The sequence below is a fragment of the Ips typographus genome, unplaced genomic scaffold, assembly GCF_016097725.1.
Source record: "Ips typographus isolate SLU unplaced genomic scaffold, UJ_Ityp_2.0 IpsContig33, whole genome shotgun sequence".
Lineage (NCBI taxonomy): Eukaryota > Metazoa > Arthropoda > Insecta > Coleoptera > Curculionidae > Ips > Ips typographus.
In genome coordinates, this window is record NW_028098572.1 from 911709 (window position 1) to 983797 (window position 72089).

A 72089-nucleotide genomic window follows, 5' to 3' on the forward strand; every position below is an offset into this window, starting at 1 on the left:
GATCATCATGAGGATCCAGTCGTCTTGGGGACATACCGAAGGAGGTAGTATACCTCCTCGAGTTACTCGACCCTATCACACGAAACCACTCTCACTTCTCCAAAAACCGGCGGGGAAGAAGACCCTGTTCCTTTTATTTTCCAAAAAAATAACTTAATAACTAATACAAAACTCAAATACCGATTGAATGATTGAAAATAAAAACTTAATACCTAACAAATTAATTCAAATTTAATCAAAATATCCGTGCGCAACTCCCTCCCGCATGAGTTTTTCCTTTTCCAGTCTAGCGAGCCGCCTATTCATCCCTCATAACTCATAACCCCCCTAACCTTACCCTTATCCACCCGTCCCTTATTTCAACACAACCTCGTTAACTTCGTAACTACCTCTCCCACTCTCGCTCTTACTCTCCTCGCATGATCCACAAAAATCCATTTCCTATATCCCTTACTCCCAAAAGATCTACCCATTCATCGCACTGCACTCTCTCTACTCCAAATCTAACCACAGGAGGCCGAATCCTCCCCCTAAGTTCCATAAACCTGGCCTTGGTTTTACCTTTATTGTAACTCATTCTACCCTTCTTCTCCCACTATCTACACACATACCAAGTCTCTCAAGCTTTCTTTCTTTTCAAATTCCTAATGACCCTTTCAATCTCCCTTTGCCCAACATTCTTGGGGACAGTGAGATCAGTTGGGTTCCGGCGCAACATTGAGCGCATTGTCAATCTTTCCGGGAATTGCCCGGCATCTCCAGTATGGAGAGAGGCACTTGCTTCCGGGGGCTACTCTCGGTGTCTGGAGCTAGCCGCAGAAGACTCCGCAAGTCGGAGTTGGGTCATGTCCAAGCCAAACGGCTGGACAGGCCGTGATTATGTGGGAGCGATACAGCTTCGCACCAATAGCCTCCCCCCAAGGGCCTGCCATACACAAGGCCGTCTAAGTGTTGGGGCACGGGAAGCTCGGAGATCGAGAGCATTCTGCATATTTTGCAGAAATGTCCTGCAGTGCACGGTGAGCGGATACACCGAAACAACAAAATCTTAAACAAGATCATGTGGCACGCACGGTCGCAAGGATGGGAGGTCGAGGACAAACCGCACGTCCACCATACTAATAGCTCGTTATTCAAACCATCGCGGTCCATCTGCCAGGAAACCGGACGGTGATTTGTGTACCGCTCGACTAATCACGGAAGAGGAAGATACTCGGGCGCTGCTTTCAGGGAACTCCTGGTTGAGCCATTAACAGTCGGCGCAAGGGGAATCTGGCACCGCATTAACCAGCCTGTCGAGGCCCTGCTCAGCATCGGGGACCCGCTGAAAGCAAGCTGTTGTCACAGTGCGCTGTAGTGGGTGTCCTCGATACACAAGACCTTTATGAGTAGAGCCTGGCGCAACGAGAGAAACACTTGTCGTGCTGCCGCTCGATCGCAACCTACCGCTCGTGTTAATAACACGATGGGAAGCGCCGGATCGCAGTAAACACACACGCTCCGGACGATTCACTACATTTAGCTTACTACTCGGTCAGTCCATGTCAGCTCTTCGCTGATTCTAACATAGCTGACAAAATGGCATTTAAAGCATTTGCTGCAAGTAGGCGTTTATTTTGATATCTACTAACTAATTTATCAAAGGCAATGTCGTAGTTGTCATTAGTAATAGAAATTCCACTAAGCAGATTTGAGGGCTGTTCCTTAAGGTAAGAAAGTAAATATTGATGCTTTTCAACATCTTGAAAGCTCTTCATTTTCATGTATAAGTTTTTTGTACAAATCATAAAACGTAGGCCACAGTTGCTGATCTCTATAAAAATAGGTATGGTAATTTTCGTAAGTTTCACATTAGGTTCGACTTTGACACAACTAGGTGGCTATGAGCTGAGATATTTATAGATATATAATTTGGAGTCATAGTAAAATGTATCTGTATCTTGCCTAATCTTTTCTTGAGTTTCAAAGTGGAGATCTTCAGACAAAAGACCGATATCTGCATCTGTAACTTGGGAGGGTGGTGGCATCATAGTGTAAAGTATTTCTTTGAACGACACACTATCCAGGGTTTCGGTAATAAAACATCGAACGTGTTAATGCATCCAGTTACTTTATTCGACTCCTCTTTGATTTGTTACTTCGATACGCTTAAGCCAATCTAGGTCGGCACAAATCGAACAGTCATCACAATCGTTGTTACAATTAAGTAAGACATGCTGATATTACTTAATTGGTATCCATAACATTTAACTAGGTTGCTCTTGCGTTAGGTGTATATTTATAATAACAATATAATATTTGGCCTGCTTACTCTACAATAGCACTTAGGCCACAGTAGGCCTAAGAGAGGAGGTCATCATCAGCTCGTCATCCAGCCTAGCGATACAAGGTAGGCGATAACGTCGCCGAGGGCGGTGCCTCTGATCTCTTCAAGGGATGGGAAATATGGGCCCAACTTGGTCCTACGTATGGGCGAGAGTGTAAAGCAGTCACAGATAATATGCTACATCGTCTCGTCTTCTTGAATACAGGCCCTGCATAAGGGGGTGTTACTTAGCTTCATCCTGAATAGGTGTTTGTTTAATTTACAATCGGCCGTTAGGATACCCGTTATAAGGCGTAGCCTTTTCCTGGTCATTGCCAAATTTCTTCTTGTCGCAGCTTTATCCGGACAGCTTAGAAATGCCTTCCATAAATTGTAGCCAATGGTATCGTTCCAGCGCTGTTTAAAAAGCGCTACGGAGCGTTCTTCGATAAGATTTTTATATATCATTGCCCTACGCAGCGTTCTTTGAAAACACCGATAATAGTATCATAAACTTGCTGTATATCTTCAAACCCAACAGTAAATTGTTGTATAAGGGAGGAGTCGTTTACAGACTTAAGAGCAAATATATACCAGGTGTCCAAGAGCACCCTGGACATAGGAGATTAACATGGGAAAACGGTTTTGATTTTTTTGCGCGGTAAACATGTAAACGGGTAAACATTTCTTTGTTGCTGGTACGGTTGCTCGACAACCGCTTATACAGTGCAGGTAAAAAGTTAAATTTTTCGCATTTTTGTTGACTTGAAACTGTTGGGACTGACTGAAAGTCCAAAAGGCAATCTGGTAAATCGATATGAACCCTTATCGATGCTAAATGAAGTCAAATCTCGCGATTCTTCATCTAAAGGTATCTGATGGAATCCTGATAACAAATCGACTACTGAGAACCACTTTGCTCTACCAAGTTGATCTAAAATATCGTCTATGCGATTAATCGGAAACTTGTCTCCTATAAGTACCTTATTTACAGCTCTAAAGTCAATACATAATCTCCACGCTTTCTGATCAGTTTGCGACTTTTTAGGAACCAATAGAACCGGACTATTGTATGCTGAGCAAGATGGTTCGATTATATTATTATGTAACAATTTTTCGACTTGTCGATTTGTTTCATCTTTAAGTGCTCTGGGAGCCTTATAATTTTTAATATAAATAGGTTTTTTGTCAATAACTTTTAATTTTTGTGTGTAAAAGTTATTAAATGTTAATTTATCCGTTTCTAATCCAAAAACGTCTGAATAATCTTCGCAAAGTTGTAGCAGATCTTTTTTAACAGAGTCTGGGACATCTTGATTAAGTTCTTTTAAGAGTTGAACATGTCTATCTTGATTTTCTGTTTCTATGTTGTAAATGTTAAATTTATCGAGATTGATAGTTTCAAGATTAGATATGTCTACAGTTACATTTTCAAATGTTGTGTTTAAGATTCTTACAAGCGGATGTTTTTGAGATACTATACTACGAGCTAAGTATACACCAGGCTTTAATTCTTTATTTAACACCACAACGTCGTGTGTCAAATGTTTCAAAACGTCAATCTCTCTAATAACTTCACATCTAGATGGAATATGGAACACATTCTTTTCAGGACTGCTTAAAATTGGAATTGTTAACTTTTTGTGTTTCAAGTGTACCGTCATATTCCAGTTAGAATAATCTATTATTGATTGGTAAGCGACTAAAAAATCTCTACCCAATATTCCGTCACATGGTATTGGAACATTAGAATCAACTATATGAAATTTGTGAGGTAACGTACACCCTTGGATAAAAATATTTGTGTTTGCAACACCTAATGAATTAGTTAGGTCTTCTGTGATACCTTTGATGCTAGTGGCTCGAGAAAAATCAACTATTTGATCAGGATTTACTGATAAACGTTTAAAAATTGATATGTCAGCTCCGGTGTCTACTAGTAGCGTACTAACTAAAGCAGTCATTTCTAACTCAACTTTCACAAAATTTGAAAATGTCAGACTAAAACTATATATGGTTACATATCGCCCAACCGAGCCGCTTCTTGGCTCGATTGGTGCTCCAATCCGTTTCCCGACTCCGAAAAGCCAACAAAATTAGGACTAGAGCCTCTATAGTACCTAGCAGATGTGTTACCACGATTAAAACCTCTATTAAAAGCGCCTCTGCTTCTATTACTTCCTCTAAATTGTTCTCTATAATTATTAATATTGTTTCCAAAATTATTAGAATTTCTATTGTAACTGTTAGAATATCTATTGAAACTCCTATCGAAATGCTGGTTATAATTATTATTACGTGGACCTGCGCCCCTAAAGTGACGTCGCGCATTATGAAAATTGTTTTGCCTAAACTGAAAAATATTTGCCGAAGACGGTGCCAACGAACTAACATTCACAAACTTAGTAATAGTTTCCTGTACCGAAGAAAACGTGCCAGCCTCCATTATTAATCGAACTCTTTCACTACTGACATTTTGACTAAATGCTCGCACAGTATTTTCAACCGTGTTCCGTTGGGCAACTTCCGCTGGTACGCCCTCTGTAATATAGGCTGATTGTAATTTTTGCGCTAAGGCGTCCACTTCAGAAGCATATTTTGCGGCTTCTTTATCGTTTTGTTTCAGATGTAAAATTTTTGCAGTCAATAATTGTGATATCGCCATTGTGAATTTTGTTTCGCCTTTAATCGAATTTTGAAGTTTAAAAATTATGTCGTCAATTGTATTTTCATTCGTAATAAGACTTCGCGCTTTTCCGGTCAAACGAGTTTTCACAAAAGCTACAGCGTTAGCAAGTTGATTTTCGCAGTTGTTTTTAAGTAAAGTTAATGCATCTAAAAATGACTGTAAATTTTCGGAGTTACCATCGAATTGACTTGGAACTAATTTACTAGCCAAACTAAAAAATTCTACGGTGTTTGTCGACATTTTTGATATTTCAACGATACTTTTTAAACGTTCTAGCAGTGTTTGTCTGGAATTAAAATTTAGTTTTTCAGTTTCTTTCATATAGGGCGCTGCTGCTGCCAATAATTCCTCTGGGCTCTAACTCTCTTTTAAAACTTGAGTTTTAAAGTTGCTTAACTCTTTTTCGATTAAACCTATCTGTACAAGTAATTTATTTACTCTGTCTAAATTTCCGCGTCTCTCGGTAGATTCTTTATTGATATTACTTGAAAAGCTTTTTGCAGTTTCGTAAATTTTCTTAACTTCTGTTAATCCTTTACTAGTCATTTATCAAAAATAATAAAATTGATCGAAATACTGCAGTTTAAAGATAGTAACTACAGAATAGTCATATAGACAATAATACCTATAATAAAATTTTTAAACGCCTGAATTGAAATCAACTTAAAAGTTTCATTATAAAACCCAGTTTAATAAACTATTTACTACGACTAATTATTGCTTACTTTTCTTTTGCAGAGTTGCACATAGAAACTTAACACTGAAGACACTTGAGTTTGTTGAGTTTGTGCACAATAAAAAGCACATCACTATCACTGTACATAGGCGCACGTCGCGCACACGCTTACCGGAACAGCTCTTACGTTTACTTACTCAACATTACGTTTCTCTTATAGATGCTAAAGAGACTGCTGCCATGTCGCGGCGGATCTGCTTCTTCATATTTTTCTTGACAGCCCGAATAATTCTCCACAATAAGAGCATTGCCAACATAGCGAAAATAAGATACAGGTACTGTACTGTGATAACTACGCCATTTTCCGTTACTTCTTGCTTGGTATTTTTTGACTTGGTTTGCCCCATCTTAGCTCACATTTATACCACGCTCAGCTCCTAAGCAGATTTGTCGGCATCGGATACATTACGAAATTAACGAGACTGCGGAAAAATGGATCAAACTATAGATCACCAATGTACCACGCACCATCACTGTAAAATATCGCTCTTATAAGGCACTACACTTTTCTTTTAACTTTTACTTTTTACTATTTAATTAGAAGTCCACGAAAAATTAGCAGGATCGCCATGTAAAGGTAGTAAATGATACTCCGGCAAGTTCCCTGTATTCAATATGTATTTGCTGAATAAATCAATTATATTTATAGTGCTCTATTATGCCTACTCATACAATATTGTCACGTTTTGGGGGTAGCGTAGGAAGAGAAACAAGATCGTAGCTCAAGTATGTCTTCTTTATTAGGCTAGGCAGTGAACATTGTCCAAGAGGGGGTTGTGTGGGTCTGGGTGTATGTGCGTAAGGCCTTCTGATGTGCCGCCAAGCGGAACCCGCTCGATACGAGCAGGGTGCCCCTATGTCCGACACGCCCAAAGGATTTACTTAAGGCACTGCAACAGGGTAACGAGCCGTCCGGGCACTAGAAAGTTCGGACTGTCGCTCGTGACCTCCCTCTGGGGATGACCCCAGAGTTCGGTCATCTTAGATGGTTTGAGACGCTGATTAAATACCCACATCATGACCCCAATTTGCCGGTCTTGCTGATTCAGACGGTGCACTGGGGGAGACCGGGGCCAGACTAGGTAACGGAACATAGTGCAACTTATGTTATTCGTGACATCTCCCCCTTCCAACAAGTGTCAATTCAAGTCGCCCCGAACACTAAAAGTCCATGTTTACAAAATCAACTAACTTATTTTCTATTCTTATTTTCTAATGCAGGTGGTGGAGTACTTTATTTAAATCAACCTATATGCATATATTACTTCTTGAAACTAACAGATGTTACTTATCTTCTAAAAAAGGGGTGGGAAAAACTTTATTGAACAAATATCTTAACTACTTCTCGATTTTTAGACGTTGCCATGTTTGCATACTCAAAAACAATTATTCCTTTCATTGGGTCACCTTTCAGCCTTGTTGTTGCGTCCATCTTCTTGCCTTCTCATTTAAGCGTAAATTGTCCCCTGCATCGGGCACCATCTTCTAGTACCTTCTCTCGGTACTACCTTGTCTAAGCGGAAATCCATCGCTTAGCTTCGACATCTTTGGTCCATTGCGTGCTCTCTTTTTAGCACACGTTGCTTTGGACTACTATACATCGTCATTTCTTAAGCCCATCTGGAGAACCTTCTTCAGCCCTTCATTTAAGGGACTCATTTAAGGGACTGTGCACGCGGCTGTAGAACCGACGGTGCGGAACCCATCCGAAGATGCTGGTTTCTCCTAGGCTTGCTCCTCTTCCTCTCGCTTCTTTAATCAGGTCAATTTGTCGATGGACGCAACGAGGTAATTAGGTGGCCCCTAAAGTCAACAATTAATTAGCAAACAAGCCCGACTCCAATAACATAAACAGACATAACATGTATTTATAAACAAAACACCTTATACTTGCGCGATTTTGCTACCTCAGCAAAGTACCTAGGTCGGGAATGGCGTCACTGGTCTAGAAATCGAGATATTGTTATTGCATTAACTATACATACACTTATTTTATGAAACCTAGTTATCAAAAGTTTAGTTTTATCTTACCCAATACACTACAAACTAAAATGTGCTCCTATACACTAAAATGTTTAGGGCAACCTACAGGCCGCTCTTGATATAGCCCTACTCAGTTCAAGCAACTGCGGACCTGCAGGCTGGTCCTTCAAAACTCGTCTTGATTCTTCTGGGGTGTGCTTGAACTTGTGGGAGTGGGCATGGTTGAGTCGTCTTCCTGATCTCTCTTTCTTTCTCTCTCTTCTTTCTTCTGGTCTTTGCCTCTCTTGTGTGTACCTCTTTGTGTCACGAATAACTTATGTTATTCGTGACAATATAATATAGGTTGCTGTGTATACATAAAATACTTATAATAGCGAACCGATTGATGCAATACGATTAATAATAATACTTAGCTATGCATGTCAATGAGCTGTTACAACTTCAACTAGCTATGTTACACAGCTCTCCTCGTACATATCTGTGAAAACACACAAATCCACAAAAACGGTTAAACAAAATACGGTCCCTGCTCGGGAGCCGAATTTGTGGCGCTTTTCTTGCGGTTTTCCTCGGGTTTCGTTGCCTCGGGCGCCACCTTCGTTATTTATAGTGGTTGAAGGTCCACTTTACGGTGCCTAGGTAGCCTTTAGACAGCTGAAGAAAGTTCCAGGGGTTTTCAGGAAATAAACAAGAGTAAAACAACTGTATTCACTAAATCAACTGTATTGCGGCTTTCTGTATATATAGCAAATACTTACGGCGACGGTCAATGAAAGATACGCAACCTATATTGTTAAAAAGCGTGTAACGGTAAAGAAAACTAGCTACGGACCCTTCACTACTTGACTACTGTTGGTTGTCTGTTTATGATGCGGTGTTTGAACAGCGGCAAGGTACTGTTATGTAAAACGCTACTGGTAAAACCCAATTTGGCCCAATTACGTAACCGGCGGTGTTCCCGTCACTCGACCTAATCTCTATATATCGCACCAGTTTCCCCGGAGTCCGACAAATAGAGCCGCCGTTGCACACTAGTTTCCCAGAGTCATGCAACAGGGATTTCAAGTCTCGTGACGTTGCCAGTTACACAGTCGCTAATCTCTCCAGTTCCCAAACTCGCTTACCACACCGTTTCCCCGGAGCCAAGTAAATGAACTACCCCAAACGGAAAACCACGGAAACATACTGATAGTCCCCAATTCTTCCAATTTAAATCTTTACTACGGTTAACGGTACGGTTTTAATATATAGAACGGTTTTAATATAGTATAGAACAAATACCGGACGGACGGTATGTGCCTAATTATTTACTTACTGATGACTTAGCGGTACGGAACGGTTTGTTACGTTGCTTCGACCTTTAGGCGATCAAAAATTTTTTTGATCGCCTAAAGGTTTTTATAAATACTTTTATATAAAAACCAACGGTGGGGGCTGTTAACAGAGTAACCCACTCCCAGCGGCCACCGAACCATTTCGAACGGCCCCGGACGGCCCCCACAAAATCGATGTTAACGACGGCCGCGGCCAAGCACCCAGCAGTGAAGGTCACGCGTCATAAAATTAACAAAAATTAGTAACTCCGCTACAAACTATTGATTTTCAAATAAAATAACCTGTTTCTAATCTCATTTTTGAATTCCTGGCAAGAAGGCTAGTTTGATCTAGAAGGCTATTATTGTTAATACTTTACTATATCTATGTTAGCGCTGTGTTGGCAGATCTCATAAAACCTGATGGCTAGGCCTCGGTCTCTCGGACAAGTCATTCTATCGACACAGTGTGACATGTTAACGTGTAAATATTAAAAATAGACGCCATTAATCAGGTACATTTGTATTATTTCCGAGATTATTGCATAATTATTTGATAAATGATAACAAAAACTAACATCAGAAGTCGGATTAAACCAAATAAGTGAGTAGCGATTTGTGAAAAAAACAATAATAAAAAAAATGTCGTACAAAGATGAACAAGCGATGACAAGCGTGCGGTAAACACGAGTGTCACGAGTGATAGTGAGAATGGGTCAATGACAGCAAGAAAGTAACTGCAATTTTCAAAACCAAATGTGCAAATTTTATCTACAATGGCCAGCGCTCATGCAACGCAGGTTCAGGCGGCGCTGCAATCAGCTTCAGAATCTACACAGGCGCAATCCGTTCCTACTCAAGTACCTCAAGTTATGGCGGCAGCACCGTCGCAAATACGTCTAACAAATTTTGATCCAGAGGACACGCCGTTTACAACGGTGGTATGGATTGATTTTCATAACTAGAATTCAACAGGAGCTTGAAATCTCTGATACCTTAATTGTTTTGAAAGCTGGCAGCGCACTCCGAGGATGAGCTGCTCGGTTTTATCAACATTGGAAGCCCATTGTCTGAGATTGGGATTATTTTCGTAGAGATTTTGAGGTTGCTTTTCCAGAACAGGGGACACCAGCCACACGTTTATGACCTTGCTTAGCGCTTACCAGGTCAAACTTTAACTCGCTAGTAGAGTATGGAAGGCTAAACTAACGTCAATTAAGCGATTTTAACTTTCCTAGGTACATAATCCTTAGCATGACATTAAAGGCGTGGAGATAAAAAATCTTTAGAGAATTTATTTACAATCACCTACGTGTGATACAGATTTATTAAAATTATTGTGTTGTGACTCCAGTAAAATAAACAACATAGATCGCGTCAGTGATCGCGAACGCAAACCGTCGAGAAAGCGCGTAAACAGTTTTCGTACCGAGTATCCCGGGTTTCTAGGGAAGTGTCGGAAGTGCCGTGGTCGCAACAAAAATAATTTGACGCTTCGTTTTAAATTTGAGTTTGAGTCTATATTTTGATCGGCTTGCACTGAGCAATCAGAGCCGCACCGTCAGGTACAATACCGTGTTGAGTTCCTTTATTTAAAAAGTATTGTAAAGATCCACAATGTCATGATCACCTTCTCTTTTTCATGTTTAAAGAACGTTTTACTGTTAAAATATTAATGACGGATGTGATACCTCAATCCGATGAGGAAATCATTAAATCAACTTCGTAAACTCCTTGATTGCATGACTTTTCTAACATGAACCCCTTTGTGCCAATAAGATTACAAGCCAGTGAGTAGGGCGCTTCTTCCTTCCAGTTCACGCTCATAGGGTTGTAAAGCATGCACCCTATAACAAATAGAAGGCATGCTCGTTCTTTTCTAGCATAAACTAGATGGAATCTCCCAAATTCTCGTTTATTTAGCAAACTTTCCATAATTATCATACGGTTTTATAGCGTCCGGCGCCCTTCGGTTCCTCGCTTCCACTCTCTTCTGTCTTCCCAATCTCCTGGCCGTAGGTCACGTTTCGACATGGCCTTTTGTATTCCTCCCATCAATGTCATCTTAGGTCTTCACCTTTTTTTATTTTTGTAGGCGTTTACTTACTAATTTGTTTCGGTATTTGTGTGCCATCCAGTCCTTGTACGTGCCCATACTGTATCAGTTGTGAGTAATTATTCTATTATATTTGTTTGGACGTTGATTGAGTTTGTATATTATCATCAAGCCCTGCACCAAATTTCTTCTTTTTATTCTGCGTTTTATTAATGTACATTCTACAATGTGACATATGTGACTATAAGGTGACAGATACATTCTATTTAATTCGGGTTCTACCACCGCTTCAGTACCGCCCATTTCGACGTAATTCCTTAAGTCGTTGCTTAATTGCGCGAGCTTTGCTTGATCTTTCTTCAAATGCACATAAACCATTTAGTTTATATGTTGTAATTCCACTCGATCCATATCTGGCTTTTATGCTGAACCTTTACGAACACCAGTTGATCTGGATTTTCAAGAACTTTCTGTACAGCTGCAATTGCTCAGCACTACAAACTGCAGCTCAAGTTGATCCAGTATAGCGCTGATACTCATGTCAACCTCTTCATCACTTTCATCTCCAGAGCAGTCCAATGAATGTACATCAGACTTCGCCCCACGAATTTTTAAGTGTGGTTTTGTGTTAAAGACGATGTGAATTACTAATACTCAGTATACACAACACACCTATAATACACAAATATAACAATATTATTTGCTATATTATGTGATAAGTGTAGTTACTAATACCTTCCGTAATTTTTTCTAGTCTTTACTTAATCCTGTGGGCATGCTACTAACGATAGTGGTAACCTATAGCCAGTTTTCATGCAAGTCGTTTTTGGTAGAGAAGGTAGCTATTTTCCGGTGTAAATTTCTTTCTTGGAAATGAAATCCACTATTTATTTTAAGTTTTGGGATTTGATGGATTCATTTTTATAGCTTTCATGTTCATATCGAAAGGATTATGTTTACAGATAACAAGCAACAACATCTCATAAAATAAAAAACCGTAAGTATGAAGAATAATAACTAACTAGAACAAAAAAAAACAAACATCCAGGGTCAGAAATAATAAATAACATAACCTACAAACACAAATTTTCTTAATCCTTAATGCGTGATAATTTGACCAGTTAAGATTGGTGAACAACTTTGACAACATTGGCACTAATTTGCTAGTGGACCGTTTCGTCCTTTCTACTCAAGAATACATTTAAGACATGCCAGCAGGATGGTAAAAGAAGAATATAAAATGTTTTATCGGGTTCTATTCTATTGCCATCAAGAATTAAGCCCCTAATGTTGACAGAGGTAGGCTTGTACCTAGGAAATGTGTTGCACTCAGTATTAACAACTCTAAACTTCGTCGTCTTGGTAAATAAATTGAATTAATTTAAATTGAATTACATTAGTAAATTAATAAATATTCTACTTTATATTCACGAACTAAAGATGGAACTATGCAGTCGTTCTCTTATAATAATGTTCGTGTTCTTATAATTAATTTACATTAGGCGACTATGCTTTCTACGTCTGTATCTCCAGCTCCGGTTTTCGCAGCATTTGGCTACGTTGAAAATATGGCTTTCTAAAACGTTATTGCGTCGTTTAGAAATGCACGTATAGGTTCCTTTACAACAAAATAACGGTAATAGAAAATTATTTGTTAACAATAGCTATCAATGTCAGAACAATATTATGTAGTTTATTTGTTGTCTGTTAAGATGTTTCATGCTTAGTTTAGAATAGATCTAATTGTTTTTAAAATTGTATTTTTAATACTTATAAAACTCTCGAGAAACTATCAGGGTTGGCATGTGTTCGTCCTTTTCGATGTCTAAAGTCAAAATAATAAGCTGGAAGTTTCTCAGACCAGTGTGTCAATTGTTGGTTCTTAAACAAAACTGAGCAGTCATTGTAGTTGCGCATGGTCCGATCCGATGAGAAATATTTTCTACCATCTACTAGTGCTACTAAATGCTAAAAATATCACAACTGCATAAAGTTATTTGCGAATGACAAAATAGCCTCTTGAGATGGATGAACTAAAATAGGTGCTATTATAAAACGCTTCTTTAATTCAGTGAAGGCTTGTTGAACCGGTGACCAGGAGAAACAAACGGCTATTTTTTTTCCGTCGGACGATCAAGAAGCCTAGCGATGTGTCCAACATCTTTCAGAAATCTACAATAATTACGCAATTCAATAAAACTCCTGCCATCTCCTTTCTTGGGTATAGGCTAATTCTTTAGAGATTCAACTTTTGTCGGGTCACCTTCCACGACATTTAAACAAACGACATATAGTAGAGATATTGAATTTTTATCAAAGTTCTATCCAATAACCATTATGTCATTCAGGTAAACTAAGCACTAAAATACACAAAATCCCTATGGCATAACGTTAAACTAGTATAAGCCATGGAAACACGTCTGCTTATGAGCATTTGCCATTTGATATTGGCTCAGATGCGTCCAGGTCTTGAATTACAATCCTCTGCTGATTTCGTATTTATACTGGTCAACCTCATTGAAATAGCTCATGTCGGTATATAATGATCCATGATTTATTTTAGGTATTATTAACCAGAGCGAAAATTGAAGCAAAGAGTTAGTATATTCAGGTGCATCAGAAGAACTAGAAAAAGTTCTGATGATAATGTTGCTGTAAAATTAAGAGGAACGAATAAAGTAGTAATAATTAATAATAAGTCAAAAAGTCAAAAATTTTGCTGAAATATGCCGAAGAACTACACGATAATCTTGTTTGTTGAACTATACAAGTCGATCTCTACTCCATCTTATTTGTTAACACCATCAACCCTTATGGTTCAGCAGCAATCCGTTCAAATAACATTTCTAAACTTTAGAGTTATTATTATTATGAACGTGCACCAACTTGGTTGATGATAAATTGAAACGGACCTCAGATGAAAACTTAGGTCGCAGCGGCGTCACCAAACACTTATCTTGCCAGTAGTATCCCACATACCGAGCCAAAACTCCGACAGAGTTTTTGTTAAAATAGAAACCGCTATAACGAACCACAAAATGATATGTTCTTTTTAGGTGCCGCAGATAATTTACATTAATTTGTTTTATTTTTTTAATACTTATGAGAAATAAGAGAATTCATTTTTAGATTGAACTTTATAACTATGTAAAAGTAATGATTATGTAACTATTATGTATATTAGGTTTACTAGTTAAATATTTTCCTCAACTCGAGAAGTTATTATAAAGACTCTAGATTTTAGTGAAATTATCCATTTAAGTTGTTTAAGAAAATTGAAACTTCTTATGGTGTCTCGGTTTTCACAAAGCTTCAAAAAAACTCTTAAAATAATCAGTCAAAATACAAAGACTTTGCACTTTCATTTGGAGAACTGTAAGTCAATTTCATTAGATTCTTTAGTAATAATTGAAAATCTTGTCCCAATTTGACCAGCTTGCTTCTTCATCACAATAATAACCTCAAACGATGAAGCTGTCACTTTGTCGGAGCCACACGCTTTTCGTAAATTGTAAAGACTATTTGTGAAGATATCCTACTGCCAAAATCCCATAAAACCCGTTCATTCCAAAGCAATGAACAGTAACTATTTTCACTTGGATTCGGTCATTGTTATGCCTTATTAACATTTTCGTTGAGAAGTGAAGGTTAGGGTGACTAAGTGAGTTGGACGGCATGGTAGAGAAAAGTTCATAAAGATAGATGTCTCCGTAAAGTTCAAGGTTACAGAAGTAATTCAGTTAGACACTGAAAGCTCCGAACAGTCTAAACTCTAAACCAAACATAGTGGCAGCTGTATAACGATAATAAAGGCTATCCTCTCTTGTGTGTTTTGATTGAATGTCAAAGTTAAAAATCTTAAGATAACTGACCAAGAAGAAAAGGCGTTGTCATTAGAATTTATAGTAAAAGAACCAACCACAGTGTCAACTTCCAGAAGTTTTAACTTCTCCGAGATTTGAAAGATACGTAGTATTACAGGACACATGGATAAATCTGATGAAAAGAAAAACAATTTGCTGTTGTAACGGTAAATATTTTTCATTATACTTCGTTAAAAACACTGTATTTTCACCTATTTTAGAAGTAATGGAAAACGAGCTTTACAGATATATTTTTCGAGCGACCGCACAGAAAACTTTGCGGTGTGCTGAATAAACGACTTTAACATAGAAACACAGCACCAATATTACATTTAAGAAAATTTAGAATCTCATTAATATTTAGCACAAGCCTGTTTTATGTTTTATCATATACATTTGGCCCAACAAGTTGAACGACACGTAACCCAAAAGTAGCACTATAAAAAATACGTTTTACATGCACAAAATATTACAATAATAAATTCATACTTACATTTGTTAAACAATTATGAGCGCAGCTTTTTGGAGGGTTTGGCACTCGCGATTTGTTATAATTTAGAAACCGGTTAACTATTTAATTATTTTACGAACCCGGTGCGGGTTGCAGAATTCGACGACTACATTTTGTGGTGCGAGCCGAGTCTTCTGGCTGGGCTCTACCGTCTGAGGCAGAGTTTTCGACTGTCTCTGATCGTCTCCCCTCACCAATGCATGTCGAGCTTAATTTATACCCGATTGACCGGCTGACGTAGTTTGTTATTCCTCATCGCCTGCATCACAACAGTAGCTGGGATTTGTCATCGCTAAAAATAGCGATGATGCACTATGTGCATTCTTACTGTAACTGTGTCTCGCGCATTTTATTATTTTGCCATCTACGAAGATCTGCTTCAATTTAATGAATTTATACTTTTAAATAATAAGTCCATCTTTTAAATTAATGGATTTTCCATTCGTGACATATGCCCCCTCTCCAGAAAAACTGGTCCCCAGTTTTAAAACAAAGGACACTATACACTCTCCTTAAAAACAACCATCTTTAAAAAAATATCTAACTTGTAACAGTATTATACAATTAAACCAAAATTTTAGATTGACGTACATAAAGACCATTACAACAATCGATAAGTTATGATACTACTAAGTACATTATGATTAAAGCATAGTATTGCTTATTTTTAAAATATATAACTATATATGAAACTAAAAAGTTTGAACTCCGTAAGTATAAGACGCCCTAGTTTTCATTTTATGGAAAGTAGAACGTATTTGCCTGTTTCAAAAAATACAGAAACATTAACCGTTTCTAATTAACTTCAAATCTTTTTGGAGAAGTTTGTTTTATCAAAAATTGGATGTAATATCCTCAATCAAATGCTTTTCCTTCATTGATTTCTGTAAAAATAAAAATATGCCATTATTATGTAAATGCAAGTAGGTATTAAATGATTAACTTAAATATTTTCTGGCGTATTAAAAACAACTCTGATTATTGCATTACCACAAGCTTACATGTTGCAATTATGGTCTGTCTTAGTTGTACTTTGCCATACTAAGCTTAATCAAGGCTAAAGTTAGTAAGTATAGTAAAGTTTGTCATCATTCGGATTATCAGCTGGACGAAGTAGAAATAAGCAGCGATTTTCGCCTCAAAAGACCGACCAACGATCAAAATAACCAAGCGGGAATGCATATACGAGGGGCGATTGATAAAAACCAAACTGACGATAAAGAAGCTCCCTTGGATTACAATTCTGTTTTCAAACCTGGAACTTCATCTCTTTTACGAACCCCACCCAATTCTAGCAGCACCGAAACTACCTCCAAGAGATTACGCAATAATGAAAGCTCACAAGAACAGAATACTCAGAAGAAACTTTGTGTAGGAACACAAGTGTACCAAACCTTGGGCTCCATCGGAGACAAAAATGACTCAGAAAATCAAGAAACATATAATATTGAACATTTCTTCCTAGAAATTAGTGAAATATCAAGTATATTGAATAAAGAAACCCATGCGGATGGAAACATAACAATCTCAAAAGAAGATCGAACAAGATTAAGATCGGCGCACCTCAAAATACAGGAACGCATTGAAATACAATACGTTATTGGTTTTTAAACTAGGTCGAATCCAAAACGAAAATCTAAAAATCAAGTTAATACAACGACAGCATACTCAAGGCAAAAAGGATACGGATCTTCACGAAGACAAGCGAACGTATGCAGAAGTGTCAAAGACAAAAGAAGAGGAAAAGGGAAACGCCAAAATTTAAAAAGAAACTTGAAACAGTTATTAGGATAGAAAACATAAATAATTCAAATGAGACGTTTCGACAAGTTAAAAAAGAATTAGATGGGAAAGATCTCGGACGTAGCTTCAAAAACATGAAACAAATGAATAATGTAGTAGTGGTGATAGAAAGTTTCGATGAAGAACAACAATTAAAACTAAAACAAGCAATGGAAACAAATGACAAAATTGAAGTTAAAAGTACCAAAAATCAGAATCCAATGTTCATTGTAACAGGAATTCTTAAAGGCTATTCCGATGAGGAGTTCATTGAAGAATTAGAGCGGTCAAATTATGAAATACTTGATGACATAGGAGTAAAAATTAAAGACAAAATTAAAGTCGTGACAAAAAGACAATGTCGAAACGAGCTAAAACAAAATTGGATTCTGGAAGCACCCTCAAACATAACAAAATGGTTCTTAAAAAAAGGCACAGTGTTCTTTGACCTGATGAGTGTTAATGTTGTAAAATATTTTCACTTGGCTATATGCTTTAAGTGCAGTGGTTTCGGGCACGTCGCCAAATATTGTCGTCAAGAAAGTTGTTGCTGCCACAAGTGTGGAGAAGCGCATGAGGCTAAAGCATGTAATGAAGAAAAATATAAATGCCCCAATTGTACAAAAATGAAACTACCGGAACTGGAACATTCAGCCAGAGATCAACAATGCCCTGTTTACAAATGAAGATTAGAAAATTACAAAAGAAGTATTAACTATGATACTTTTTTATAAGTGAAAATAAAGCACAGAAGCCGGACCAGCATCAAAAAGTAGAAAAACACGGAAGAGAATTACGAAACGGGATAAGTATTATTCATTCAAATGTGCAGTCACTTGGTAATTCAATTGAAAAAATCAATGAAACACTGGCCACACATACGGACTGTAAAATTATTTGTATCACAGAACATTGGAAAACCGAAGATCAATTAAAAAACTCAGCAATAAATAATTTTAGACTTAAGTCAATGTTCTGCCGCAGCCAGGGAAAGCATGGTGGAAGTGCGATATACGTTCACGAAGACATAAACTTTAAACGGAACCTCAAAATCGAGAGATTATCGAAAAGTGGTGTTTGTGAGATGGCCGCAGTAGAAGGTAATCTAGGTAAGGCTGATGCAGTAATAGTGTCAATTTATAGACCCCCATCAATAAATATTGACGATTTTCTCGAAGAAGAACTCTAACAGAACTTTTTCACGAGAAGCGAACGTTGTTTGTGACAGGAGACTTTAATATAGAATTACAAATGCAAAACAAAGCAAAAGATCAACTTCTTTCTCTGATGAGTTCTTTTAATTTGTCACAAACGGTGTTCGAAAACACTAGAGCGTTTGGTAATAGCTCTAGTTGTATTGATAACGTATTCACAAATCAAGAATATGTATCAGTGCATGTTTTTGAGAATTTCGTGTCAGACCATCGCGCACAAAAAATTACAATTGAAACTGACACTGTAAATTTACATGAAGTAGAATATAAACGATTTTTTACTATAGAAAATAAGAAACAACTTGTAAATAATTTGCTTAATCAAGACTGGGAGACTGTATATAAAGTAGACCATAAAGATGTTAATGCACAGTGGGACACATTTCTGGCGGAGTATATGCAGCTCTTTAATCAGTGTTTTCCTTATAAATCAACTAAACAAAAGAACAGAATTAATAAGAGTTACTAAAAATAATAACCTTTAATTGGTAGAGTGTAAGAATCGACTAGATGTATTGCTAATGCTATCTACGTTTGATGCAAATAATTATAAAATTCCTTATATCTTAGAAAAGAAAAAATTATGACAATTTATTAATAGAGTCTCGGTCGTCTAGGTATCATCAAAAATTGTTAAACTCTGATAATAAATCAAAATGCATGTGGTCGATTTTCAAGGAAATCACTGGAAAAAATTACAATGATAGTTTCGAGTTGATGATAGAGGGAAACTCTGAATATTTTTCAAATAAATACAACGATTACTTGCTTTCTTTCATTCCAGAAATTATAAAAAATATCAAGAATGTACCTTTTTATTGTACAATAAAATATAACTCACACTCCATGTTTCTCAGCCCCGTGACGCAGATTGAGATGGAACAAATAGCAAAATCACTGAAAAACAAGCACAGCAGTGGTATCGATGAGATCCCGACCAGTATTATAAAACAAACGGCTCGCACAGTATCAGGTGTTTTAAGCTATATAATAAATAATTCATTTTGATACGATATCTTCCCAAACAGTCAAAATAGCCAAAGAAAATAGCCAAAATTATACCTGTGTTTAAGGAGACCCTGAAGATTTAAACAATTATAGGCCGATTAGTCTCTTGCCGAGCTTCTCAAAAATTTTTGAAAGTGCAATGAACTCTAGGCTCACAGATTTTTTTTAAATGTATGATTTATTGAATAATCAACAACATGGTTTTCAAAAAGGCAAATTGACACAAACTGCTTTATTCGATGCAGGCTATTTTAAACCACCTAGAAGATACAAAGTTGGTAATTGGAATGTTGTTGGACTTATCAAAGGCTTATGATTATTTGGATCGACATTTACTTCTTTCTAAGTTGGAAAGATACGGGGTAAGGGAAAATGCAAAAAATTAGATTGCGTCATACCTGGATGATCGAAGGCAGGTGGTGCAGGTCACAAAAAGTAGGGAAAAGTACTTATCGACAACCTTAACAAGTAGAGTAGGAATTGCATAGGGAAGCATTCTTGGACCGGCTCTGTTCATCATTTTTATAAACGACATTAGCTCACTGAGTAGTCCGCCCCATAGACAAATAATAAATTATGCTGATGACACCACCATAATTGCTGGGGACAAAAAAATTGAAAATGTCATAAAAAATGCACAAGATTTCTTTGGTTTGGTAAACAATTGTTTTGCCATGAACAAATTACTCTTCAACACAGAAAAAAATCAAATATTATTTTTTTGATTGTTTTTTGTGTTGATTTTTTTGCGGTTGATTTGATTGAAAAATCGTATTAATGAAAGTTGTAGTACCTATCACGGAGGTTTTCTGTATTTTTTTCGGATCTCTAACTTGAGACCTTTCGTCGTAAAACACGAACAAAAATGAGAAAATTTAAACTTTTGGCCTGCACTGTATGCTGTCATTGTTGCTGGTCAAAATGATAACATGCGACAAAGTATTCAAAAAGGCGATTAAAAATTACCTAATAGCCTTATAACTTAATGAAATATTGTCAAAACCTGTAACCAAAATTGTAAATAACTTAAATAAAATAAGTCCACCGATTGTTTAATTATTGTGAAACATATGACGCTATTTCATTTATGTATAACTCCATATTTGAAATAAAGAGTATTATTATTATTATTATTGAATGGGCCTGCATAGTCCACACCAGTAGTAAAAAAGGGTGGAGTTGGGGTGACTCTTTCTTTTGGCAAGTTTCCCATCATCTGGTTATAGTATGTGGGCTTTACTCGAAAACAAGTAATGCATGTGCGCACAATATTTCGAGCTAAGCTTCGACCACCAATTATCCAATAATGCTCTCTCAATGACGCTAAAAGATAACGACAACCACAGTGAAGAAGTTTCTTATGCTCAGAAAGAAATAACAGTTTGGTCAAATGATGTTTGCTATACAAAACTGCAGGGTGTTTTTTCGAATAATCTAAATTTGACAGTTGCAACCTACCTCCCACTCGTAATAGTCCTTAACTGTCTGAATAAGGATTTAAAGAAGTTAATGGACCCTTTTTACACATTTTGTTTTGCAACAATATATCAATTTCTTGACTAAAAGTTTCCTTCTGCGACATAATTACTAAATGTGTCATAGCATTGTTTATCTCAACTGCTGAAAGTTGACCAAAATTTACTTGAGTTTTCAACTGGGACCCATCCACCACATTTTAATATCCTTCAACTTTCCAGGATTGCAGACTTGTGATGACGTACGAAATAGAGTTTTCGTCTGTAACTCGTTAATTTGTATTTTTAATGTCCATGGGCCTAGTTACACTAGCAGCCCGATTCCGATCGCTTAATAGCTCCATTTGCACTTTGTGTACATTTTGTTGTTAATGTGGGTGCGTGACCTGATAAGTTATCAGGTATCGTAGTCACGTGATTAGTTTACGTTTTTTGTCGGGGAAGCGTCGGTTTGTGGTCGTGTTTCTTTGTGTCAGGTGCCATGTGGCCTATTTAATCACCCCACTTTTTAATGACCCGTTTAATTTTTACCTCTGTGATTATTTTAAATCTAAATTCATCTGGCCGAAACACAGGTAAATTGGTTTGATTTTGGGTTATTTAAGATTTATTTTGTAACGGCCATATTTTCCAACACAGATTTTGTGTTCGGCTCGACCGAGAGTCCGGAAATTTTATTTGACTGAAATCTAATTTCCAACTGGGACTTCCCGGCAAAACTGGGAACACTTACAGCACCCCAAGACCGTGCTAGGCACCCTAAGGGCTTTGAAACCACCCACCAACAACCCTTATAGGTGAAAGAACCGAGCACGACAACCAGAGGGTTCTTTGACTTGATGAGACTTGGTCAGGGTTAAAACCACCAAGTCAATTACTTAATTTAGTTTTTTTAATTTTAAATTCCGACGTTTTTTCTTGATTATTTAATTTAGTTTTTCAAATTTTTAATTTCAGTAGCTTTCCCTAACTTGACTAATTTTGTAAGTTTTTTTTTTCTTAATTTTCAAATCAATTTACTTTAAACGGCTTTAGCCCTTGTCAGTACCTCTGGAAACCTTTTGGGTTGCCAGAACAAGTGTTGAGGTCGTTTATCTGTTTTCTTTGTGCTTTGCTGTTTTCTGTCCTAGGGAACCTATCACCAGTTTCTGTGGCCACTCCTGACTACTGGGAAGTGAAGAAGTTGCCATTTGTGTCGAAGCAGGAGAACTCACAGTCGAAATGTGATGCTCGGGTTTGAAATGTTTTAATTCTTTTAACACTTTTTCTGGGTTTCTACCTTTAGCGATAGCTTCACGTAACACGAATTTCTCTTTTTTCGACAAACTTTGAGCCCTACTGCGAGTTTTTACTCGATCTTTGTCACTCGATTCACTCATGGACAATTTTTATTATACAAATGACTATTTAAATTCATGTATGTGTTATGTTTATTTATTTATTTACATATTTTTTAAAAATTATTCTTATTAATTTTTCTTTTTTATTTTTTAAACAAGTTGATTATTCCTAGCAATTTCTTTGCGAATTTGCTTATTCATTAAACTAATAATCTTCTTAATGCTAAAATACACAAGCATTAATACCCCCATGCACAAAAAAATAATAATTAAAATTTCCTTAGCTGACCATGAATTTTCTTTTCCCGAATTATTTGATACACCTCCACTGTTTCCCGCTTGAGAAATAATAATTTCCTCCTCTTTTGAAGATGTACTACCCATGTTAAACTAAAATTTTATCAAATGAACGCTTGAATAGCACAGGTAATCCCCAAAAAATCACTAAATAAATCAACGTTACTATCCCTAGCCAAAAGAAAATAATACTTAAAATTTCCTTCATACCATGCATCGTTTTCAGTACTCTCTGTCATACCCCAAAAAAAAAAACTCAATTATTGTTTCTCATCTCTCTTAAAACACGACGCCTTCACCAAATGTCACGTTTTATTTATGAGCCCATTTGGGTTCAATAATTAAACTGACTTACGACGTCTAACGTCGCGCCGAGATCTAAGTTTTAGAAGGATGTAATGAAACACTGAGTTTTTAGAAAAACAACGTAAATTTATTAACCAACATTTAAAAAGGGAACCGTGCAACATAGACCAACACTTTAAAACATCAATGATCAAAAAATATTTATACTTACATGGTTAGCTGAGGACGTTTTCTGGCGGCTGGATTTTTCACTTTTGTGTTGGAATAATTTTGAAGAATGGACTACTTAATTTGAGTTATTTTCTCGAAGGGTGTCGGCATTCCGACTCTTGGTTTCGACTAGAAGCGTTACTGCCTACTAATTTCACACTCTCCTAGACTACTGAAATCGGGGTATTTTATACCCGTTTGACCGGCTGACGTAGTTTGTTATTCCTCGTCGCCTGCATCTCAACAGTAGCGGGGATTTGTCACCACCAAAAATAGCGATGATGCATTTTAGTATTTTCCATCCTCGAATATTTCATATTTTAAGTTAATAAGTCCATCTTTTTAATTAATGGATTTTCCATTCGTGACAATAATACCAACTTTGCAGGTTTAATGTTTATTTATAACTTAATTAAATTATGCTTACTTCAAAAAAAACGTCAATTTATATAATTAAAAATAACATCCAACGTGTTATTTAATAAACTTTTTCGTCGACCGAATATAATAATAGACCTTTTTAAAAAAGGTAAGTTTGGTTAGCCACGTAATTTTAAGACACCCTGTTTAACTAAAATGTATCTAGAAATATAGTAGAACTTCGTATCTATCACTTTTATATGGAAAGTTTTCTTCTAAAATTAAAAATAAAGCTTGTATTGGGGTGGTCTAAATTCAATCAATAGAGGTTATTTGACAGGAAACAATTGAAGATCGATACAGAAAATATTAGTCAAATTGGCATAGAATCCGAGTTTGCAATAAAAAATATGGCATCCCATTTAAAAAAAGGTAAGTTTGGTTAGCCACTTAATTTTGAGACAACCTGTATAGATAAAATTTATCTAGAAATATAGTAAGACTTTTGTATTTATCACTTTCATATAGAAAGTTTTCTTTTTAAACTAAGAATAAAATTTGTATTGGGGTGGTCTAAATTCAGTCAATAACCCTGTACATTCTGCAACCTCTTAACTTTATATTGACCTGATTAACTTGAGGTGTGACCATATAAAATATTAGCAAGGTCAGTTACTATAAACCTTCAGACTCTATAGCACCACTGACATTTTAGTATAGGCTCTTAAGCTAGAACCTTTACAGTACATATAATTAGATTAAAATAAATTTTTATTTATACTCTTTAAACAGACATCCATTTTTTAAAATCTTATTCAGTTGTAAAAAATTTCAATTCTTCTTTAACATTATCTACACTTATCTTTAATGATTTTCAAGAATATTGTCACGTTTAATTTATGAGCCCTTCTGGATTCATTAATTAAACTAACTCGCGACGTTAAACGTCGCGCCGGGATCTCAGTTTTAAGGATGGAATCAAACACTGAGTTTTCTATTAAAATATTATCAGTACACGGTCCAATGTCCAAGCCCTTCGTGAGTTCCAATAACAATACTACCTCATCATAGTCTGCTTCCTTCTTACATAGTCCAGTGTTACATGAAATATAAGACAAAAGGTTAATATGTGCTACTTAAGACTTAATATACAATATCATGTCTTATAACAAAATTAATTTTAGCATCATTGGTAACTCTTATTTATGTGTTAGTATGTACGATCCATTTTCCATTCCTAAAAAATAAAAAAAAATGGAACGTGTGGAATTTATTTTCCAAATGCTGTAAAGCAAGGATTTCCGTGTATGCACCGCGCGATCAAAATTAGTCATGTAAACAACTCGAATTTTTATGTTAGTAGTTCGTCATCAACCGACAAGATTGTCGGAGCGTCGTGTCAGGAATATTCGCCTCTTCAGCGAAACATTTTTTATCGCACCTTATTAGTTCATGGCGCTAAAAAATAATTGGATTAATTTCATGACTAGATTATACTCGTTATTTGGGTTTAATATGACACCATTATACATTCTTATTTTATTTCAACACGTGTGTATATTATGCCTGTATCAATATATGTATATACATAGCCATTAACAATAATAAAGTAATACAAAAACAACAATAAGGTAATATAAATTAAAGTGTAGACCTCATAGCTGCTGATAAGTAGAATATGGGATATTCTTCCCTATATTTCCAAAAGGCTCTAACTGAGCAACAAACGGCTGTGCTACCGCTTGCTCTAGATCATCTCTAGTTTGAGGATTAATGGGCCCCCCTGCTCGCACTTGCGCCTGGTTATCCGGATTTGGGCACAGTGCCGGATTGCGGACAACCTGACTTGCGTGGGATTCAGGTGGTCCCATAAGTTTGTGGTCCAAACGCACCTCCAGAAGATGCGCCAGCAGATCATAATCCCATGGGTTTAAGCATGGTGCACTTATTGACTGTTGGGAAAACATTTCTCTGATAACTTTAACATTGAACCTAATATGACAAGTTCATTGTCTGGAAGTAATTCGCTAATCTCAGCATCCTGGTTTTCCGGTGGAGAGGGTTCTGAATTGCATTCATACGGTTGCTATCACCACTTTCATTCAGTTTGTCCCTTGATGCACGTGCTGAATTTTCTAGTGTATTTTTGGTGTTTGATTTATTAAAAAAGAAAAAATGTAAGTACAAAGTTTTTTCAAACCCACCTTATCTTGCCATTTATTCGTTACATTTTTATTTTATTATTATTATTTTTTTTCCATTATATAGGAAAAAACTTTTTATTCCTCAAATTTTGTTTTTTCATTAAGATGGAACGTGGAAACGGAGCTGGACGGGGCCGGGGTCGCGGTGCTACGCTTATGGCCATATTGGCCGCAAGACGAGCTCGAGATGCCGCTCGTGAGGCCGCGTCCGCGGTGGACCCCCAGGCGGAGGCTCAGGCTAGCGACAGTTACACTCCCGCCCAAGATGCTAGTGACAAGGAGGCTCCTCATAAACCTCCGACTACACCGCAATCTTACCAGGGGGAGGTTACGGGGCAAGCGTTCCCGGTATTCCCAGCACCTCAAATGGCGGTCGGGGATATAGGAAGTCACTCCAAAAACATAAACTTTTACTTCCTGTAGTATTTATGGGGAAAAATAAAGAAGTATTATAATAAATTGATTGTATCACTCAATTGAGATCCTCTGGGATGGGGTTTCCTTCCGGTGTCCAGGGGTCATGGTAAGGTAAAATTCTGCTTACATGGACTACCTCAGTCTTAGATTTTTGTGAAATACCTTTTCGTATTTCATAGTCCACATCAGACATTTTTCGATTTATGTAGTAAGGACCAAACCATCTAAGCAGTAATTTTTCACTTTTTCCTACTTTCCTAATAGGGGTGAAAACTTTCACTTGGTCACCCTCTTCAAATTCAACATGGCGGTGTTTACAATCGTAACGTAATTTATCTATGTTTTGTCGCCGTTTTATATTTTCAACCGCCAAATTTCTGACTGCTAAATCAACGTCTCTAATTTGGTCGCTATTACTACTTTCTAAGGGTGGCAACAAGTTTGCTTCTGTTGGTAAAATAGGTTCACGACCGTACACCAGCATGAATGGTGAAAATTTAGTACTATCTTGTTTTGCAGAATTGTACGCAAAAGTCACATGTGGAAGATATTCATCCCAATTTGATTGATTAGTATTGGTATACATAGATAACATATTGGCTAAAGTTTTATTAAATCTTTCTGTTAAGCCATTGGTTGCGGAATGATATGCAGTAGTAAACTGACTCGTTGTCCCCATCTTCTTTAGCAATTCCGTAACCAATTCTGATTGAAAAACTTTTCCTCTATCGCTTAACAATTCCTTAGGTGCACCGTGTTTTGTAATAATTCTCTCCAGTATAAATTTTGCTACAGGTCCGGCTTTGCGGCTCGGTAATGCGTCAGTTTCCGCCCACCTTGTGGCGTAATCTGTCGCTACCACTATCATGGTTTTGCCGCTGCTACTTCTGCGAAACGGACCTAACAAATCTATTCCAACCTTTTCAAATGGGGTGCCAACTGGGATAGGATGTAACAGTCCGATAGGCTTATGATTTTGTTCGCCTTTCCTGACCTGACAATCCGGGCATCCTTTTACAAAACGTTCCACGTCCTTTTCCAACCCTTGCCAATAGTATCTTTGTTTTATTTTCGCTAGGGTTTTTGACAATCCCAAATGGCCACACAGCGGTTCTGAGTGGTGGGAGTACAAAATTTCCCCTATTAACTGTTGCGGTATCACTAAAAGTTTAGTCCGGCCCACTCCATGCGGGTTTATACGGTACAAAACTTCTGACTCAAGCCTAAAATTTTTAGCTTGCTTGCGTATACCAATTGTAGCTTCTTCAGGATGTTTTATAGCCTGAATTATTTCCAAAATGTTTTCATCTTTTGCTTGTAATTCTGCAACGTTACGTATATCTAATAAAAAGGTTGGTATTTCGTCAATTTCTTGTACTTTCGTATTCGCTGGCAAAACAGGATATCTGCTTACGCAGTCTGCATCTCTGTGAGCAATTCCCGATTTATGATGTACTGTGTAGTCAAATTCCGATAATTTTAACGCCCAACGCGCTAAACGTCCAGTAGTCTCTTTAAGGTTTTTAAACAACATAGCGCATGATGATCTGTCACTATTTTTATAGGTTTTCCATAAATAAAATGTCTAAAATAGGATAGCGCCCATATAGCTGCTAACCCTTCAAGTTCTGTTATAGAATAATTCTTTTCAGCTTTACTAAGGCTTCTACTTGCATATGCTATTGGGTGTAACGCATTTTCATGATCTTCCTGCAATAATATTGCTCCGATTCCATCTTTACATGCATCTACCCTTAATTCACATCCTTTATTCGGTTGAAAATGTGCCAAAACTGGTTCACTAATCAATTTTTGTTTTAGTGTTTCAAACGCTTTGTCATGTATGTCCTGCCAATCAAATTTATTTTGTTTCTTTGTTAGATCATGTAAAGAACGTGCAATTTTTGCAAAATTCTCTATAAACTTCCGGTAGTAGTTACAAAGTCCCAAAAAACTTTGGACACCCTTTACATTTTTTGGCCTTGGAAAATTTTCAATTGAAACTAATTTTGATTTATCAGGAAAAATTCCGTCTTTTGAAATTGTATAACCAAGAATATTAATTTTTTCTTTTAAATATTCACATTTTTTAGGTTTTAGTGTTAGGCCTGCACTTCGAAGTCTATTGAAAACTTTACGTAATTTTTCCAAATGTTCATCTATTGTTTTAGAAAAAATTATAATGTCATCCATGTAAATTAAAACTTCTTTCCATTTTAAATCTCTAAACACTACATCTCCTAACTGTTGAAATGTTGCCGGAGCATTGCACAACCCAAAAGGCATTACATTAAATTCCCATAATCCGTGACCTCTTGGTCGTAGGTATTTATCGTTCTCGATAAAGCAGTACTTCGTGAACTCGTGCGGAGATAAGGCACAGTTCAGTCGTACCGTTATCTCGCGACCAACCTTGACCATGTAGTCGGTTGCAAGTGTAACCTTCAAACTTTGCGCGTTTGACTCAATCTCGACGTTTGCAAATACCTTATTAGTATCTTCCATTTGTTCTATTTTCCCCATGTTGTTGTTGACATTGTTGCCAAAATGTAAAATCAATGGGTCGAGCTCATGGTATAATGTCACAGTATTGGTATTATAGTCAAGTAATGATTTTTTACTAGCCAAGAAGTTATGTCCCAAAATTAAGGCTTTTGATAAATTTTGCACCACTAGTGCCTCAACGGAAATAATTGTGCCATTAACTTTTATAATTACCTCAGAATTGCCGAGAGGTTGAACTGTATAACCTCCTGCGGTTATCAGTTGTATATTGTCTTGTAACCGTCTCATGTTACTGATATAATTTATGTCGACTACATTTTTACAAGCTCCTGTATCAAGTAAAACAGGGACGTTATCTTTATCGTTAACTGTGATATGTACTATTAATGTTTGTTTACTGGTGCCCGTAGATGACAATTGGACAATTTCGTCCGGGCTTCTTAGTTTTGAAATTGTCCTCTGCCGTTTGGGTTTCTTCGGCCTTGAGGTGCATTCCTTTGAAAAGGCCTGTTATTGAAGTTACAAGACACGTGACCGGTCCTACGGCAATCAATGCAAATAACCCGGCCGTCGTGCGTTCTCGTACGAGGCAAATAATTATTATTATTATTATTTCTCCAGTTTTGATTAGAAAACTGATTTCTGTCCCTATTAAAAGTATAATGGTTCTGGGGTTGTTGCGAATTGTTTCTTACAAATTGTCGCCCCCTATTGAATGAGTTGTTCCTAGGACCATTTTGATTTGGTCCAAAATTATTCACCCTTGGAACATAGGTATTTCGTGTCTGATTTTGAACCGTATTTGAAAAATTCCTATTAAAAAATGTTCGTGGCCTTGTGTCATTCCAGGTCCTTTGCCGGTTTGTTGGGTTATTATTACTGTTTACTGCCGCAGATACTGACAATAAAGCTGTACTTTGTGTCATTTGATTTACCAATGTTCTTTATTTTATATCGCTCAGCTTAATCACCAATTGCTTCAAATCGTCAAAATTTCTGTTGCTAGAACTAAGCAAATAATACATCTCATAATATGACGGATACAAACCATTTTCAAAATGATCCCTAAACGCATCGAAAGTCATTTCTGGGTCAATCTCGTTTGCGATTGCCAACAGATCATAGTAGTACTTTTTTATATCCTCGACGTCTTGCTGTTTGCGAGTGTTTAATCGAAATTTCAACTTTCGGAGTGGTTGTTCTCCTGAAAACTGTTTCAAAAAATCTGATTTTATATTTAGCCATGTTTTCATCTGATTCTCTGACTCACTAATATAATTACCAAACCATGTATGGGCTGGACCTTCCAAAAAATTAGCTAAATAAGATATTTTATGATTTTCTGACCAGCTATTCACAATCGCTGCTTTTTCGTATTTATTTATAAAAATACTGGGAGATTCAATGGAAGGGTTAAATGTAGATGGGCATGTAAACTTTGGGGTGGCCGGAGTTTTTGGCTCAGCCAAAGCTGCTTGTAAAGTCATGTTAGCCATTACTGGAGTATTGTTAGGGCGTATGGCACGGTTTCTTTCCCGAATCACAGGGGGTGGGCAAGGATTATTAGAACTTTGTAATAATTCTGAGGGGCGGGATGGAGATAAGCTTTGGTGGCACTACCACTTCTAAGGGACTCTCTTGCCAAGGATCCTCTGTTTCACGTGGTTTTGGCGGAGTTCTACTTAACGAAGCTCTTGGTTTGAAATAAACTTCCGTGGATTGGGGCTAAGAAGTTGAAGCCGAGGCTTGGGAAGTTTGAGCTTGAACGCCCACGACAGTATTGTCAAGAGTATTTTCTTCGTCCTCACTGCTTGTCAAACAAACTGAACTGGGTTTGTCAAGCTTTTGTTTGTGTGAAGAAGTTGCCGTTTGTGTCGGAGCAGGAGAACTCACAGTCGAACTGTGATGCTCGGGTTTGAAATCTTTTAACTCTTATCATCATCTTATCACCTTCTCTGGGTTTCGACCCCTAGCGATAGCTTCACGTAACACGAATTTTTCTTTTTCCGACAAACTTTGAGCCCTACTGCGAGTTTTTACTCGATCTTTGTCACTCGACTCACTCATGGACAATTTTTAACCGACCGTTTAAATTCATTTATGTGCTATATTTATTTTATTTATTATATATATTTATCTCTCGGAACCGTCGTACTGATAGGACGTGCTAGCGATAGGTTGTGTTAAAGTAAACATTTACCGTGTTCAAAACAAAACATTGGCTAAAAACTGTAAATATTTTGTGTATTCTGTGCGGATTTGTCGGGATAGATACAGGGTCCTACAAATATAAAAATGCACCCTGGGAGCTCGCAAGAGTCCGAATCGGACTATTACTCCCAGGATGGAGGGTTTGTTAAACCCCAGACAAAAAAAAGGGGTCGGAAACCTAAAAGCTCAATATCGTCAACCCCACTAACACCGGAGGCTAAACGAAAGGCAGTGGATGAAAAGCCAACCACATCAACAACACCACCAACAACATCAGCAACAACCACACCACCAACACTTAACTTTCAACGCGGACTCCCTGCGTGTTCCTATGCGTTCATGGTGTCTGCGAAACCCGCAGTTACCAGGGTGCAGCTGGCAATAAGGTGGGAGGAAATCAACACGAATACAGACATAGTTATCAGACATGACAACCATTTCATAATAAAAACAAACTACGAAGAGCAAGGGACAAAAACATTACAACAATTACAAAATGAAAACTTTATTATAAATTACAAACAACAAAAAACTGATAAACAAACCACAACTCTACAATCCAGAACCAACCGCCCCGTGACACCGTCCTACTCAGTGGTTGCTACCGGGGTCGACCTGGACATCACAGATGACATGTTCCAACGCTACTTGCAGAAAATGGCCCTCAAAGTCAGGTTCTGCAAGAGGATCATATCAAGACAACGCAACAGCCCAACACTGATGATAAGACTGATAACTGGAGACCTCGCCACTTACGAAAGACTAATGAACGACCTTGCAGTCCATTTCCTCGGCCGCGATCGTGGAAAGCAAACCACCACCGCCTATTCCAGCCCCATGCAGCAAGTGCAACTCTTTTGAGCATCGCTCAGAAGAGTGCAAAACACCAATCAAATGCGCTAAATGCCAGGGCCCCCATGCTACAGTAAAATGCAGCTCTCCACTTCCTGTCAAGTGCGTGGCCTGCAACTCCGATGACCATGCGGCGTGGAGTTTAAAATGCCCAAAGAGACCGACAGCCCCTATCGAAGGTATTCCCAACGTTAGGACTAAGTGTCTCAACAAGAGAACAGCCGAAGTGTCGGAAACGGTAACAAAAGTGAGCAGAATTCACAAACCCATAACAACACACGACTTCATAATAAACACATACAAACACGAAATTAATAAGACCAATAATATTAACAGGGAAGAATTACTGAAGTAGTAGTAGTAGTAGTAATATGTATATTTTGATGTTCGACCTGGGGGCTCCTTCCTGACAGACAATCCGCGACAGAACCCCAGGACCAACTAAAACAAACAATCACTAACATAGAACATTCAATATAAAAGTACTTTACGCCAACATTAACGGACTGAACAGTAAAAAATACCTTATTTACAATTACATTGAACAAAACAATACTGACTGCTGTAAGTTTGTGGAAACTAAAACTAAAACTGGACAGACACCAACGTACAGAGACTGGCAGTTTATCTGCAGACATGGTAACATACTTAACAACGCTAGAGGAGGAGCCACAGTACTGCTAAAACCATCAATAAAATTAGGGAAAGCAAACCCGCCTTCTCTTAATAATCCTTTAAATGACTGTCTTCACTTTACTATACCCTACCTTGACGACAAGATCCATATCTTCCTTGTATACATCCATCCTTATTCAGACATCGAACAAAACATACTGACTAAAGCTTGCCTGTACAAGTACGCTATAATCGTTGGAGACTTAAACTTAAACAGAAACAAGAAAATACAACTAAACAGATTTTTAGACAACTCAGACTTTATTAAAAAACAAACCCCGCCGACTTTTCTGATGCCAGAAAACCAAGACTCGACCCCAGACGTATTACTACATACAGCAAACCTGACAAATAATATAAACAATGTTAATTTGACCAACGAACTAGGCTCCGACCATCTAGCCATAACGTTTGATATTAACATACAACAAACACCACCTACATTAAATACGAAAGATAACATCCAAAAATTTGATTTAAATAAAACAAACATAGAAAAAGTTCAACTACAAATACATGACTACTTACAATCACAAACGATAACACCTTCCATAGAAAACTTACAAGAACAGTTGACATTGGCAGTAGAAAAGTTTTCCCCACGGGTAAAAAACACTTTCTACCAACATACCCTGCCAAAATTTATACTGAGACTAATCAAACGAAAAAGAGAACTATACAGACTATACACGCACACACAAGACAATGATTTAAAAAGAAAACTTAACGAACTCAACAGAAACGTCAAGACTTTAATAGACCAATACAAACAAGACAAATGGCTGCAAGCATGCCAAGAAATCGAACATGACAACGGAAAAACATACTGGCAGAAAATTAAAAAACTATCACGGTACAAGAAAACAAATGCGCTAGGGACAATAAACAAAAATGGTACCGAACAATACTCAGACCAAGACAAAGCTAACGCATTTGCCAGACATTTTCAGAAAGCTTTTCAAACTTCTACTAACCCTAACTTTGATGACCAAAACTGGACCTTAATAAACGACTGGTACAACAATTACTTTGACAACCAAACTGACAACACATTTCCGTTAATCTCTAACGATGAATACGATAAAGCACTGACTAACTTAAAGAACACCGCACCAGGCAAGGACAAAATTAAAAGCAAATTGCTAAAAAACTTGACCACCGAAACTCACAAACTTATACTAGACTCACTTAACAACTGCATTCGACACAACATAATACCGGATGCATGGAAAACGGGCATAATAATACCCATTCCAAAAAATGGACTCGACAACACACAGACTCAAAATTACAGACCTATTACATTACTTCCAGTACTAAGCAAATTACTCGAACTCACCATAAAAAACGGACTTCAAGAACAGATTGGACAGCACATTCCATCATACCAGTTTGGCTTTAAACCAAAACACTCGACTATACATCCACTTTTTATCTTAACCAACAACATACAAACAACGCACCTCAACAGCAACAAAACAGCTTGTTTGTTCATGGACATTAACAAAGCTTTTGACAGTGTCTGGCACAAAGGACTACTTTACAAACTACATAAACTTGATACACCAAAATACTTACTTTACACAATCAGAAATTTACTAGAAAATAGACAACTGCACGTTCGAATAGACAACACACTTTCCTTTCCTTTCAGTCCTGAACAAGGACTACCCCAAGGATCACCCCTCTCACCTTTACTTTACAACCTATACTGCCATGACATATACAATCACAACAAGCAGGACAAAAACCAATTTGACAAAACCGCATACATATTACAATACGCAGACGACACTGCACTTATAGTACACGACAAAACTACGTCAAAAGCAGCGTCAAAACTACAATCACTTACTGACGATACTATGACGTGGTTCTACAGATGGAGACTGACCCCCAACGCAACTAAAAAACAACTTTTACTACCAAACCATAGGATCAAAGACGACTCCCCAAACATAACCGCGGACGGCCACATAACTGAACCCAAACATGACGTAAAATACTTAGGCGTAATACTGGACCAAAAACTAAAATTTAAAAACACTTAAAAAATGCAAGAACTGAAACTATTAAACGGACAAAACACTTTAGATCACTGACATACAAAAACAAAGGTATTAGCACGAAAACCGCCACACAAATATACAAATCCATCTGTAGACCAGTTCTAGACTACGGACACTTACTTAGAGCAAACGCTACTGACAAAACTAAAAGATATACTCAGACTACGGAACAGATTGCTCTAAGACTAATAACCAAAATAAGACACCCAGAAAACCCACTACACAACCCATCCAACCAACTTCTCTACGAACGTACAAACATGACCAAAATAACAGACAGACTTATACAACTACAAAACAAATGGAAAAATAATCCAAACAACTGGACAATAATAAACCCACTGTGCATAACAAGACAAACCAGACAATCCCGTTACCTCTTTCCCACTGCCACCCTACTAGAGCACTTTAACTAAGACCACTTTTTTTTTTTTTTTTTTGTACATAAATTATAAATAATTAGAATAAGTTAACATGTATGCTAAAATTATAAAAAAAAATCCCACTGTAAACATAGGCAGAAAGACCAAGTGGTCGATAGCCTTTTTTCTGTTGAAAATAAAGATTATTTATATATATATGTAAGAATTGAGGGAAGAATAAAAACAAATTTCCCCGTACTAAACCAATTTAATGATTCTTATTCCAATATACCACTCTCTCTGCTGGTGAATATCAGAATGCCCTCCACTTTTCTGCCATCCCTTAACTAAACATCCTAAGAGCACCCGTCTCACAAGTATCATATTACATACCCCTATCTCTTATCTGTTACAATAATAATGCTAAGGACACTTAAAATAACTTAGCCTAGCAAATTCCCAAAGACGTCCTTTTACACCAATAAATATGTCGCCATCCAAGAGTGGTTGATAAAAGACGCCCTCAAGTACCACGAGCCCGTGTGAAGTTCTCACGGTAGGCTCGCCATCTTGATATGATTGCTAACACGGCCAACCTGACACGTAATTCGCTCTCGAATTACCAAGTCCTGTAACAACAGAAAAACCAGCAGGATCGTACGACAATTATTTAATCGATACAAGGGATGCCTGGTGCAATGAATGTGACAGAACAAGTTAATTCACCAAATAATAACAAATTAAAAAAACGACAATTAATTCGAATAAATGTAAAGCGTTCTGCTTACAAGACAATAAAAACGTACCAAGTGCAAAGCGTTATGCTTTCAACACATTAAAACGGTACTAAGTGCAAAGTGTTATGCTTTCAACACAATAAAACTGTACCAAGTGCAAAGCGTTATGCTTTCAACACATTAAATCGGTACCAAGTGCAAAGCGTTATGCTTTCAACACAATAAAACTGTACCAAGTGCAAAGCGTTATGCTTTCAACACATTAAATCGGTACCAAGTGCAAAGCGTTATGCTTTCAACACAATAAAACTGTACCAAGTGCAAAGCGTTATGCTTTCAACACATTAAATCGGTACCAAGTGCAAAGCGTTATGCTTTCAACACAATAAAACTGTACCAAGTGCAAAGCGTTATGCTTTCAACACATTAAATCGGTACCAAGTGCAAAGCGTTATGCTTTCAACACAATAAAACTGTACCAAGTGCAAAGCGTTATGCTTTCAACACATTAAATCGGTACCAAGTGCAAAGCGTTATGCTTTCAACACAATAAAACTGTACCAAGTGCAAAGCGTTATGCTTTCAACACATTAAATCGGTACCAAGTGCAAAGCGTTATGCTTTCAACACAATAAAACTGTACCAAGTGCAAAGCGTTATGCTTTCAACACATTAAATCGGTACCAAGTGCAAAGCGTTATGCTTTCAACACAATAAAACTGTACCAAGTGCAAAGCGTTATGCTTTCAACACATTAAATCGGTACCAAGTGCAAAGCGTTATGCTTTCAACACAATAAAACTGTACCAAGTGCAAAGCGTTATGCTTTCAACACATTAAATTGGTACCAAGTGCAAAGCGTTATGCTTTCAACACAATAAAACTGTACCAAGTGCAAAGCGTTATGCTTTCAACACAATAAAACTGTACAGCCGCATGCTAAAGTGCTTTCTATACATTGAATACGTTGTTCAACAACCGTTTTGTCACAATCACCCACACAGGCAACAAAAGCTCAAAAAGTTAGCGCAATTACCATCGTTGGGTAAGTTTCCCCCTAGTTAAGATTACTCTGACAGTTCGCCAGGCCACACTCTAAGCATGTCTTTAGCTACTACTCGCTTTCGATTTGATGCTAAATTTTTCAATTCGAATCTTTCATTTGGGAGGATCTGTATGATTTCAAAAGGCCCTTCGTACTTGCCGTCCAATTTCGACAAGTGGCTATTGCCCGATGGATGATAGACACAGTCACCTATCGCAAACTGCTTATTGGACCTCCTTTTTTTATCAAAAAGATTTTTGGCCAACTCTGCCTGTCGCTTCATACGATCATATGCCAGATTTCTATCATTTAATAAATTTGTCGGAAGTGGTTTTAACGGAAGCGACTCTGTTAACGACTTGATATCGGGACTATTACCTTCGACCCCAGTCAACAAATAAACGGGCGAAAACCCAGTTGATTTTTGAACGCTTGTGTTGAGTGCGGTTTGCAGTTTATGAATTTTGTTCGGCCATTCTGACTTATTTTCGATTTCTGTCCTCAGTAAATTAATGACTGTCCCGACATACCGTTCTACCTGACCGTTCCCTCGAGGGGCGCTTTTAGCAATTAAGTGTTGTTGGATACCCAATTCTAAGAGTACCCCCTTTACCATTTTATCTGTAAAATTAGTACCTCGATCACAAATTAATGTTTTGGTAATGCCGAACATGCTGAGATGTGATTTCAATGCTTCACAGGTCTCAGGTCCAGACAACCCTTTTAGTGGCACCAAAAATAAAAACTTCGTAAACGCATCAACCAGAAGCAATAAATATTTAAAACCCTCCGTTGATTGCGGAAATGGTCCTACGCAGTCCGCGTGTACCGTGTGAAAAGGTATCGGTTTCTTATCAATAGGGTGAAGCTGAGCCTGTCTGGGACCGGTGTGACATTTATTGGCAATACATTTTAAACAGTGATTACAATATTTTTTGACAAATTTTGCCATCCCTGGAAACCAAAAGTAATGATTAATTTTAGCAAAAGTTTTATCCGGTCCCATATGGCATTGCTCGTCGTGAAATAAACGCAGCAACCCTAAACGACTACCTTTTGGTACAACAGCACGATAGACAGGCGGATCCTGACCCGGATTTATTTTACGAAAAAGGATATCATTCTGACAAAAGTAATCGGTAGTAAGTTTACCCTCGTTAAGCCTATTTATGATATCTTGTGTCTCGTTATCTTTCTTTTGGACTACTTTCAACCAGTTATTAGTTGTTAAAGTTTTAATTTGTGCTACTTCGGATTCAACAGCTGGATCCAACGGGTTTCTGCTAAGATAATCGACATGTTGAATATATTTTCCCCTGCGGTATTCAATTTCAAAATCAAATGACTGTAGAAATAACCACCATCTTGCCACCCGCGGTATTAATTCTTTTTTGCTCTGAGATAATTTAAGTGAGTTACAGTCCGTAACAAGCTTGAATTTTACACCAAGCAAATATACTCGGAAATGTTTGACAGCATAATAAACAGCTAATGTTTCTAATTCATAAGAATGATATTTTGATTCATCGTTGGTGGTGCGTTTAGAAAAATAAGCAATCACGCCCAGTTCATTGTTGGCTTGTCTTTGAAAAAGAATAGCGCCAAACCCAATTGAACTAGCATCCGTGTGAAGTTCGGTCTCTAAGACAGGGTCAAAAATTGTCAGAAATGGTCTTTTACTAAGAAACGCGCATACGTACGCTTTTGCAATTTTTTGATCGTTTCCCCACACAAACTGTTCGTTATTTTTTGTAAGCTTTGTAATGCAAGCTGTACGGGCAGCCATCTCAGGTATAAATTTCCGAAAGTAATTTGCCAAGCCCATAAACTGCCTTACTTGTTTCACGTTACAAGGATTTGGTGATTTTAGTAATGCCTCTACCTTGTTTTTCCCCGGTCTAATACCGCGTTCGGAAATTTCCTGACCTAAATATTCTATTTGTTTTTCAAAAAAGTGACATTTGGCAATATTTAGAGAAAATCCCGCGGTTGTGAGACAACTTAATACTCTATTTAATTTATCTAAACCTTCTGTTATTGACAAAGATGGAATTAAAATGTCGTCTAAATAGACCATAGCATCCCTATCTTTTAAATCCCCTAAAGCTTTGCAAATTGCCCGCTGGAAAACGGCCGGTGCATTTGAAAGACCAAAAGGCATTCGCAGATATTCGTAATGCCCATCGGGTGTAACAAACGCAGTTTTTTCTATGGAGGAGTGAGCTATCGGAATCTGATGAAACCCCGACGCCATGTCTAGAGTAGTAAAATATTTATGCTTCCCTAAGCGGTCCAGCTGATCATCAATCCTAGGCAACGGAAAACGGTCTTTAATAGTAATTTTATTAAGTGCGCGAAAATCGCAACACATTCGCGTGCTACCATCCTTCTTATGGACCAGAACTATAGGACTAGCATAAGGAGAAGTACTTTCACGAATAATTTTGTTTTCCAGTAGGTCCTTGATAATCAACTTGACTTTTTCGCGTTCCGAATGAGCCATTCGATAGGGCCGGTGATTAATTATTTTATCTTCTTTCAATTTTATTTCCAGTTCTGCAGTTGTTATTGGTGAAACGAAGGTACCAGTCGTTATGTTTTGTTCGTACCCTTTAAGGAGACGCAATAAATCACTTAGCTCTTGACCTTTTAAGGGTGTGTTTACAGTGTCCGGTGATACAGAAATGAAATTTACTGCTTTAGACATTGGCAACAGGTCATTTTCTAGGAACACACGCGTTCCACTATTGTCAGCATGGATTTGAATCCCGTTGTGTTTTAGTAAATCGCGTCCCAAGATACAATCCGGTTTTATAACCGATTTGTCCACAACAAAAAATTCAATTTCAAAAGCGGTACCGTCTTTCTCGACATTTAAAGTCGTTTTATTGTTTGCGAATACCGTGGTCCCTCCAATACCATTTAAAGTTAGAAAGGCGGCTTCTAAATGACAGTCTAGTTGTTTGACAATGGTTTCGGTAATCAAACTACATTCGGCTCCCGTGTCAATTAAGCAATTTACTGAGACATCTTGAATTTTGAACGTAGTACAAAAATCACTGTCTAGTTCAATTGAAAAACAATTTACCTGTCGCGAAGTGGAAGGGCGGTCTCGCTTTAATTGGTAACAGTCATTAATTTGATGTCCGAGTTTACGGCAGTAAGTACAAGAAGGCCTGTTTTGACTTTTATCAAAATTACGATTACTCAAATCATTAGAATGACCGATCTTTTGTCGTTTCGTACAATGGCGACTAATATGCCCAGGTTCGTTACACTTATAGCAAAGGTTCTGCCTGAATTTAGATTCAATTTTAGAATTAAATGGGTTGCTTCGTTTGAGTTTACTGACATCGTTTAGCTTTGGTTTTTTGTAATTTCCCAAAAGAGATATGAGTTCCCCAATACTGTCAAATTTACTATTAAAAGCGGCAGTTTTTACTTGGACGTCAGTAATATCCCCGATAACAATTTCACGAATGTGCTCATCAGACATGTCAAACGGTAAAGCTTTAATTAATGACATTTTTTTTCTGGCATACTCACAGTAAGAGTCCGCTTGGTCGCTGTTGTAGAGACTAGCTTTTCGCAATTTGTCATTCAAGTTCCGTTTTGCTGGATATATGCTGCATAACTCCTCTTTGAAAACGGTCCAGGACTTGTTGGGGGGCTGCCAATTCGCAAACCAATCAGCTGCGTCACCTTTCAATCCGGAAGCACTTCTCACCACTAATTCGTATTCCGACCAACCGAAAATATTCCCGAGTTTATCCATTTCGATGCACCACGTATTCACATCACAATCATCCGAATGGGGATCAAAATTAGGAACTGACACAGGCGTGGACACGACACTTTTATTGTTTTGCTCTTGAAGAGATTTCACCGAATTGGCAAACAATTGCACAAATTCCTCCATGGTTTAAAGCACAGTATCACTTAATGTAGTTAGCTGGAGGGTGTAGTTGTTCTATCCCACTTCTGATGTAAGAATTGAGGGGAGAATAAAAACAAATTTCCCCGTACTAAACCAATTTAATGATTCTTATTCCAATATACCACTCTCTCTGCTGGTGAATATCAGAATGCCCTCCACTTTTCTGCCATCCCTTAACTAAACATCCTAAGAGCACCCGTCTCACAAGTATCATATTACATACCCCTATCTCTTATCTGTTACAATAATAATGCTAAGGACACTTAAAATAACTTAGCCTAGCAAATTCCCAAAGACGTCCTTTTACACCAATAAATATGTCGCCATCCAAGAGTGGTTGATAAAAGACGCCCTCAAGTACCACGAGCCCGTGTGAAGTTCTCACGGTAGGCTCGCCATCTTGATATGATTGCTAACATATATATATATATATATATATACAGGGTAATTCAAATTCGACTCTCACCATTGGGATCTCGGAAACTATAAGAGATACGAGAAAGTTTAAATTGGGGCAAAGTTGCGCAATGTAAAGCTCAACCAAATGCAGTTTTAAAAATTTCGATTTTCCGAGTACTTCCGAAGATATCCGAAAAAAACTGAAAATTTGATTTTTTGTTTTTATTTATTTCTAATCTTATTTGAACAGATATTCCAAAACTAAAAGCACCTTTTCATTGCCACTTTTTCTCAGCTATTCGATGATGGATTCAAATTTGCCACACGACGTTTCGTTTTTTGGCAGCCATCATCAACTTTCTTTTTTCTTATGGGCGCCATATTGGATTTTTAGCCCACCAAATAGTACGTTTTATTCTGATTTTAGTGATGTATAATAATTTATGATTTGCTTCATAAATAACAAAATAATTCAATAAAAACTATTTTTACTTTAGTTATTGACTTTGAGTTAATGGGCCGTTTTATAAAATGTCATTATTTGACAGTAAACACGATAATTCGGACGATCATTAGAGCTTTTAGAGATTTTACCTTAGTTAGCTTTGTTAATGAGACGTTTTATGAAGATTACTTGGTAGTACTTGTCACCCGCAATTGGCCTGAACATACTTCAGTCACAAAGGTGTACACGTGACTTGACTTAAACCGGTTTATTCACTCGAAGAGCTTAGGCCACTCGCTACGCTTGTGGACCTAGTTGTTCTTTTCGTGAATAAAAAATGGTTTAAGTCACTTGCTGAATAAATAACTATTAAATCACTCTGAATGACATTCGCCTATTTACAGATGTAAACAAACAAACATCAATGTTACATCTACGGGGCGCGGTGCAAATTTAATAGAACTGTAATTTTAGTTTTTTTTTTTAATATAAGAAGTCGAAATTTAATAAAATACTGTATAAGACACGTGACTTAAACCGGTTTATTCACTCGAATAAATATGAATGAATAAAAAATGGTTTGTCACTTACTGTATAAATAACTATAAACTTGCACTTAACATTATACGAAATTGAAATTTGGCAAAAAATGAAGTTCTTAAAATGATGATCATTCTCTTGGAAACATAAATAAGCCTTAGAGATAATGGTAACTTAGAAAGAGGTTAGAGTTAGTTAGAGATAATGCTAACAAATCTCTTTTTCTGATTAACCTAAATAGTTCAGCAATGCTTGTATAATAATAACATTTTCTGCGGGGGTTTCTTTTCTAGATACATTTTTAACTATGATTGACGCTCTAATGATCATCCGAATTATCGTGTTTGACAAGTACTGTCAAATAATGACATTTTTTAAAACGGCCCATTAAATTAAAGCCAATAACTAAAGTAAAAATAGTTTTTATTGAATTATTTTGTTATTTATGAAGCAAATCATAAGTTATTATACATCACTAAAATCAGAATAAAACGTACTATTTGGTGGGCTAAAAATCCAAAATGGCGCCCATAAGAAAAAAGAAAGTTGATGATGACTGACAGAAAACGAAACGTCGTGTGGCAAATTTGTATCCATCATCGAATAGCTAGGAAAAAGTGGCAATGAAAAGATGCTTTTAGTTTTGGGATATCTCTTCAAATAAGGTTAGAAATAAATAAAAACAAAAAATCAAATTTTCAGTTTTCTTCGGATATCTTCGGAAGTACTCGGAAAATCAAAAATTTTAAAACAGCATTTGGTTGAGCTTTAAATTGCGCAACTTTGCCCCAATTTAAACTTTCTCGTATCTCTTATGGTTTCTGAGATTCCAATGGTGAGGATCGAATTTGAATTACCCTGTATATATATATATATATGCATTTCGACATATACACCTCCGACTCGCATAGTTTAACATTTGCACACGCCTCCATAACGGAGGCGAATTCGAAAAATCGGAGGCCAATACGAATCGACCTTAATAATTTCTCAGGATGTCTCTCTGGCCTCCTGGAGGCCGTACGCAAAATTTATGTCGGAGGCCATTTTAGCAATACACATATACAGTTATACAATGTAGTTCACGAAAATTCCACCACGTGGCGGAGCGATCTCATACGTTTATGCAAACGACACATGGCCTGTGCGCCATCAACTACGCATAAAATACCGCTAATCCGACTCAAAAAAGCGGCAACACCGCGGCATAACTCACTGGAGGCCAGTTGATCGAGAGCATATACCAAATTTCGTAGTTGCATATAAGAGTGAGGGGGTTGGAGGCCAAATGATCGAGAGTACATAACGAATTTGAAGGCCACTCAACTTATATTAATATATACTGGGCGTCCTAACTAGTTTGCTGTCTTATACAGAGTGTCGCACCAATATCGGCTTCATTAATTGAATGTGTGATCTTTTAAAAAGTTATGTATCAAACTAAAGCTGACTTGGCATACTCATTTAGAATATTTTCTAGAGAGAGCCACTTTTATTCATGTCGGAAGTAGAGACCAACTGGTTGACTTCATTTTTTTAATTCTGTCTATTATAAGTTTTCGACTTTGATAGTATTGCGCTAACTTGGAAAGGAACCAAAAATTTAAATATTTTCGACCTTCTTTTGAAACAGCAAAATTTCTGGTTATTTTGTGAACTTTATCAAGAGACAGACATTAAACTTTCTACCGTAGTTTGTATACTATTTTATTTTCAACCATTTCTCAAAATCTCATCAAACTTTTAATAAATCATTCAGTTGAAATATTGATTGCTAATAGTCTCTAACAATAAGGTAGTATAGGTACGAGTAGTTATGAGTTCAACCATAATAAACGACTGGTGATTTGTTTACTATCTTGACAACGCCATTATTGTGCTGTGCTGTCTTTCATATTTAAAGCTGAAACGTCTCTTAAAGTGCTTTTAACATGGAGATTTCTGAAGACGCAGATGTTACTCATCATCACCTGAGCTGCGAGCTGTTGCAGAGCTGGCGGCACAGTTTCTTAACTATAAAAAGTAAGCTCAGATATGACAAAACGCATATTGATCTTATCCACCCGGGTGGAAAGTGACATTTACCCGGGTGGAAAGTAAGAGCAGGTAATTTTCATCTTTCCACCTGGTTTAAAAGTTATTAAATACCTGGTTGAAAATAAAAGTAATTCCTTTATTAATTACAGAATACAGGATACGAAAAATTGTACTAGACGTTTTTGAATACAACCTAGATTAATTAATAGCTGGGAACATTTTAGAACTTTAGTTGTGTCATAAACAATAATAGGTCTGAATGGTATCTCAAAACAAACGTTTGGAGATTTTTAAAATTTAAAAATTGCTACCCATGTTTCGAAATTTTTAAATTACGGTGTATTTTTGAAAGATGTCTTCTGTTTAGATCTCTAATAGTAAAAGGTTAAAATTTAATTCACAAACTTGCAAGCGTAATGTCTATTTTAATATTACATTTTATGGTGTTGCACCTTAATTCGAACACTTCCATCATTAGGAGAATTGACTAGTAGGAGTGCAGTTTTTGAAAAGTAACTTAGAAGGATAACCAACTTAAACATATCTAACTAATTAGCTTTTACTGTTTTAAGGTCTTAGTGTTGTGAAAAATTTCAGTATTTTGTTGTACAAAAATGTCAGCCAAAAATGTAAAAATTGTCAAATGGACAGAAGTAATTTTTTACTTTTTTACGTTCATTTATTTTGACAGTAATTATGTACTAGGTTAAGAGCCAGTAAAATAAAAGTATAGTAGTAAAAGTATACCATTCTTGAATGGATTGCTATAAAACTTTTAGACAATATTGTTTGAATACTATTTAGTAGCTAATATCAAAGAATAGCTATTTAACTCTAAAGAATAGAGCTAGAATAGCTATTTTTCTAAGAACAGACAGTTGAAAAGAGAAAGCGAATTAGAGAGAGATGGACTCTTCCTACCAAAGTTAAATTGACAATCGACTGATATCGGCCTTGGCCGTTGAATATCAGGAGTTATATTGGTTGGTCATTCAAGTCAAGTTGTTGAAAAACGTTGCCGTATCTCAGACCACATAAAATATTTGTTTTGAAACATCGGTTTAAAGTTAATAATAGTTAATAAGGACTTATATCTCCCAATGATTAATAGGCGAACTTAAAACACTTTGACTCAAAAGAAGTAAACAATGATTATAAAAAATTAGTTTATCTTATATTTGATTCTGAAAATTGGATGCAATTTTCATTTCAAAGAAAGAGAAAACCGGCAACATGTTTCCTACCAAAGGGAAACCGAGGTCAGCCAAAAACATCACCCCATCATCAAAGAAATTATGTCCCTTTTTGTTAAAATATATTAGGCATTTCACATTTTTTTTGCATGTTGAATTTGTATTAGTGCCATGCGCATTGCATACTGCTGCAATAAAAAATAACAATAAGCTTCAAATAACAACATTTTAAGACAAGTTAATATACAGTGTGCTGCACCTGAAAACCCTCGGATGCATACGGATTTATATCTTGCCCAATTGAAAAAAATAAGTGTCGGTTGGAACAGGCTGTCCCAGAAAATTGTGGTGTAGAAAAGATTTGCTTTAAAATTTAACACCCTGTATACTAAGGCAATCATTCCTTTATGTGGTACTCTGAAGATAAAATGTAAACATTTAATAATCCAGTTCTAAATTATTATGTTTTTAAACAAACTGTAAGAACTAGTTATTTGCCATAGCCTTTTTTATCGACCTATGGTTCGACAACAAATTTATAACATTTATTTATTTTGAAGTGTGCTTATCCCTTACATAAATATGCCCAATTTGCTAAAAGATGGCATGCGTTTTAAGCAATAGACAACATGCTCTACTAAAAGATGGCATGGCCATCTTGCCAATAGATGACACTCGCAAAGTTGCATTGGTTCTCAGTTTCTTCCAAATATAGCTAATTCTCTCTCTCTCTTCACACTGATTTCCGGCTGCCATACTCGAAATAAACTTTGGTCCATATTTATGGCAGGTAGTACATCAGTTTCATTGAGAATAACTTGTTTTTGGACAAACTATACTGGTTTAAATTCCATCAAATATTTTGACCCTTCGCCTGGGGGTTTTATTTATTTATAAGAAGGATTAGTTATATGCTGAATTAAATCTAAATTTAAAGCAGACATTTTATTCCAAGTTTCGTCGAATTTTTTTTCACCCGAAAAGGATCACAAAAGGCATTTTGACATAGTTTAGATAAATGAAAAAGTCAAATTCCTTGACGTTCACTACTTCTAATTTCTTCTTTGGTTTTCGGATTTGCAAACATGGAAATGTTTAACTCTTGCACGCTTTTTTCTGAGAAAACGATGCACGCTAGATGTGTCATTAATTTAACAAATCCTTCTTACAAACAATAAAACTATTTAAATAAATGTAATATGTAATATTTAAAAAAATGCAACTTTACCACATCTTAAATTCCTGCGGCACTCTGTAAAGTTGACCATGAATTCCAGGGATTATAGTTATATGATGGTGTTTTTAGGCACAATGCCTGATATTAGACAGTTATTGGTAAGGTTACGTTTTTAAAATTTTTCTTCATATTGACTCAGCAAATAGTTTTTGTCTACAAGCATCAAATAATAATGCATTTTTTTACTTTGGTATTATGAAAATTACATTTGTTGATTTTTTTGTAACAAATCAGTTGAAAGACACTAAAAGTTCCTGAAAATACGAAAATTTTAGTTTATAAACTGAACCAATTTTTGAACAAATTATAGGCAAGGCTTTTTTGCGCTAAAATGTTACTTGGTCGTCAAACAAAAATGACAGGCCTTTTTGTATAAGCGTTATAAGTTAGAACGTTCTTTAATTTGCCACCCTAAAAACTATAATTTGTTTCCCCCAAAAAACTAGAATTTAAAGTTTTAAACAAACAATAGGAAAATTTCCTTTTTAACGACCTATTGAAAAATTGAGGACACAAAAATGACCCAACTCAATAAACATTGTTAATCTAAGGAATAAATCATGTATATAAAATAATAACAATATTGATTTTAAATACTCAAGGACTGGTATTATAATTAAAATGAGATTAAAATGAGTTTAGAAATGCAAGTCAAAGTGAACATAATAAATTAATAAACGATTTATAATTATATTGCAATGTTTGACAACTTGTTCAACCATATATTTTATCAATTTGCTTGAGTTAATGAAGTATTAAAAAAGAAACAAAAATATTGATGTCATTATATTCAGTTACTGTCAGACATGTGTCTAATATTAGAATGAATAACGCAGAAACTATATGATCGTATATAATATAGAACACCAAAAACTGTCTAATGTGGCTCCTGTAGCGATCGAAAAAGAACGAAAATACGGCTGGCCTGAATATTAAAATAAGTTTCCTGTTCCAAGAAATCTATTTTTAGCTGTCAAGGCCAAATCAGTCGGCGAACCAGACAGATAAAATTGGCAACTGTGTCGGTGACGCCTGCGTCGGTTCCACATGGCGCTGTATATTGCGCGGAGGCCAGTAAACCGCAGCATCGTGGAGGCCGGTTACATTTAAACCCATACCGTATATACAACTTTTTTCCTTATAGTTTTTCCTTACCCCTCTGCTGTGACCATGAAAGACCTTGAATTATGAAGCGTAATCATGCAAAATACACTCCTGTAACGATGGCGGTTATAGTGGAGGCTGTGTTATGTATGGAGGCGACTAAGATAGAAATGCATGTATATATATATATATTTTTTTTTTCAAATAATTTTTTTTTTTTTTTTTTTAATTTAAATTTAAATTTTTTAAGCAAGTTGATTATTCCTAGCAATTTCTTTACGAATTTGCTTGTTCATCAAACTAATAATCTTATTGACGCTAAAATACACAAGCATTAATACCCCCATGCACAGAAAAATAATAATTAAAATTTCCCTAGCTGACCATGAATTATCTTTTTCCGAACTATTTGCTACACCTCCACTGTTTCCCGCTTGGGAAATAATAATTTCCTCCTCTTTTGAAGATGTACCACCCATATTAAACCAAAATTTTATCAAATGAGCGCTTCAATAGCAAAGGTAATCCACAAAAAATCACTAAATAAATCAACGTTACTATCCCTAGCCAAAAGAAAATAATACTTAAAATTTCTTTTATAGCCCACACATTATTTTCCTGAATCTGTATCATACCCCAAAAAATAAAAATAAAAAACTCCACTATTGTTTTTCATCCATCTCAAAACAGACCGGCGCCTCCACCAAATGTCACGTTTAATTTATGAGCCCTTCTGGATTCATTAATTAAACTAACTCGCGACGTTAAACGTCGCGCCGGGATCTCAGTTTTAAGGATGGAATCAAACACTGAGTTTTCTATTAAACACTAAAATCTATTAAATACGATATACACAAATGGGTCTGCACAATATAGTCATAAACACACTGAAAGTTGACAATTTAACAATTGTACTTACATAGACTCATAAGCTAAGGACTTAGCATTTTCTGGCGGCTGGCTTGGTCACTTTCGCGTTGGAACAACTTTGGAGAACGGACTTCTTAACTTGATCTTTTTTCGAGGAGAGTCGACATTTCGACTTCTTGGGTCAGCTGGTCGCACTACCGTCGATTGGTTCACACTGATGCTATACTGCTGAAATCGGGGTGTTTTGTACCCGATTGGCTGACGTAGTTTGTTATTGTTCGTCGCCTATTTTTCATATTCCTGCAAAGCAGGTGGCGGCGACTCATCACCGATATGGTGCACCCGGTGCATGACACACTCGGTGCATCATGGTGCGACCTTGCCTCGTGCGCTTAATATTTCGGAATCCTCGAATACTCTTATGTTTTTAAGTTAATAAGTCCATCTTTTGAATTAATGGATTTTCCATTCGTGACAATATTATTATGGACGATTGTCCAAGCGAGGAAAGTACTGTGAAAAACTGTGCAAAGTTCAACCATTGGACCTTGTAGTAGTACGCAACGGTACACAAATACCGGACGAAGGTTTTCTGACTTTATACGACTTTAACGCCGGTACGACAAAACGTAGAGCCTCCGAACTTCAGAGTGTCTTGCTGTCATCTGGAGCGTAGAAAAATTACATCAGTACTTGGATCACGTATTTGCAACTATTGTTAATTTCAAAGTCATTACCAATCATGCTTCTCTTTTATGGTTTTATAGGCTTAATAATTCTCTCTGACAGTTACGGCTACAACAGTACGATTTTTAACTTATTTAAAGTGAAAGCGTGCGAAATGTCGAACAGCCCAGTTTTGACTGGAACGATATCTAGATTCAGGAACAGTGAATATCGCATATCAAAAGTTCAATCGCCTACAGATACGCAGAAGTGCGGCAGAACTCGATTTGTACCCTTTTGCAACCAGTGCATGGTGTAATAGACTGTGGCCTCGGATGACCTTTCATGAGTTCCCTGCTGTTAATTCATCAATGTGAGGTTGAGTGAAAGCCTGATGGAGAGGAAGCAGAGCTTGTCTATGGAGCTTCGCCTAATGCATCGTGCATGCGTGACACGGCCGCCAAGCGCCCCTTCCAACTTAGCCCATTCGGATCACACATGGATTCTGCTAACCGGGAAAAATCATGCCATAGGCTAGAAGCCTTCAATAAGGAAGAACTGGTCAAACAAATGCAGAATACGGAGCCCTGCGGGGTGGTGTGTGGCTACGACTTAACTAAGTGGTTCGGAATTGAAGATCAGAGGCTCGCTATGTTATTCATACTGTAAACTTATTATTAAAACATTAAGTAATTTACATTTTTTAGTTACAGTTAATTTGTCGTATGTGGAAACCGAACCGCTAAGATGTATGAATGAAATTCCGAAAATGTCCGTGAATGTCCTACATTAGTCATTGGTTTGGAAGTGGTCAAAGTTACGCTGGTTCACATCACAGGCAAAGCAATGTACAAATACGTAAGGCCGGTAAATGAAGTCGTGGAATTCAACACGAAATTTAGATGCGTCGAAAAAGAAGATTTTGTAAAATATGGCAGAAAATCTTTGGTAAACGTGCAGCGGGACTTAAAAAGACTTATTTGTAATAAAACGGTCCTAATCGGTCAGGGGCTAGAACATGATTTAAGGAGACTCAATATGTTACATAAAACGGTGGTAAACACATCGTTTGTGTTCCCGTATTTTCTTGGTATTCCCTACCGATGATCCCTGAGAAACGTAACCCAATGTTGAAAAAAGACAATAATCAAAATGGGCTTAACGGTCATGACTCGTATGAGAACAAACAAACTTGCAAGAATGTGATGCTATTCCGAGTTTTTGAGTAAAGATTTTCCTGAGGGTTCCTGATTTTGAGGAAAAGGATGAGTTTATCTCATCCAACAATAGGTTTGTTTTGGCAACAAAATTATTGCAGTTTTTTCGGATAAACAGATCATTGTTGCGGATACGGTTGCTCGACAATCGCTTATACAGTGCAGGCTAAAAGTTTAAATTTTCTCATTTTTGTTCGTGTTTTACGACAAAAGGGCTCAAGTTAGAGATCTGAAAAAAATACAGAAAACTAGTCCGTGATAGGTACTACAACTTTCATTAATACAATTTTTAAATCAAATCAACCGTACAGGCGCAAAAAAATCAAAACCATTTTTCCATGTTAATCTCCTATGTCCAGGGTGCTGTTGGACACCTGGTATTTATTTCTAACCTTATTTGAAGAGATATTCCAAAACTAAAGCCTCTTTCCATTACCACTTTTCTCCAGCTATTCGATGAGGGATTCAAATTTGCCACACGACGTCTCGTTTTTTTGGCTGTCATCATCAACTTTCTTTTTTCTTATGGGCGCGATATTGGTATGTTAGCCCACCAAATAGTACGTTTTATTCTGATTTTAGTGATGTATAATAACTTATGATTTGCTTCATAAATGGCAAAATAATTCAATAAATAATTTTACTTTAGTTGGCTTTGAGTTAAGGAGACGTTTTATAAAATGTCATTATTTGACAGTATTTGTCAGACACGATAATTCGGACGATTATTAGAGCAAATCAAGCATAGTTAAAAATATGTATCTAGATAAGAAACCGCCGCACAAAATGTTATTATTATACAAGCATTGCTGAACTATTTAGGTTAGTAGAAGAAGAGATTTGATTATTATTTGAGCATTATCTCTAACTTAAACCAATCATTTATGTTTCCAAGAGAAAGATCATCATTTTAGGAACTTCGTTTTTTTATAATGTTAAGTGCAAGTTTAAATCATTTAATATTGGATTTTGCAAAACACGAAATCGAGCCATGTTTTGGTTAAGTTTTAACTAAATAAAGTTATGTAGGGCTGTTGGCTTACTGATTACAGATGGCTTGATCTCATATTATTACCTTAATAATAAATTTGTGATGAAGCTTACAATAATATTGCTTCGTTTTTCCTCATTGTGACTATGTATGTTCAGGCCAATTGCGTGTGACAAGCACTACTACTAAGTAATCTTCATAAAACATCTCAACTCAAAGCCAACTAAGGTAAAATAAGTTTTTATTGAATTATTTTGTTATTTATGAAGCAAATCATAACTTATTATACATCACTAAAATCAGAATAAAACGTACTATTTGGTGGGCTAAAAATCGAATATGGCGCCCATAAAAAAAAAAGTTGATGATGACTGCCAAAAAACGAAACGTCGTGTGGCAAATTTGAATCCATCATCGAATAGCTGGAGAAAAGTGGCAATGAAAACATGCTTTTAGTTTTGGGATATCTGTTCAAATAAGGTTAGAAATAAATAAAAACAGAAAATCAAATTTTCAGTTTTTTTCGAATATCTTTGGAAGTACTCGGAAAATCGAAATTTTTAAAACGGCATTTGGTTCAGCTTTAAATTGCGCAACTTTGCCCCAATTTAAACTTTTTCGTATCTCTTATGGTTTCTGAGATTCCAATGGTGAGGGTCGAATTTGAATTACCCTGTATATAAGGTTAAGAAACGCACCTTTAAGGTGGAAGAAACATACAAGGTAGTGCAATTTGATGAAGCAGCAGGCATTACCTTGGCAGTAGTACATGAAAATGGGCTATCACCTCTAAAACGAGAGGTATAGCCTTCAAAAAAGTACTACTTGAGGGGCATGAGAGTAATGAATCCTGGAGATTATATAAGATCCAAAGAATATTTTAGGATTAAGGTACTTACTAAACCCCTCTGAAAATTCCAGAGATTTTTTAGTGTTGGTATAGTTATATTATATTATTATTATTATATTGTAATATTATGGTTCATTTTTTTATTTGCACCCTATAAGAGTGATATAGAGAGAGTTACACCCTAATAAGTATGATATATAACTTCAACATAAAAAAGTGAAACAAAGTGACTTTGTAAAACTTAAGATTGCCATAAAATTTTGAGATAAACATAAAAAACAAAAAAACATAAAATCTCGAACCATATACTACTTTTTTTTAACCTAATTCTTTTCTTTATTTAAAAGACCATCCCTATGTCACACACGTCGATATAGTAGTAATGTGTAGCGGTTTATAAATGAATATTACAGTTCGGCCGTCCTGACTACAAGGATCGTCCTCGATCATTGAAAAACTCCTTACATTAAATAAGAATTCCTAGACTTAGCAGTCATAACATAATTGGTAAGAACGTCACATAATTTCTGGATTCTCACAAGAGTCATAAAAATACACATTCACATAAAGGATACATAATCATAAAAGTCAGAAATATCTCATAAGCATAATTTCCATAATTTTAGGTTATAAATAACATATGAACATAAAATATAAAAATATCAGTAGGTATAAATATAATATATATAATCAGTGGGTATAAAAAAGACAGTAGTATGAAGTAATTAGTTAGCGTCTGAGGAATTATTAGGTGGGCAAACATCATTTATTGCGGGGTCGTCCAAAAGTAATTCTTCTCTGGGGTTAAACCAGAGTTTCATACATGTTGCTGTAACATTGTTATGTAACGTGCTGAATGTTATTATCTTTTAAAAACTCTCTAAACTCATCAGAACGAAAACTCGAACCTCTATCTGTCACAACTCGATTTGGACGACTATAGGCCTGAAAATAGTTCTTCAAGTGTTTAATAACTTCTTTAGTGTGTTGTGTTACGACATGGAAATAGCTTAATAAATTTAGCAAAAGCGTCGACTACTTCAAAGACGTATTTATTGTGTCTTGGTGTTTTTTCTAATGAGCCATAGTGATGATGTATAGTGTCAAATGGTGCAATACTGTCACGAAGGATAATAAATCAAATTTATTTCACTTGAAAGGAAACATTAAAAATGTGGAATGTTTATATTACTTGAGCGGAAACATTAAAATTGTGGAATGCGGTCGGAGTGCAACTGCAATTAAGATGCATTTGCTGAATTGCGAAATAATGTGGAATGTTTTCCAAGTACCGATGGTCGAAGGTCGTCACGAGTTGTCGGCTAGACGAGGCCAGGTCTGGGAGTTTTGATTGGTGGAATCAGTGTCTGGAATGCTATAAAAAAGAGGTTGCACCCTAGAGAGGGGTTCAGTTCGGTTGAGTCCAGTTCTTTCCAGCCAGTCCAGTTTGCTGTGCACCACGCTAGTGACCGAACCACAAATGTCAATTAGACATGTCCGTAACGCTCAAGTAAAGTTAATCGTGAACGCGCGTCAAAGTGACCAGCCTCTCTCCAAGATTCTGTCTTCTATAGAGATGTAAGTATGTTTATTGTACTTCTATGTTGCGTGTTAATTTACGCCTGGTTTATTATGATTTTATTGGGAGTTAGTAACGTTTTCGTTGGGTTAGGAAACCTGTTATTTTATTAGCTAGTAAGTTAGGAGTTGTTAGGTTTAAGTACGTATTCAATAGAACTTGATGGTAGAGTTAACTGTGTTTTATTTTCACGCTGAAACGAGATCCCAGGCAAAATAAGTTGAATAAAATTCAACACGTCACGCTAGTCGTGACATATGGTGGAGGCGCCTACGTTTCAGGGTGGAAAAAACATAAATTTTATTTTTTAAATTTTAATCGTTCTATTTAAAATGGGGGGTACTTCATCAAAAGAAGAAGAAATAATTATTTCTCAAGCGGGTAATAGCGGCGATATTTCTAATAAAGCGTCTCAAGAAAAAGATAATTCATGGTCAGCTAAGGAAATTTTGATTATTATTTTTTTGTGCATGGGGGTATTAATGCTGGTGTATTTTAGCATTAGAAAGATTATTAGTTTGATGAATAAACAAATTCGCAAAGAAATTGCTAGGAATAATCAAATCGTTTAAATTTTGTCCAAAAGCTTGAAAAATCGAAATAATTAAAAATACTGCCAAACATTTCGTATTAAGTTTACATGAGTGAACCAAGTGACAAATCACGAGTACGAACTCGCAGTAGAGCTCAAAGTGTATCAGACAAAGAAAAATTTGTTTTGCAACAAGCACTAGCCCAAGGGAAAAACCCCGAAAAAGTCCTAAAAGAGTTGAGAGAGTTTAAACCCGCGCATCATAGCTCAACTGTCGGTTCCTCTGCTTCTGCAGGTGCCCCAGAAGTTGACAAAACAACTTCTATTGTCAGTTTAACAAGTAGTGAGGACGAGAATAGCCCTTTCGAAAAAACTGTCGTAAGTGCTCAAATTGAGACCCCGCGAATTCGAACAACAAAAGCTTCGACTTCCCGAGTTCAGAAAGCTAAAGATTCCAAAGCAGGATCACGATCCCCAGAACAGTTTTTTAAGCCAAGAGCTTCATTGAGTAGGACTCCGCCTAAACCGCGAGAATCAGAAGAGTTCTGGCAAGAAAGTCCCTTAGAAGTGGTAGTGCCAGAGCCTACCTTATCCCGCCCCGCAGATTTATTACAAGGTTGTAATAATCCTTGCCCACCCCCTGTAATTCGAGAGAGAAACAGTGAGATACGTCCTAACAATCTTGCAGCAATGGCTAACATGACTTTACAGGTAGCTTTGGCTGAGCCAAAAACTCCAGCCACACCAAAGTTTACATGCCCACCTACTTTTAACCCATCGATTGACTCTCCTATTATTTTTGTAAATAAATATGAAAAAGCAGCGATTGCAAACAGCTGGTCGGAAAACCACAAAATTTCCTACTTAGCAAATTTCTTGGAAGGCCCGGCTCAGACTTGGTTTAATGGTTATATTAACGAACCGGCAAACCAGGCAAAAACATGGACGAATATAAAAACAGACTTTTTAAAAGAATTTTCCGGTGAACAGCCACTAAGAAAACTAAAGTTTCGACTAAATACACGAAAACATCAAGACAATGAGGATGTTAAAAAATATTATTTTGATTTACTTGCGTTGGCAACGGAAATTGACCCGACAATGTCTTTTGACACGTTTAGGGACCATTTTGAAAATGGTTTACACCCATCCTACTATGAGATGTATTACTTGCTGAGTTCAGGTAATCAAAATTTTAATGACTTAAAACAGCTAGTGTTAAAGCTGAGTGACATTAAAGAGAGAACCCTGGTAAATCAGATGACACGGGATACGGCACTGCTTTCCGTGTCCGATGCGTTAAATAACGAGAATCAAATAGTCAGGAGCGGACCGGGAAATACAACAAATTTTCCACGCAGAGATGGCAATCCAAATAGAAATCGAGTCTATTATAATAGTAATAGCACAAGAAGAAATTTTATAGATAACAGGAATGTCGCCAGTAACGGCCCGAACAGGAATTTTGTCAATTATCGTGGAAATTTTACAAGAAATACGCCACCAAGGAACAATGCCGTTAATAATGATTCAAATAATGGCGGTCAACGGCCTTATTACCAAAATCAGAATATGCAAAGGAATAGAAATAATGAGTATAGAGGTCCAAACTATGGAAACAGAGCACCTTACCGAAATCAAGGTAATAGCTATTTACCGAATACAAGAACACACGATGGACGCATTAGATGCATTAATTGCAAAAGAATTCGGCATGCATCGTGCAACTGGAATGCAAACAGTTCCAGAAATAATTCAGATAACCGTCGAAATGATCGGGTATATCAAAACCCAAACGAAAGAGGACAATTTCGTCAATAGGAAGCCCTAACGAGATTGTCCACCTGTCATCAAAGGGCGTCAAAGGAGGGTTATTGTATGTGCATTTAAAAGTAAATAATCAAGAAAATATAAATGTCGTTCTAGACACCGGAGCGTGTAAAAATATTGTGAATTTAAATTTTATTAATAACATGTATCCTTTGGAAAATGAAGTTGAATTAATTACGGCAGGCAGTTACCCTCTTACACCTATTGGAAATTCACAAGTGACGATTGGGGTTAATAATAAAGAGATACGCGTTGAAGCAATAGTGGTAAAAAATTTGTCCAAAGCTTTAATTTTGGGACATAACTTTTTGACGACGACAAAGTCAGTCATTGACTATAATAACAATAAAGTGACATTGCAGCATGGTTCGGACAAATTAATCCTAAATTTTGGAAGTTATGATTCAACTAAAGAATGCGAGCCACAGCAAGACTTGTTCGTAAACATAGCAAACGAGCCAACAGTAAATTTCCTAAAAATTACTGTCGCCAACGATTACGTGTTGAAGCCCGGGAATGATATAATTACCCGATTGAACTTGAACCTACGACCGTCTGACTTAGCGGAATATTGTTTTGTTGAGAAAGACAGTTTTTTACGACCGAGAGGTCTTATTTGCGTAGGATTACCGTTTTTGCAGAATGGACATTTTTATATTAAGCTTAAAAATGTCGGTCATCGTAGAATTTTTGTAATAAAAAATTCCACGATTGGTAATCTCGAGAAAACAATTAAAATGGACATGACAAAAATTCCAATTTGTTGTATTAATGACACCGAAAATGATGAAGAAATAATTACCATGAATGACCATAATCTAAGTAATATAACAAACTTAGGAATACATAATAAATTGCAAACGCTACTTGCGGAGTATAGTGACGTTTTTTCAAAAACACCAAAATATATGGGGAGAACTGATGTAATTGAACACGAAATTGACGTAGGAAATGCTAAACCCATAAAACAAAAACCTTACAGGGTAGCACAAAAAGAAAGAGAAATAATAGATAATCAAATAAGGGAAATGGAACAATACGATATAATAAGGCAAAGTAACTCGCCCTGGGCAAGTCCCGTCGTATTAGTAAAGAAAAAGTCTGGAGAGACGCGATTTTGTGTTGATTATCGCAAGTTAAACAATGTAACAGTAAAAAATTCGTGGTCAGGATCTAATATTGAGGATATTTTGACTTACTTAGGAAACGCCCAGTATTTCTCATCGTTAGACATGTATTCAGGTTATTGGCAAGTCAAGGTAAAAGAAGAAAGTAAGCCACTTACTGCCTTTACGGCGCCAGGTCATGGATTATGGGAATTTAATGTAATGCCTTTTGGATTGTGCAATGCCCCGGCAACATTTCAACAGTTAGGGGACGTAGTGTTTAGAGATTTAAAATGGAAAGAAGTTTTAATTTACATGGACGACATTATAATTTTTTCTGAAACAATAGATGAACATTTGGAAAAATTACGTAAAGTTTTCAATAGACTTCGAAGTGCAGGCCTAACGTTAAAACCTAAAAAATGTGAATATCTAAAAGAAAAAATTAATATTCTTGGTTATACAATTTCGACAGATGGAATTTTTCCTGATAAATCAAAATTAGTTTCAATTGAAAATTTTCCAAGGCCAAAAAATGTAAAAGGTGTACAAAGCTTTTTAGGACTTTGTAACTATTACCGGAAGTTTATAGAAAATTTTGCAAAAATTGCACGCCCCTTACATGATCTGACAAAGAAACAGAATAAATTTGATTGGCAGGACATTCATGACAAAGCGTTTGAAACACTAAAACAGAAATTAATTAGTGAACCAGTGTTGGCACATTTTCAGCCAAACAAAGGGTGTGAACTAAGAGTAGATGCATGTAAAGATGGAATAGGAGCTATATTATTGCAGGAAGACACAGAAAATAAGTTACACCCTATCGCTTACGCAAGCAGAAGTCTTAGCAAAGCGGAGAAAAATTATTCTATAACTGAATTAGAAGGATTGGCAGTTATATGGGCACTTTCATACTTAAGACACTTTATTTATGGTAAACCTGTAAAAATTGTAACTGATCATCATGCTTTATGTTGGCTAAAGACATTAAAAGACACAACAGGTCGTTTAGCTAGATGGTCATTAAAACTGTCAGAATTTGATTACACGGTGTGCCATAAATCAGGAATTGCGCACAAAGACGCTGACTGTGTAAGTAGATATCCGGTACTGCAACCAGATACGGATAAACACGACGTTGAAGAAATACCAACATTTATTTTGGATACTCGTAATATTGAGGAGTTACAGAAGAAAGATGAAAAAATTTCCCAAATAATAATGACAATCGAAAACCCGGAAAATGCTACAATTGGTTTACGTAAGCAGGCAAAAAACTTCAGGATTGAATCCGGAATTTTATACCGAGTAAATCCGAATGATTTAGGTCGAGATAAGCTATTAGTAATACCGCAACAGTTAGTGGGAGAAATTTTGTATTCTCACCATTCAGAACCGCTGAGTGGTCATTTGGGAATAGCGAATACGCTATCAAAAATTAAGCAACGGTATTATTGGCAAGGGTTGCAAAAAGATGTTGAAAATTTTGTTAAGGGTTGTCCAGATTGTCAAGCTAGAAAAGGTCAGCAAAATCAAAGGCCGATAGGATTTTTACACCCAATTCCTGTGGGAACACCATTTGAAAAGGTGGGGATTGACCTTTTAGGCCCTTTTCGCCGAAGTAGCAATGGTAAAACCATGATAGTGGTAGCAACTGACTATGCAACACGTTGGGCAGAAACTGAGGCGTTACCAAGTGGAAAAGCAGGGCCGGTAGCAAAATTTATTTTGGAAAAAATAATTACAAGACATGGAGCGCCTAAGGAATTATTAAGTGATAGAGGAAAAGTGTTTCAATCAGAATTGGTGACGAAACTATTGAAAGAAATGGGTACTACAAGCCAATTTACAACGGCATATCATCCAGCGACAAATGGTCTTACGGAGCGATTTAATAAGACTCTTGCAAATATGTTGGCAATGTACACCAACACAAATCAGTCAAATTGGGACCAATACTTACCACATGTAACTTTTGCCTATAATTCAGCGAAACAAGACAGCACGAAGTTCTCGCCCTTTATGTTAGTATATGGACGAGAACCTATTTTACCAACTGAAGCGAACATTATGCCGCATACTGAATCTCTTAATAGCAATCAAATGAGGGAAACTAGTCTGGCAATACGTAATTTTGCTGCTGAAAACATAAAAAGACGACAAAACATAGATAAACTTCGCTATGATTGTAAACATAGACATGTGGAGTTTAATGAGGGTGACCAAGTGAAAGTTTTCACCCCGGTAAGGAAAGTAGGGAAAAGTGAAAAATTGCTGCTTAGATGGTTCGGACCTTATTATATAAGACGAAAAATGTCGGACGTGGACTATGAAATACAGAAAGGCAGATCAGACAAAGCAAAAAGAGAAGTTGTTCACGTAAGCAGAATATTACCCTATTATGATCCCTGGACCCCAGAATGCACGCCTTTATAAGGAAAAAAGATGGGAAAAACACACAAAAGAGACAACTTTGAATAACTAAAGAGTATATTACTACTAAAGAAAAAAAAAAAAAGGAAACAAAACAAACGAAATAAGATAAAATAATAATAATAAAAAAAAAAAAAAAAAAAAAGATAATAACAATAATAAGAGGGAAAAAAAAAATACAATTAAAATTACACACTTACAAAAAATACAATAAAATTAATAAAAATTGATAAGAAAAGTAATGTGAAAAAAAAAAAAAAAAAAAAAACCTCAGTAATGGTGGTGGTGGAAGTAGATGCGGTGACCAGTACCATTTATGGTTACCTGGTCACCAGACCACCAAGTTGGAGAATTGTCTCCTGAGGTTGTCTCCTCAATATTGTTGTCCGCCGTCGGAGCAGGAATCCCGTTCGGGAGCCGCTCTTTGCGGACCGGGGGCGTCGATGGCCTCGATGATACTGGTGACCCCCACGCAGAAGTGTTTGATGAGGGTGTAGGATAGGTAACACCCTGGTGACGCCCAATGGACGGTGAAGCGGACCTGGCACCAATGTCCCTGTCGTTATCAGACCAAACGTCGGCGAGCCCTTCACCAGGGCGGCGCATCGTTAAAAGTCTCCGGAAGTCCCGGAGACGGCAACCCCTTCCAAACCCAGTTTGGTTGTCACTTGGGGGGCAAGATTGTGGATCTTTAGTTCTGAAAAGAACAACAAATTGGATTACTTTATAATGTGAATAACAAAGCCAACAAATTTACTTACGGTTCATGGTAAAAACACTAAACAAGTTAAAAAAAAAAAAAAAAAAAACACAAGCTACTACACTCAAATGGAGTTGAAGGAAAAAACAACTGCACTCGCAAAGGCACACAAGAAAGTGACTGGAGAGGAAAAAAGTGAAGGACCGTTTCGTCCATAACATGACAAAACTGGAATGTTTTCCAAGTACCGATGGTCGAAGGTCGTCACGAGTTGTCGGCTAGACGAGGCCAGGTCTGGGAGTTTTGATTGGTGGAATCAGTGTCTGGAATGCTATAAAAAAGAGGTTGCACCCTAGAGAGGGGTTCAGTTCGGTTGAGTCCAGTTCTTTCCAGCCAGTCCAGTTTGCTGTGCACCACGCTAGTGACCGAACCACAAATGTCAATTAGACATGTCCGTAACGCTCAAGTAAAGTTAATCGTGAACGCGCGTCAAAGTGACCAGCCTCTCTCCAAGATTCTGTCTTCTATAGAGATGTAAGTATGTTTGTTGTACTTCTATGTTGTGTGTTAATTTACGCCTGGTTTATTATGATTTTATTGGGAGTTAGTAACGTTTTCGTTGGGTTAGGAAACCTGTTATTTTATTAGCTAGTAAGTTAGGAGTTGTTAGGTTTAAGTACGTATTCAATAGAACTTGATGGTAGAGTTAACTGTGTTTTATTTTCACGCTGAAACGAGATCCCAGGCAAAATAAGTTGAATTAAATTCAACACGTCACGCTAGTCGTGACAATACCTTCAGATTTACCTGCATTTTTAGCGTAAGTTGTATACTTTTTTAGTTTTTAACATAATCTCTTATAGTCTGCTTCATGTTCGGAAACCAATATGACCTCATAACTAGTTCTTTCACTTTTTCAACACCCACATGTCCAACGTCATCAAGTTCTTAAAACCTTTGAGCGCATTGATTTTGGAACATAAAACAAACAGTTTCCATTTTCCTTCCTAAATCCCATTTCGTAACTCCTAAAAGTTACTTCAGTTTTCTATTACCTATTACCAAAATTTCTAGAAAACGACTCAATGCATCTTACAATCACTACTTCGATGCTCAAAAGTGTAGTCGAAATTATGCAAAATTAGAGACCAGCGTAAAATGCGGGGATTTATGTCTTTTTTCGCAAGGCTAACTGCAGACTGTTACAATCAGTAACTATTTAAATTTAATACGTTTTAAATAAATCCTAAATCGTTCTACAGAATAAACTATTGCCAACATCTCTAGTTCAAAACTGTGATACTGTAAACAGGTTGGTTGGAAACACAGATACTTTGATTCTGCACTGCTAGTTCTTTTACTAAAATAAAATACCGGATGAAAAATGTCATCACACTGTTTTTGAAGTAATACTGAACCAAAGCCGACTGCACTGGCATCACAATGCAGTTCGGTTTCTAACTTAGGAGAGTAAATCATTAGTAAAGGAGAATTGCATAACATTTTTTTAAGCTCTTCAAATGCGGTTAATTGTATTTCAGAAAATTCAGAAAGAGATCTTTTATCATAATTATTAGAATTAGACCCGTTCAACAAATCGTATAGAGGCTTAGCTACAGCAGAAATGTTTGGAAGGAATCTCCTGAAATATGACGATAATCCTAAAAATCTCTGAACACATTTTAAAGTAGTACGTATAGGAAAAGAGTGTTTTTGTTTGTTTGGTGTAACATAATTATCCGAGATGACATAACCTAAATAAATAATTTCACGCTTCAGAAACGAGGACTTCTCTAATCGTAAGGTAAGTTTATTCCTAACTAACACGTCATTCCTAACTTTTTTTTCTTCAATAGGTACTGTGGCAATAATAATATCGTCTATGTAAATTGCTTTTTATTTTGTTCCAATAACTGTTGAAAAGCGGTGTTAATAAATCTCATAAGCATAGCAGAATAATTTTTTAACCCGAAAGGCATTTTTAAGTATTCGTATTGCCCAAACGGTGTCACAGAACTAGTAAACTTCACTGACTCTTCATTAATAGATATATGGTGGAATGCATCCTTTAAATCCAATTTAGTAAAGTACTTCTTGTCTCTTAAAGTTTCAATTTGATCATCAATATTAGGAATCGAAAAGTTATATAAAGTTATATACTTTATATAACTTTCCGTATAATCATAAAATGTATTGATAAGGTTGTCTTGAAACAATCATTTTTTATGCGCTCAAACTAGAGACCCTCAAATTGGGTTGAGGGATTTGCGAGGTGCTGGAGTTTTGAAATGATGATACATATTGTCAATTGTATCACGTATATTACACTTTAATCACACGTAGTGATTCTTGAGCAATAGGTAAGGTAAACTAGAGTAGGGTGGCTGAGTAAAGTGCTAGAACCTTAGCAGGGTCAGAGATAAGTTGTCTTATAGCAAGAGTTCCTTCAAAGTGAAGAATAAGGAATAATAAAGTAATTTAGTTTTTATTAAAGTGAAGGATTGGATTGATTTGTGATAAAGGGTAAAATATAGATAGGTTGCAAATAGCAAAAGTACCTTTCAAAGTGAAGTATTTGGGGTTTGTTTTGGTTGACCATCTAATTGGGACAGCGTTACTTGTTAGGGGTTTGAGAGCTTGTTTTAGAGAGTATATAATACTTATACTGTTATAAAGTGTACGGGCAGTCTCTAATGAGTAAATGATGATGACATCCTTTTTAAAGTGTCTAACTATTCTTGAGCGGCGTTTGATTTGTTATATCTCAACTCACCATCAAACACGTGGATGCTTTTTGTCAAATCTGGCAAAATATGGTAGTTAGGCAGACCTTAGACTCACCTTGCTGGTTTTTGTTTGTCAATTGTTGAATAAGAACGGCATTTTGGGTCAATAATGCGTTTATTGTTGACATAAATTGTTGTGTGTCTGTCTGTTGTAGTGGCGGAGCCTTGGGAGTCGTCACAGCCTCACAAAACTGTTCAAAAACCTCGGCATTAACCTCAGTTACATGGTCACTCTCGATGTTCGGATTTTTCAGATCCATAATAATAAATTTCATAAACTACACTTATCTGTACGTTCTAAACTCTAAAACAAAGCACTCGATCTCACAACTGAAACTGTAAAACTTAAGATGGCCATAAAATTTAGGGATAAACATAAAAGAACCATATATTACTTTTCTTTCCCTAACCTAATTCATTGAATCCTCTTCTTCTTTTCTTTATTTAAAAGCCCATCCCTATGTCACAAACGTCGATTTAGTAGTAATGTGCATCGGTTTACAAATGAACATTAAAATTTATGTTTTTTTTTTCTAAGAAAAAATATATGGATTTACTAGAATCATTTTTATATGCTTTTGGAAAGACTACCAAAAATAAGTTATGAAAATAAGTAATAATCGATTTTTAACTGTCTTACTTATTTTACATGTCAAAGTTTGGCAGCACCTACATATTTGATTTGTTGTAAGAAATTTAGTTATAAAACTTAGTTTAGTTAAGATAACAAAAATAAAACTAAAAATTAAAGAAGTATAAATAAATTGCAGAATACCAAAATTATAATACTAACCTCAAAAGCTCGTAACGTTTGCGCCCAAGTTCGCGCCTTAGCCAGGCAAACAGTGTAAAAATAAAATACAACAAGGCCATTGTCCATATATTTTTCTTGTAAAAGTTATTAAAATGAATGTTGCCGCTTTTCTGAGCAAAAAGGTGATTTAAGGTAAGTAATATTACATAAAACTATAGAAATGTTAATATAACGTTTCACTACTTATTTTTTATTTATTTTAATTACTGATTTTATCTTATCAATCATTATCAGTGTGTTAATAATACATTTAGGGAAGACAAATTGATACATTTTGCCATAGGTACTTTATTCTTATAAATTATCGAAAATTGGTCAAAGAATGATCGGGGATCCGGTAAACATAACCTGAAACTTTTACGAAAATCCCCGGCTTGATTCTCAGTCTCGGGAAATTCAGGAATCGGAAAAATCACCTCTATACCAGGTGATTAATTTTTCCCTCATGGTAACTTTTAATAATATCCCTAATATTGTTAGTAGTTACGGTGCCCACCCAGTAACCAGCATAGTCAGCAAGGTTAGCATAATGAAGTCGCTGACGAATATAAAAGATGTACCGTAGCTCGACTAAAGCACCGACCTCTGGGGTTTTCCCCAGAGGGAGGTCACTGACTGATCTCTGGGTTAGTCTGGGTACGCCTCGGGGGTTCGGGAACATTAGGTGACCAAGTGCCACATCCGAGTATCAGCACTAGCAAAGAAAATAGTGTGGGCGTGCAGCAAGAGTTGCCGTACCTACTTACCTCCCTTTGCTAGTACCACAACGTCTTTACCGGCCCGGTGAATGCCTTCGGACAAGAGTCTAAGGTTCATTCATCCCTGTTAAAGCGTTTGCCCCCCGCGATCTCTGTATGTTTTAGTACAATAAAGCGAGTTACCAATGGACCAAGTATTCTTCCCTCTGAGCTACCCCTTAACGTGACAATATCATATTTAAGATGTACATCTATTAATTTTTTCAAGCAACGTATGAATTTGAAGGAAGGCCAACGAAAAGTTGTCTAATTATTTCACAAAAGGGCTCGAACATATTAGAATCTTAAAAATATAGATAATACGTTTTATTAGGTACCATTGCTTCTTTAACAAAATTGATTACGTCTTGATAAAAATTGTTTTTTGATAATTGTACGTGAATTTTTTTTAACTTACTTTTATGAAAGATGTGGGTTGTAAATTTGGATGGAGAGTGCAAAATATTATGCATAATAATTTGATTTGCTCCGTAATTTACAGCTGTTTCAGAAATTGGTATTCCTACAATTGGATCTTGTTCGGCATTAGTGTGAATCGTATTATTATCATCATCGTCAGGCATTTTCAGCGGGTCATTATCCGGTTGTGCAATAATAGAAAATTGATCCATATCGCGATTCGTGTCAGGTTCAACGGTGTTGTCATACACCTCCTTAACAAACTTGTCTACATCAAAGTTATCAAGGTTTTCTGTTTCTTTAACATGAATCTGAATACGAGACAATGCATCTGCATTCGTATTAAGTTTTCCTTTTTTGTAAACTATGCTACAGTCAAATTCCTCTAATTTAATACGCCAGCGGAGTAATTTTGATGACGGATTTTTCAGGAAAAATAACTATTGCAAAGGTTTGTGATCTGGGTGCCAATTCTAACTGCATTTCGACTTAGAAATGAATTTCGACGTCGAAATTCATTGATGACCTAGCAATTTCGATGGTTGGTGTGTTTTCTAGGGATTTTTACTTTCTTAGGTTAAGATGAATTTTCAAATAAGTTGGTAATGTTGAGTTGACAGTTGACTCTTGACAGTTGTTTTCATGTTTATTATGATTTATGAGTTTACTTTACGTGCTTCCTGAAGACTTTTGATTTTTCTGCATTACCTCGTGTATTAAATTTAGTTTTGAGTACGGCTTTTCAATTCGTTAATTATCTAATCGTGGAAGATATGGAACGTGAGGAAGAACGCAATCGAATGCGTTTATTCCGACGAACAAAAAGAGATGCACAAAATCCATTTTCTATCTCCGAGCAAGAGTTTGTGAAAAACTTTAGATTAAATAAGGAAGCATCTTTCGATATTATAAATATATTAGCTCATCATATGGAACAAGGGACGCAAATAAACAGGCTGCCTGTAATGTTAAGAGTAAGTAAAATTTTTTTAGAGCAGTACTGGAATAATTATCAGATTCATTTTATAGGTGTTAACAGTATTCCATTTTTTGGCTGTTGGAAGCTACCAGAGAAGCGTTGGTACCAACATATTGTCGTACTTGAGCCAAGCAATGGTTAGTCGTTGTATAAATGAGGTGATTAACATTAGAGACAAGTAACTATTTCTTTAATATTACAATTAGCAGAGACATAAATTGTTGCTTTATTTAGGTTTCTTAGAGAGCACCAAATGCCTGAAATCATAGGTATTGTGGATGGTACTCATGTGGCAATTACCATGCCACATGAGAATGAACATGTTTTTGTTAACAGAAAAGGCTATCATAGTCTTAATTGTCAACTCGTAAGTACTAAGAAATACACAAATTTCCATATTACCTTGAAAACTGTTTATGATTTGTAGGTTTGTGATGCAGAACTAAAAATTTTAAACGTAGTAGCAAGGTGGCCTGGTAGCACTCATGACGCTTTTATCTGGAGATCCAGTATTGTGGCTCAGATTATGAGAGGAAACTTTGAAAATATTAATGACAACAGCAAGATTATGGGTATGAATACAACATAGTCATATAAAAATAATGATTGTGAAAAATTTGTGATTGCTTTTAGGAGATTCTGGTTATCCCTGTTTACCATGGTTGTTAGTGCCTGTTGCAAATGTTAATTCTCCACAAGAACAAAGGTTTAATCAAACATTCAAAGCATGCAGAAGTGCTGTTGAAAGATGCATAGGGCTTCTCAAAGGCAGGTTTAGATGCTTACTAAAGGATAGAGTCCTTCATTATTCTCCAGAAAAGGCTGCAAGAATCAAATACACAACATTGCCATTCACTACAGGGTAGCAAATCCAGATCCACAATGGGATGAAATAAACATAAGGCAAGGGTTGGTATTTCCACAAGTTCCGGCAGCTGCTGCAGACAATGTCTTAAGAAGATTGGGTCAGCAAACCCGGCGTTTATACAGTGTGACCCATTTAGAATGGAAACACCCCTATAAAATTTTAGGTTATTAACCGATTTCAATGATTTTTTTTTTGAAATAATTAGGAATAAAATATCTATTACGGGAGAAATTTTTAAATATTTATTTCAGTTTTCAGGTCATATTACGATACTTTTTCTTGATAGAAAATGGAGAATTTTTATTAGCGATTTTTTTATTGAAAAAATTACTACGCCACTGGATCTATAGTGCTTTCAAATAGCTGTGACCAAAATTAAAAAATTAATTTTTAATTTTTTTTTTTTTAAATTAAATTAATCAATTAATAATTAATAATAAACAAGTAAATAATAACACCATTTCTCTCTTCTTCTTTCTTCATTTTTCGGCAACAGTTGATGCAGGGTGTTCTTTTGTGACCGTTAGCTTAGAGGATTTTTGAATTTTAATTTGTCATAACTTTGTTATTAATGAATGGATTTTTATGAAATTTTGGTCACAGCTATTTGAAAGCACTATAGATCCAGTTTTTAAGTAATTTTTACTAAATAAAATGTTACTTAAAACGTATCAAAAATGAACACAACAAAACTTACTCTTTGCCACTTGGCACTAGTTTTTTTAGGCCCTCCAACAGAGTTTAACTCTGTGGTCAACACTTCCCACAAAGCTGCCCTAATTTTTTTTCCATCAGGACCTAACAAATCAGAATTGTTATTATAATGTTCCATACTTTTGTATATTGAAATCTGTCCACATTTTATTCAATAACATGTTCAACAAAAGGTAAAAACATGTTAAAAATATGCAACACACTTGCAAACATGTTGATAAATAAAAAGTGAGAATATATTAATCATTTATATAGTATTTACATACCTAATAATTTGCTTTTCGCAAAGTCTGGATGTTCTTCCATAAAACATATAATAATTTCTTTTTGTGCCGCTGTTACTTTCAATTCAGACATTTTCGTTTTCTTTTCGAGGTGCACCACGCGAACAACGAATACAACATGGCCAAACCAAAAGCCGAAAGGGTTAAATAGGTACGCTAAACCCAACAACAAAGGGCCATAAAATTCAAAATTCTAACCTTCAAATTTTCTTCTCAAGGACCTCCTTGAGATAAGACTGCACCTAATGCAAAATTGCTTGCGTCCGTCGTTAAATTAAAGGGTTTTTTGAAATCCTGATATTGCAAGATGGGTTCATTAATTAATAGATTTTTACAAGTTTCAAAACAAGTTACGAATTAATTATTGTGCTTGATGGTAGCACCCTTCTTTAAACATTTCGTTAATGGTTTAGTTAATTTCGCAAAATTATTAATAAAACGCCGATAGTAACCCAAAAGTACTAAAAAACCTTTTAGTTGTTTTGTTGTTTTAGGAATAGGAAAATTCTTTATTTCTTAAGTTTTAGCCGGATTTGGTTTTACTCCCGATGGTGTTACTACATGACCTAAGTAAGCAACTTCACGTCTTAAAAACTCGCCTTTATCAAGTTGAATTTTGAAATTTGAGTCACTTAATCTCTGGAAAACGAGCTTGAGATTTTCTATGGGTTCTTGCAAGGATTTTGAGAATACAATTATATCGTCAAGATACACGAGACACTTTTCATTATTTATACTACGCAGTATGGAATCCATGATTTGCTGAAAGGTTGCGGGCGCGTTTTTTAACCCGAAGGGCATTCTCAGGAACTCATAATGCCTATTTCCTGTATTCAACGCGGTTTTTTGAATATCACTTCCTTCCATTTCGATCTGATGGAAACCAGACGCAAGATCAATTGTTGAGAAAAACATTTGCCAAGCTTGTCTAAAATATCAGTTTTGTGGTAAGGGATATTTTTGTCAATCGTCTTTTCATTTAACTTGCGGTAATCAATAACCACTCGCCATTTTTGCTTTCCGGTAACATCCAACTTTTTTGGTATCACCCAAATTGGTGATGACCAAGGCGAATCCGAAGGCCTAATGATCTTTTGAACTATTTTCTTTATTTGGTTATTGTCTTCCTGTCTGTGAACAAAAGGGTATCGGTATGTTTTTGTGTAAACCGGTAACTCGTCGGTGGTTTTAATAGAGTGTTTAATCTTATTGGTGAAGGTTAACGGTGAATTCTCGTCATAAAAAATATCAGAATATTCTTTGCATAATTTTACAATGTGATATTTATCTTCCGAATTTAGATGATCGAGTCGGAGTTTTGATGTGTTCAATTTAGGTTCTGATGCCATGTTATCCTCGAAATTGTTTAAATCTATATTTTCAATTTTTGAGATATCGAAACTTAACTGTAATAGGTTCAGAGATATCAATTATCACTGGTGAAATGCCGCTATTTAAAACTGTGGTTAACGGATAACCATCTTTTGCAACTGTCAGCGATTCTGGAATTTCACAGCTGCTAATTTTTTGGTAAGGAACTATCACATTACTATTTGCAACCGTAGTTTTTATCTTAATTACTTGCTCCATGCGGAGACTTACAGTAATAAGACAATTTACAGAATTTGTTTGATGAAATTGAATTTGGATACTTGCAAAAGGGGTGACTAAACGTTATGTATTATAGTTAATGTTGGCTTGCAAATATTTTAAGTTATCTAATCCTAACAAACCGTCGAACGCATGATGAAATTTAAAAAGGTAGAACTTTAAATCTTGGTTATTTAGTAAATTAAATATTTTTGAAGTTGGGAACAATGCACTAAACCCGTGGTTTGATTTTTGGAAAACTGTACTTACTACGAACGGGTTGTAAGGTATTCGATCAGGATAAATTGTCTTTACTACGTCAGGATTCATACAGATCTAGTTGATCCTGAGTTAATGAGTATCTTTAAGTTATGTTCAGGGAATATTATATATGATAACTCGCTGTTAGAATCTAGGTTGGTAATAAAGATGGACATTGATCGTAGGTAGGGTCTAATTCGGTATTGTATACTTCTTCAATGACTGGCATATTCCGGGGACGGAAGTTTGAAGAGCAAGGACCTAGTCTTGAACCGTAATTAGATCTGTTTGAATTGGAACCAAAGGATCGTTGTGTACATACGGACATAGGTGTCGGTTTACGTAATTGTTTCGAAGGGTCAGGTTTAAAAACATTCCTTGGCTTATTATCAAAGACTTGCGAATTTGTAAATAATCTTTGAGGTCGTGCATTAGTGTTAGGTGTGATATTAATTGGTTAAGACGGAAAAGATTGTCGGAATTGATTTTGTGAAATAAATCCGTTCGAAAAATTTGGGGAAAATGGTCTGACATTTTGTTGTGGGTAATATTACCCAAAAGGTTGCGACTGTCGGGGTTTCATCTGTTGCTAATGTGAATATTGCATTTTTACATTGTTTGTTGGATTACTTTGAAAATATCGTACAATACTTTCAAGTGTAACGTATTGAATAGCTTGCGCAAAGTCAATAGGCTTCATGCAACGGATGGTATTACCTAGGAGTTCTTTTAACCCAGATAAAAAAGCTGTTAAAGCCAATTTTTGGTTCATACTACGTTTTACATTTGTAACATTATCGTCATGCGCATCTACATAACTAACAAGTCAATTTAAAAGTTCTAAGACTCCATCATAGAACATTTTTTAAGATTCATTATTGTTCTGTTTCAACATTACCAAATCTCTCTTGAGACAAGTTTCGTCTCGAGTGTCTGCAAAATTACGGTTTAGGGTATCTTTTAATTCTTCCCAAGTAGTAACGTTTTGAACGTTTACTACAACTCGGGCATTGCCAGAAAGTTTACCAAGTAGACAATTCAACAAATAGATATTATGAAAATTATTTCTATTGGTAACATCATAAAAATAATCTATCAGACTTACAAGTTGCTAAAAACCTGTTTAACTCACTCGGGTTACCATCAAATTCTGGTACGCAATTCAGATACTCGGGTTTAAACTGAGCCATATCTGTGATTAAATTATCTGTATTAGAAATTGGTAATACAACTGTTCCTGTTTCAAGAACTTTTTTAAGATTTTCTTCAAAAACTTTAATATTAAAATTAGATTCCGTATTACTATTAATACTTTCTTGCACTTTCCGATCTTGAAAAGCGGAGTCCATATTACTAATAGATAAATTATTAAGTAAATCAGATAAAGCGTTTTCACTTTCTGTCATTGAGAAAAATTGCACTTACATAGCTAGTGTATTCTTCATGCTGGTTATAGGCGGCAAGTTTTTTTTTTTTGTAGCGATGTCGTCCTCTTCCAAATTCCTGTCTACCTGCGAACTCGATCAAGCCTTTGATCGAACTCCAAATATTAGCGGTATGAAATTCAGTCGTCAATGGCGATTTTGGTACACTGTCGATGCTAGGAGCCCGCGAAATCGATGGGTAGATTTCCATGATAACGACTTGTTGGCCGTTCACTTCACTGGTAGGTCCTTTTCGCGATGAAAGTACCTGATTTTGCGATTGCCAATTAATCGGAACTCGGAAAATCAATGCACGATGTACTGAATTTTGGCAATCCTACAGACTGCGCCACCTAAGATTTGTGATTGAACAAAGCCGTTTTTAAAAACTATATTTTATTACTAAAATTAGAAATTACAAATTAAAGGAATAAAATACGTCTTAACAATTACAAAGCTAGACTCTGACTGCCTTAATACAAATTATAATAGAATAATGAAAACGAATTATGACGGATTCCCAGGACTAGTCAGCAGTATAATGGCTAGCTAGAGGCATTCCTAGAATAGGTGGCCTCATAACTCCTGATAGAATTTTTGACTGTATCATTACTTCAAACTTTTTATTACTTTTAATAACTTTCAATCTATTCTCCTTTACTCTTACCCTTTCTTATCTGTCTCAACTTCCTTTTAAGAAGTTCGGGGCAATTTAACCCTTTGTAAGTAGAGCGACTTTTATATTATTTACCAGTTAGTAGTTGACGAACAAGTGCCTATCTCACTCAATTCATATTACAGGGAGTTATTATGATCAACCAAATCATCCTTATAAACAATATCAAAGCGGTAGCTTCTGGTACTGTTAGATTTGGCAAGTTATCACTCTATGTTTAATAAATTTTTGTTATATTCTGGTTCATTTTGTAGAAACTAAAAACTTAACCATGCTTGATTCAAATGATCAAGACGTGGCCGAAGTGGTTGTTATATGTATAGTCTTGGTATTTTATGTGGT

General features: G+C 36.2%; 1 protein-coding gene across 1 annotated transcript; it reads left to right on the forward strand.

Annotated features, from left to right (window-relative positions):
- The first annotated feature begins 21415 nt into the window (after nt 1-21415).
- On the forward strand, nt 21416-26204 carry LOC145739538 (uncharacterized). Its single transcript, XM_081994935.1, has 2 exons — nt 21416-25625; nt 25758-26204. Exon 2 carries the CDS (start codon nt 25758-25760, stop codon nt 26073-26075), a length of 318 nt encoding a protein of 105 aa, XP_081851061.1. The 5' UTR covers nt 21416-25625; the 3' UTR covers nt 26076-26204.
- Nucleotides 26205-72089: the final 45885 nt, after the last annotated feature.

Bases quoted from the DNA above. Each gene is read 5' to 3' on its own strand.
- LOC145739538 (XM_081994935.1), top strand. From the start codon at position 25,758: ATGGAACGTGGAAACGGAGCTGGACGGGGCCGGGGTCGCGGTGCTACG.